The 65434-nt window shown below is 44.4% G+C and overlaps 1 long non-coding RNA gene across 1 annotated transcript; it reads right to left on the bottom strand.

The window, feature by feature from the left end:
- Positions 1-12230: 12230 nt before the first annotated feature.
- On the bottom strand, positions 12231-62815 carry LOC112555314. The gene is made up of 3 exons (XR_003097439.1): positions 60745-62815; positions 31588-31936; positions 12231-14150 (listed from the first exon to the last, which is right to left on the bottom strand). It is a non-coding gene; the product is annotated as an uncharacterized LOC112555314 (long non-coding RNA).
- Positions 62816-65434: the final 2619 nt, after the last annotated feature.

The following is a 65434-nucleotide window of genomic DNA, read 5'->3' as shown; positions in this document are numbered from 1 at the left end:
AAATTTTTTTGAAAGCGATGAAACTCTTGTCCAATTCTCCCCACTAAACACGGTTAGAGGATGACAATATAAGAAGCCGAACTCTCTCCATACCTAATCTTTGCCCAAAATCAGAAAGAAAAATGCTGCGGTGGGAGGAAAGCAGTGGGTTGTGGGGGTTGTGGAGGTTGTGGAGGTTTTCACTCACACCGTGGTCAGCATCGAGCGGCGGTTAAGCTGTCACACACGCACTTTCGCTGTCACAGCTGTCACGCCATTGATTGTGGCCGCAATTGCAGATGTGCCAAACAATCAGCGCGGAATAGAAAGAAAATAAGATGGATGGAAGTTGGAGAGAGGAGAGTAAAGCGGCCACATAAAGCATGTCGTTTTATTGGGGCAACAGTTCCTCCCTCAGCTCCTCCTCCTTGTGCACGAGCACGCGGGGCGTCAACACTCCCCGGGGTCACGCGCCCTGGGGTCACTGCCTCACTCACCTGCCACCTTCATTACTTTGAAGTGCACCGCTAGCCCTCCTCAGTGAAACTGTGTACAGACAAATCACTTTTGTTGCTGGTGATCAAACGGGAAAAGCATGTTTGTCGTATGTAAGCACCTATGTCATGGAGAGATAGACATCTGAAACCTTATCGCTGATAACCGTCGATGTCGAGGTCTAAGCGGCACGTGCCGGGTGTTTGTTGTCTTCTGCGTCTGCGAAGCTTCCTATAAACATGTCAGCCTGTTGAGCGAGGCAGACATGGATAACGGGGTTAAAAAAAGGTGAGATGCAAAACCGAAGAAAAAGCGAAAGTGTTCTCCATGAATAAATCAGAAATATTTCACAGCCACCACCGGTCCACCCACCCCTCCATCCTCCTACCCCCGAGAAAGGCCCGCCATTCTCACCTCAGCTCATTTCCTCCAGTTCGATGACGGAAGAAATACGATGATTTCTGCCTGACATCTCGTCGTCAAGGGTGACGGGAAACGCTGGATACCAGATTATTTATCGACACACTGGACAGTTGTTGTTGGAGCAGAGGACAGAGAGATGAATACATTGCAGAGTCAGAGAGAGAGAGGAGGGAGTGGAGGAGAAGAGAAGTTTCGTAAAACGAAAGAACTAAACAGTTTTAGCCCTGTAAGCAGAGAAGACCGAGAGCTGGGGCGGAGCTGATTGTAGTGTCATGTGAAGAAACAACGGATAAGTTGTCTGGCGGAGGTATAAAAGAGATTTATGCTGGAAATCGGGAAAATAAAATTCTTCTTAATTTTGTTGGCCCGTATTCTTCCTACCTAAAACAAATGTAATTATCTACCGATGTCAAATTGTAAACTGTTCTAACTTCACAGACTGATAATAGGAATGGATGCTTCGTGTGTAATGCAAGGAGTGATGAGAATAAAGATGATCGGGGGAAGGAGAAAGGATGAGTGCTCCTAGTCCCGGTTCACTCAGGATCATGAGATAGGTTCAGTGTATTTAAGAAAAATCGGATCGGCAAAAAAGGTCAAAAAATTTTCTAGCGCATTCATGTGGAAAGAGAAGAACAAATAAATAAACCTCTAAGTTCTGGCACGATCAACTCGCATCATCATCATTGTCGTCGTCATTGCCGTTGTCGTCGTCAACATCATTTGAAGAAGAAAATCCTCGCCACCTGCTCTCAGCACACGATCTACAAAAGGAAAGGCGATCACAACATTTCCATTACTTATGTGTCATGCGAACCTGTCCACTCACGTGTAATGGAGAGTGAAGGATAAATGAGCGGAAGCGACGAGAATGGAGAAATCAAAAATAAATAAAATAATAAAACCTCACGAGATTTTAGGCGAGAAAGAGGGTAAAGCTTCTTGCTAATCGATGCATCTACATGTCGAGCTTATTTCCCTGCTACCTGGTGCATGCGCACTGCATAGCCGGCCAACTGCTACTCATGCGTTGGTCTGTCTGCACACGTGTGGTTGCTATGGTGACAGGGCGAGTTGTCTTCTGTCGTGAGTTCACTTCTCGGCAAAGCAAAAGTCAACTTGTAATTCCTTGTCTATCATTTATGAGGCAAGCTGACCGAGTATTTCCCTGATCACCATTCAAGAAGTCAAATCGAACTTTCGCCCAAACGATACAACGCGGTCTGTGAGAGCAGGAAAGAGTTTGTTTGTTTCTCTTTGAGAGAAAGAACAGTGGAGTTTTAGAAATTGCCACGCTTCTTTTCGCGTGGCTTCATCACCGTTGTGTGGGGCTGAATAGAGCGGTTGCACCCGGTGATCTAAGGTCTACACCCCGCTAATCAAGCGAGACAGGCGGTGTGCACACAGTAATGCCAGCCATGCGCAGTCAGTGTGGTTTATGTGCCACATGTATGGCAGGCAGGCGCTCAATAATTTTCCCTTTTGTGTGACATATTTATTTCCGTCGGCAACACCTTGTCAAGATGACGGCGCGTGGCTTGGCAACGTGTCTTTCATGGCCGCGCGGTCACTCAGGCGGAACGGTGGTCGCCAAGCCAGCGGACATCTGTGACTAAACTCTACTCTCAGTCCTCCACAGACCACAGGTGCCAGACATTTGGAGAAAGACTTTGCTGCGAGAGGAAAAGTCCACGGAGTCCACCTTCACAAGGACGATGCCATTTACCGGCCGCATCCGGGGAACTTGTGCTTAATACTGAGGTCAAGGGTCACAGTCATGGCGCGCAGACATGTCGATGTACCCGAATAATGTGGTTTGGCGTTATTTCATTAGGACTTAATTAGCTACGATGTTTTACAGGAGATATGAGAGTCGATCTCCTACAGGAGAGAGAGACAGCGGGTGTGTTTATACTGGAGTAAGGAGACTGTGTTGGTGATCATCGGGGTGGACGTGTGTGTGTGATTGTCAGGTGCACCTTGTTTCCTCAATCATCAACCCCGATATCATCATTATCTTAGATGAAAGCACTCACAGTGTTGTAGACATACCTATGTCTCTTGTTGTCGTACAACCTCACGGTCACGTGACGGCTGTAGAGGGATAACTCTCACCGACTACAACTCGCACCTCGAGGTGAGCACGGCGCTCTAGTGTTGAATAACACGATCGAACACAGCGCGAGTTAGCGGCAACTACTCAAATGGAGGGAGAGAGGGAGTGAGTGAGAGTGAGAGAGAGACAGAGAGACAGAGACAGAGAGCGGGCGAGTGACAGGAGGGGAGGGGGAGGCGGAGTGTGAGGATGCACACTTGAAGTGACGTCCCCTTTCATCTGGAGAGGAAAGCAAACAGAGAAATGATAGGATTTGGGCCTTGGGTGATGCAGGAACATCAATATGGTTAGTTGATGGTTAGAGTGCGAGAGTGAGCAGTGGAGGAACACAAGTGGCACAAGTGAAGGAGAGGCGAACAGAGTGGGGAAAAACCAAGAGATGAACAGAAAGAAGAGAAATCGTTGGATGGATGGATGGATTGCAAAGAAAAATGTTCTAAAAATAGGAATTTCGGTGAAATTATTATATTATGTGTAATTGTTTACAACGACAACAACATAAGTCACGGAACGATCGAACTATGCGACAGCCATGCGCGCAAGACTATGAACGCGCGTACACACACACTGTCTCTCTCTCTCTCTATGCTACCATCCCCATTACTACCAAAGGACCCCTACAGTAAGTATGGCTACTTGTACCACCACCACTCCTCTCATGACGCAGTCACCACCACCATCACCATCACCATCCCCATCACCAACAGCAGCAACCCGTGCGCCTGTTGTCCATCCCCCCGCCCAACAACTCCAGCCTACCCCACGTGCTCACCGCCGAGTGAAACATTTAAATAATAATAAAAAAGCTCCTGGACTCCCGGGCAGCCAAGCGTGTCGCTGGAGACCCCGGCACCAACAATGGCTTCCCGCAGGCCGGCGAGGGTGGGAACGCGCCAGACTGAACTGTAAGCAGCGGGGCGAGCGCCGGGGGCGGTGGTGGACAATAGACACAGATCGAAGTCTTTAATCGATCATCGTCGTCCTCGCCTGCCTTTATCCTTCCACTCTCTTTACAATCTTTGATGCCCGCCGTGGACAGAGTGCACCTCCGTCTTTTCGCTGTTAGCTTCCCGCCCACCTTTCTTTCCTCCTTTCATTCTTTCTCTCACTTTCTGTTCTTTTCATTTTTCCACGCAGACATTCTCACACACACGCATAGAGAGAGAGAAGGACAACTGTTTCATGTCCCCCACCAGAGGGCGCCTCTCCAAGTCCTCTCTAAGGTCGACAACCAGGGAGGTGTGGAACTCTCCACTGTCGCAGGCGCGAAAGTTCTCTCCGCCTGTACCTGGACACACGCACGTGCGGTTGAAGGAGATGAAAGGGATGAGGATGCATGTCAGGTAGATTAGAGAGGCTGATGGGTGGGGGCTGCACGTGACATACAAAAGACTTATTGTGTGGAGGCTACAGACAAGGGGGGAGTGAGAGAGTGTAGAAGCGAATTGTAGAGAAAGCTCTAGAACAAGACAGAAAAACAACCAGAAACATGTTAATAACTGCGGAGAAAAGTTTATTAGCTTTCACTCGTTATTACTGCGATGACTGTCGTCAACAAATAAACCGTGTCTTGCTGTGGATGCAGAACTGCACAAATCTTGTAATCCAGGTGAGAGAGAGGTGGAGAGGTTTTTTATTGACAGGACATAAATAAATGTTCATATATCCTGGAGAAGTGCATTTCATTGTGCGAGGACCGAGCGGTGGATGACTACAGCACGTGGTAGTTGAAGGACACGAGTGGGATGGGAAAGTGGGACTGAGTAATGGCGGGAGGAGGATAAGACGACAGCTGGGCGGCAGCAGACGAGGATGAAGGAGGAATGAAGGAGGAATGAAGGGGGACGAATGTCACTCTGCATACTCCACGTGAACTGGACTGACAGTCGCGGTAACGTGTGTGTGTGTGTGTGAGTTTGTGTGTGTGTGTGCGCAATCCTATCCACCAAGCAGGAGAGAGAGAGAGGGATAGTTATTACAAGAAGTAGGAGGTTCAAGCATAAAACTAACCGAGTAGAGCAGTTCTACACATTCACCTCAACACGTGATCATGAACCTTTCCTTTACTTAGAATATAAGATCCATGACACCCATAAACCCATTTGCTATCAGGTGCTTCACGAATAAATGGATATGAAGGAAAGAGTGAGGGAGAAAGACTCAGAGAGAGTGGGACAAGGAGAGAGGGACCCAACTACCAAACAGTATTGACAAGCCCGTTCAGACAGACAGACAAACAGGAAAAGTTAAAATCAATGTGTGAGAGAGAGAACAGAACAGCAATGTGAAATGAAAGGGTGTGAAGTGTGAAGGGTGTGAATGGTGGCAGACACTTTGCACTTTGCGCTGCTGCTGCTGCTGCTGGTGGTGGTGATGCTGCTGTCCAAACTGTTTTTCCTCGACTCTGGTCTCGCTCATCTTTCAACACCATGTCTTTATCTTCTGTCAACACTCACCGACACAACCACTCACATCTGCCCCCTGGCGGCTCGCGCTGCCTGGGCCTCCACGACGACAGCATCTTGGCGGGCGCGGGCCGCGTTGAGTACCAGGATGCTGAACACTCTCCTCCATCCCCTCCTCTTGTCACTCCACACACGTCCTCGTGCTGGCCTCCTCCTCCCACTCTGCCCCTTCCATCACTCCCACTCCCTCCATTTTCGCCCTCTCGCTTTTCCCTTTCTCTCTTTCCTGATTTTTTTTTTTTTATTATTATTCATTGATCACGGTTTTCTCTTAAGAAGGAAGGAAGGCAGGACTTTTATTTGTTTTTACTTGCAGTTACCCACTGATGAGCTTTTTGTTTGAAGCATTCAATACTGTCATACTGAGCATTTTGTAGGTAATCATTGTACGGACATTATTTTACGTTGTTGTGTATAGTAAGCATCTGTTAGAGTATTGCTCTAGTCTGCAGTAAACATCGTTAAATGTAATTTAGTAGCAATATATTCAGTAAGATTCGTTCTTTCCTTCCACCCTTTGACCCGAGTCTACTTGTTTGAGCGCGCGCGTGATATGTGAGTGTATGTGTGTGTCTGTGTGTGTGTTCACGCACGTGTACTGTCTTGGGGAATGCAAGCGAGTGGGAGGGTGCAAATGGTGGCCACCTCTCACGCCCTCAGTCGTGTGTTGTTTAACTCTCGACACAATTTTACACAATTGTCTGTCGTTCCCAGACAAGTCGTTCCTGACTTCTCTCGGTGCAGCAGAGGACGAGAACCCAACTCGCCCCGAGAGAGGAGCACGCGCATGCGCACAAGAGGCAGGCCGATACGGATGCATTCAAAGGTAATGTATGGCTGACAGCCTACAGGCGGCGCTGAATGCCGTGAAACAATGGCGAGATGAGAGAGTGGGTGAGTGGTTGTAGTGCACGTGTGGAGAGATTGCCGTGTTGTCTAACGGCCAGTCAAGCTGACCGAACTCGTCCTCCCGACATTGACTGCGCCTGGAGTGGCTGAGAGCCCGGAAGTGGAATGTGGTGGGATTTGGGAGGGTGGGGTAGATAACGACGGAGGTGGGGTAGAAGCATGTCAAAGTGCATCGATCACGTGGGCCAGTTATCGCTGACGGAGTGAGGATGTGAAGAGGAAGGCTGGGCGCGATGACAATAAGCTGTGTGTAAGTGTTGTGAGGTGAGGAAGGCAATTTTCACAGAAAGCTTGCGGCAGTTTTTGTCTCAACAACTTGGCTGACTTCTATCCACGGCAGGGCTGGGTAGATTGATGAGTAGGCGGGCAAATGGGTGGATGAGAGGATGAGTGCAGAGATAGGAGTGACTTAGCTTCTGTACAGTGAATGGTTTAGTGTGCAGAAACGGGTGGACTGACAGAAGGATCAAAATATACCGAACAATCGTCCGGACGTCGAAGGAGAGAGAAAAAAAAATGAAACAGAAATGAGGAAAGGATCATGGAATATAACTTTCTTATGTTTAGGAACAGTTTTAAACAGTATTAGCTTGCCGTATCTAGTCGCCTTATTTTCCCTATAATTACAGGGTCGTCGTCGATGATGGATAAATATTGTATAATTACATTTGTACATTATTTGTGTTTAAAACAAAATGTTTCACCGTTGGATTTTAACAAACAACAATATTATCACCAGAACTACTGAAGACATCGAATAATGCGAACGAACGGTGCGCCCACACCAACAATCTCGAAACATAAATTGTTGTTGTATAAAACTGTTTAAACTATCACGATGTAAGGCTTACATATATATATATATGTAATTTAAAATGTGTTGTGCAGCTGGACCCTGGGCTTTGAAACCAAAACCCACAAATGCCAACTAATTTCTGCAGGAGGCCTGAGACTGCGGTGCAGTGGGATTTCCGCAGAAGTTCTGCAACAACTACTTGAGTTGAGAAAGTTGCTGCTGATGTCGTGTAATGCACAGCCACCCAGCACAGAATCACGTGGCCCGGCGAGAAAGGCTGTGGGCTTGACGAGAACTGTTTGTTCAAGATGTCCACAAGGCTCTTGTCTGTGGCAGTGAACAGCTCCCTGCCCGCGGCCACCAGCAGACGACAAACTGCTTCCCGGCGAGGGTGGGTCTGCAAAAACACGCGCACCCCGCCTACCCCACCTCCTCCCCAAGTCCTACACCCGCAGTCATCAGACTGGGTGCTGGGGGAGCGGGGTGCACTGCAGGGTCGGGTGGGCCAAATGTTTGGAGGGAAACAAAAATCGAAGACCGATCCACGGCCAGGAGGCGCGGTGCGTTTGCGCAGCTTAAACTTTGGGGGAGAAGTAGGCTTTTGGTAAATAACCTGCAGCTACAAGGTGGCGCTGCTGTCGCCTGCCTCCAGCCACCTTTTCACCAACTTTGGGGAGTTAGTCTCTTCACCAGGGGGTTGGTAGGCGGGTGGTTGCGATTGTGAGGCAAGTTTTTCGTTGGCTGTAGCCGCGCGAGAAAGAAGGAGAGAGAGAGAGAGAGAGAGAGAAAAAAAAGGAGGCAGAGAGAGAAAAAAGGAGACAGAGAGAAGGGCTGTGACATCACGATGGTGTCTGGAGGGTTGGAGATGTGTTGACTCGGCCTCACACGACTTGAGTGAAAACACTTCACACCTGCGACACCTGTGTAGTCCCCTCAATAGTTGTAATGACTGGTAGTAGGTAACAGACTTTGGTCAGCAATCTCTAAACAAATTCACAACAGCTTCTCCCAAGTCTTTACCTTTCTCCTCTCTTCATTTCGTCCTTCTTGCTGCCTACATTTTGCTTTCCTTCCTTTAATCATTTCTTTCGTCATTTCATTTATTCTGTATGAATTTATATTTTGTTTTCATTCTTTTTATTATTTTTTTAAGGAGGGTGACGGCCTGGCTAGTTTGGAACTATCTTTATTTTGTGAACGATGTTGATGAGTTTAAATGGTTATAAGGCAAGATGCCACCACATTTGTTTGGTGGTAGTCCAGATATTTTTTTTTTTCAAAATATTTGAAAGTTACCGCTGCTTGTCGTATTTCTCCAGATAAATGTTGTACACCATGTACTAAGCCTACACGACAGCACAGGACACCGTGTGCAACATTTAGAGAAGCGGAGAGTTAAGTGCTGAGACCGGAGTGGAGTCGGTTCGATACCTGTGCGGTGCAAACCTCCGCCAGTGTACTCAGAATAGGTGAGTGCATGCAGGGCCGAAGAAAGATGAAACAGAGAGAAGAAAAGGAGATGGACACTGCCCTCTCACACACACACAAAACAACAACAAAAAAACCAAACCAAAAAAAACTTTCCCCAAGCTTAGTGTGAAACAACCTCGTCCACAAAAACAGAAGAGAAAGGTTAGAGGTTAACCTTTACCGTTATCATGATGATAGCATTAATGACACGAGCACCAGACAGTGACCGAATGAATGGCAATTGTTGCAACTTTTTGCCTTTTGTGGGGCAGCATCATGGCTGTCACCTCTCCATCATGGAGGTGCTGAGGCAGGGATGAAGGTGAGTGTAGGGTCCGAGCGCAGCCCACCTTTGGATGGTTGAGGAGGGAGAAGGAGGAGGAGGAGGCCGACACGAGGGATCCTGCAGCCAGTGAGAGGCAGTCGCTAATCGTCCATCGATCCTGTCGGCGCGCTACAGGTCCGTCAGCCACTAAGACAATCGCCATGTTTGCCAGGCGATCGCCCTAAACGTCTCGCCCTCTCATTGGTCGATATTTCCGCGGCTTTCATTGGACGCTGGCGGAGTCCGCCAAGCAACGGCCATGTGCTGCCGGCATCTTTGTTCTTGGCGATGAGGCCTGTAGCTGCACCGTCGTCTTCAGATAATCTACTTTTATTACAGATTACAGTCGTGGTGTTCTACCCGACACCTCTCCCCGCCACGCCACACCCGAGTGCCCCCCCCTGTGTCCAGTAGTTGTTTCAAAGGTGGTCCGTGCATTTTATCAAACTCTCTAACAATTAAAACAAAATCGAGTATCATTATTATTTAGTCTTTATTTCACGTCGGAGTTGCCGCTCGGCAGGATTTAGAATTTTCATCCGAGTGAAATCTTTATTTTTCGTGTGAACTCTCTCCCACACCTACTCACCCACATACCCACCCGTCCACCTCGTATACATATATGCACACTCTCTATCACTCACCCACACACACACACACAAAGTGCACACATACACTCACACCTGTCAATAAGACACGAACACCAACACATGGGTAATTGTAGCAGTTACACGTACAGACTAATAATACACACTCAAAATATCCACTAACGCACAGACGAGCATAAACGTTGTACATATATGCACAGACCATATATACATGTCATGATAGTATGTATAATATCAACACATTAGAGAACACACACACACACACACACACACACACACACACACACCAACAAACACCTATCACACTAACAAACGCACACATAAATCCTCACTACGTGCACGTGCGGTCACATGCACACTAACTGTGGGAGACAGACGACAGCACTCGGCACGTGTCCATCCCCGCCACTCGCTCCCCCAGCAGCAAACTAATTGTCACGTCACTGCCCTCGACGGACACTTACGCTCATTACTTAGCGAGGTCTACGCACACCTGCGGGCTACCTGGCAAGTTTACCTGTGAAGTTTGCCCGTCCAGTTGACTTTCCTCTCTCACCTGCCAGCTTCGGATCTTCGTCGCTTTCGGCGAATCCTTGATCTAACACAGGTAAGAAAATTGGTGCCTGCCGGTGTGTGCCTATTACCTCCACCAGGCAACGCTGTTATTCCCAGTTACCGGCCCCCGTCTTGTTAAGGGGAGATAAATGCGCAGAGAGGGTTATTGGTCCTTGGCCCTTCAAAGAACAGCGAAGGGTAAGATGGAAAGTTTGGTCTGGAGAATTACTGAGTTTAGCGAGTACCTGTCGTGTGCCTAGTCGCTCGGCAATATTCTACACCAGCAGCTTTCTGTTGGTGATGACAACCACAGCAACAGGTGTGAACACATCTACAGACTTTCTAGGGCACTGTGTGTCAAAACATGGGTATTTTAAGTAGAAATATTTTGTTTATTATTATTATTATTCGTGAATTTCTTCGATGATTTGCAATATGTTACAAAAATATATTTGGAGGGACCATACTATGGATTGCACAGAGACAAGACTATTCACTAAATGTTGAGTTACATTTAACTTGTTGTTTATATCATGAAATTTCTCTGTTTAATTAAAATGTAATTTTTACCTACAACAAACGCGTCTATACATGTACACTTACAATCACATGGATTGGAGGTCAGCACTAGAAATTATATTATATTCCACTTTCATCAAATATTGTCAAACGTATAAAGTTAGAGTGAAATAGTTCTGAATGCTACAGCAGGTGTTGAGAATGTAGTTGGTAAAGTAAACTAACCTGTGGCAATTATTTCTAAAGATATTTTATATTCATTTTAAATGAGTTATTAATTTAAAATAAATTAGTATTGCTCCATTTGTAGGCCACGTGACAGTGAGATATATTATTCAAATGACAATGAGACTGAAGGAAGATATGAAGCTCAGTTTATTTCTTTCTGTTTTATTTTTCTTTCTTCTATTCCTTTGTGAAAAAAAAATCCATTCTAACGACGAGCTCACGATATATTTGTCAGTTAGTCAGAAGCGATAATTGTCAAAATGCTTTTGTTTTCTCTGATAAAAACTGCTTGACATTTCCATCCGTCCGTCTGTGGTTGTCGCTTGGCCTTCGTGTAAACATGTAGACACGAGAGGATAACAGACAGTTCAAGTTATCGTCCTCACTTGTGGCAGTAACTTGTCTTTGTCTTTTGTCATTGTCTGTCTCTCTCCACCTATCAATGTAGAGATGGTCTTCTAACTTACAAACACACACACAAACACACAAACACAAACGGCCGTGTAGAGGCTACATTGTGCAGACGACACTTTTTCTCGGGTCCAGGAGTTTGTTAGGGCGGTGTCCATCTCCTCCCTCTCCCTCCCTTACCTTTTGTTAACCCTCTCTGGGGTCAGGCACCATTTCAACATCGGAGTCGGCTGGGAAGGTGGGGAGGGATAAGGTTCACTACCCGACACGGGTGTTGAAGCAGCTGACTTACGGGTACGAAGCCTGTCCTCTCACTTCTCAGCTACCTACTTTCCAGCAGATTGCAGTGTCATCATTGCCAGTGACAGCCATTTGTTTTCCTCCCTGGCTGTACAGTGATTAGTGTTGTCCCTTGTTTACCAAGAAAGCTCCTGGCGTGTTCTTGACACTTTGAGAGCCGCAAATCGAAGAATGCCATGGCAGGAGGAATGTAAGAGGCAATTACACTTTTGGTTGAACAACCTGTTGTTGTGAATCCTCGCCGCCATTATCTGATTATCCATTGACCCGATTGATGACAATCGTCACGCGCAGTGAGAATGCCGCAAGAGGTCGCTTGATGGCAATGGACGATACAGAAGATCACTTGATCACTGGCGAGGAGTTGTGTGTGTGTACACGTGTACGCACGCCAGTATTTGTTTCATCCTCCTGCATGTGCACGGCCACACGGTATGCGTTTGCTGCGATCACACTCCTTCCGTCCGTCCGTCCGTCCGTACGTCCGTCCGTCCGTCCTTCTCATGCACGATGACATTTGATATGTGCGGTTGTGTTGACATTATTGAAGTGCAATACAAGTCACGTGTCATAAACGATCAAGGTGGTCAGGTGATTACGACGAGTGGAAGGGGGGTGACTGGGGGGGGGGACAGAAGTCCGATGACCCCTGTTGTTGCAGAGGTCACAACTGACCAATGGGTAGTGTTGTCCGCCGCGCATGGCGTTAATGTTAGTGATTGTGGTAGGTTAATGAGGTGGTGGTGATGATGGAAAAAGTGAAAGAACTTGTTCTGTTGGCCCTTTCTGCTTGTCAGTGATTGAGCCCGTTGCCATGAAAACCTTTGATGTATGCTTCATACTTTTAATACCTTTTTTTCTATTCAGGTCCTGGTCTTCAAGTCCATGCCGGGTGCATACACCACCCGTTTGGATGCTGCATCCCTGCCGGCCCAATCTTGTGATGAGAAGGTCACGTGTGGCGCCCTCTGTGGGGACATGACGTCACACCCAGGCAGACGACAAGTTCGGCCTTTGAAGCCAAAGAGCAAGAGTAGCATGTCCTGGGTACAACAGTCTTGATATTAGGTCTTCTACACCCCGCGGCAACCCACACCAGGGTAGCGCCTCACCCGGTGGCATTTGCAGACGACACGCAGGCGGCACGTACAAGGTTTGAGTTTGCCGCACGGTCTGCAGGTGTGCTGACCACCTCATTAGATAGAGCGCCGGTTGACAGGAGGGCTTTGTACCTCACTCCCTCTACCATTTGTCTACACCCAGTAGACAGCTGTTGGTAGGGTGCGTGCAGCTGTGGGTGTTTTACTTTTACTTCTTTGCCCCCGAGGTATCGTCAGATTCACAGGGGAGCCTCCCCACTGGGGAAGGTGTCTGCTATATACCCGACACAACTCACAACACACCCGGGGTGGCATTCAATGTTGTAATGACAGTGACTGCACACCCGTATTAGCGGCTTGTTACACCTCAAGACATGTCTCACATATACACATAGAAAATTATATAAGTAAGTGTTGAAAATATGCAGTTTGTGTGTGTGTGTTTGTGTGTGCTTGTTTGTTTGTTTGTTTGTTTGTTTGTTTGTTTGTTTGTTTGTTTGTTTGTTTGTTTGTGTGCTCTCTCGCTCTCGACTGTTGGAGTGTGTGCGGTGTCAGCTCTGGTGCAGACCCACTATTTTCAGGACATCAACACAAACAAAAGGTTTGGGAAATAAGATCCACAAATCAATGGCTTTGTTCTTCAATTTCCTAGAAAGGTCGAACGAAATAAAAAAATAAATCGGGTCACACAGGTCATCTCATTTTACCCGGATTAAGAGTAATTTGCCCCTTGAGTGGACGTCTCCAAGCGAGGACGAGCCGGCGGCTTCAAAAAGAAATGCGTTTGTTTTCCTCCTTCTTGCCATCTTCTGAGGTTTGCTGTCAAACGACGAAGAAAGCTTTCAGATGTTGGCGAGCGCTTGTTGATCTTGTCAAAACTAAGGTTCTACATCGTTTTCTTTTGTAGACTGATGTATAAAAGGTTAAAAACTCACTCACTCAAATAACCTGCAGCTTTCGATGGTAAACTGTAGGTCGTGAGGTTACCCCCTTACCTTCCCCACCCTAGCTCAGTACGGGTAGGGTCTAACCGTCAGCCCACAAGCAGTATGTGTTCACCAAAGTTCAAGTTCAAAAAAAAGTTCAAACTAACAAAGTATCAAAACACAGGTGGTTTATTGCACTAGTTTTTGAGACCTACTCGATGGTGAAAAAGTTCACTTATTCCGCGGCCTGTGGTTTCTCGAGACTGAGGAAACACGGAGGAGAAAATGTCTAAAGTAGAGAAAGGCCTGTAAATTAGTTAGAGGGTTGCTGAGACAGGGTGTGAAGTCACAGCCGTGTGCCAGGGACTGCCGGATATGACGCATAGTCTCGCCTCAGCCTCGTGTGCACAGCCTCGCCTCGGATGAGTTCGCGCACTTCCGGTCTGTGGACAACTTCCGCTGGCGGCAGTCGTGGACTCGGCCTGGACTCTTGGCAACAGGATCCTGAAACACGGCCAGCACCAGCTGGAGGTCAGGGAAAAGTGTGGTCACAATATCTCGATTACTCAAAAATAATACTGGAGTATTAGAATAAAAAGTAATATAATAGTCTAGTATGAGAATAATAATATATGTCGTATTAGAATAGTCATATAATATAATACTGTAGTATTAGAATAGAAATATAATATACTAGTATAGTATTAGAATAATAATGTATGTCGTATTAGAATAGTTATATAATATAATACTGTAGTATTATAATAGAAATATAATATAAGACTGTAGTATTGGAATAGTACTATAATATAAAATTCTGTAGCATTAGAAAAATAATATAATACTGTAGTATTAGGATAGTACTAAAATACATAATTTTGTAGTATTAGAAAAGTAAAATAATATAGTACTATAGTACTAGAATATTAATATAATACTACAGTATTAGTATAGTCATATAATATAATACTGTAGTATTAGAATAGTACCATAATATAAAATTCTGTAGCATTAGAAAAATAATATAATACTGTAGGATAATATAAAATTCTATAGCATTAGAAAAAAAAATAATACTGTAGTATTAGGATAGTACTAAACTATATAATTCTGTAGTATTAGAAAAGTAAAATAATATGATACTACTATTATAATAGTAATAGTAATATAATACTGCAGTATTAGAATAGTAATTAGATAGTAATATAATAGTAGTATTCTATAACACTGCCTTTTTTAGGCGAGGAAAATGTTTTTTCTCCCCCTCCCTACGCTCAATATCTATCAATATGTGTATTGCTATGATTATCAATATCAATATTTGTATTTATATCTTACTTATTTACATCTCTGCGTTTTCCTTTGTCCTGTTTGTATTTGTGTGAACATTTGTTTACCATTGCCATTGACTGTAAGCTAGAACTGAGGGCTCTAACGAAAGTCATCGACAGAGTGCAACATCATGTTGTCATCAGCCTCTCATCACCTAACGAAGTAAGTGAAGACAGTGAAACATCCGTGAGGGGAGGAGAGGGGAGGGAGGCAAACAACTGAGATGAGAGGGACAAGTGATACCCGGCAAGTACACAAGGTTGTAGAGTAAGTAACTGTGTTTGCAAGAAAACCTCCGGAAAGTTGTATGATGAGCAACGAGCACAGAATTCTGTTGGTTGTCCGGTTTGATGTCAACAACATTTACTGGTCCAGTCACGTGATGGCATAACAACATTTACTGGTCGCGAGTCCGTCAATCAACAATACCAGACAGGAATAAAACACACACACCACGAGCTGCTGTACATACCCCCTCTGCTCTCCTCCCGCTTTTCATCTTTTCTTCAGCTGAGGTCTGGGTGGCTTCCCCCTCCCTTTCCTTGTGCCCCTCCCTGCCTGTGTTCCTCCTTACAGCACTGCTTAACCCCCCCGAGCCGGCAGACAGGAGGAGAAGTGTCGACTCAACAGTCACCTAATTGTGTCCACTAGCTTCTCGGTTGCTTAGCAGCGCCTTTCCGCCTGGCCCGGGCGACAACTCCAGGTGCTGGAAAAAGCCGTCTGTGCTAATTTCCGGCTTTCTTCCGGTCCTGCGTGATCCACTGCGCGCGCAGTCCTCTGGACAAGATGGCGGGAGGCTCCTATAAAGAGCCGCAAGGAGATATTGTTGAATCCTGTGTTGATGAGATTGTCTCTCGTGTCTGATGCTCACAGACGACATGCATCATCACTTTCATCCCCACTGTCTGATGTCTGGTCCTCGATGTCATGTCCCTGGCTGTCAGCGACAGTTGACATTTTCACTGAGTAGTGACGACAACGATTTTGATGACGACGATGAAGTCACAAACAGCAAAAGGAAATAATGAACGAAGACACAGAATATACAGGTCGCACGAAACTCACGACAACGGGTAACAAGGATGTCCACAGGCAGGTGTCAACAAGATGTAAGCAATAATCACTCATCCACAAACAGATGACAGTTGTTACTTCCGTTGTCTACCAGCGAGTTGATGATCTGCCAACGATTGTTTACATAAACAGTGAATTATAGATGTGCAACACACAGAGCCACTCACATCCTGTTTGTTCTCTAAGTTGACACGAAAACATACTGAATAAAATACAGCAAAAATACAGGGCAATACAGTGAGGCGTTACTGGTGTCACGTGAGGGAGGTGAGTGTGTGTGTGTGTGAGTGTGTGTGTGTGTGAGTGTGTGTGTGTGTGAGTGTGTGTGTGTGTGTGTGAGTGTGTGTGTGTGTGTGTGTGTGAGTGTGTGTGTGTGAGTGAGTGTGTGTGTGTGTGTGAGTGTGTGTGTGTGTGTGTGTGTGTGAGTGTGTGAGTGTGTTGAGTGAGTGTGTGTGTGTGTGAGTGTGTGTGTGTGTGTGAGTGTGTGTGTGTGTGTGTGTGTGTGGTGTGAGTGTGTGTGTGTGTGTGTGTGAGTGTGTGTGTGTGTGTGTGGTGTGAGTGTGTGTGTGTGTGTGAGTGTGTGTGTGTGTGTGTGTGTGTGTGTGTGTGAGTGTGTGTGTGTGTGTGTGTGTGTGTGGTGTGTGTGTGTGTGTGTGTGAGTGTGTGTGTGTGTGTGTGTGTGTGTGTGGTGAGTGTGTGTGTGTGTGTGTGTGTGTGAGTGTGTGTGTGAGTGTGTGTGGTGTGTGTGTGTGTGTGTGAGTGTGTGTGTGTGAGTGTGTGTGTGTGTGTGTGTGTGTGTGTGTGTGAGTGTGTGTGTGTGTGTGTGTGTGAGTGTGTGTGTGTGTGTGTGTGTGTGTGTGTGTGTGTGTGTGTGTGTGTGTGTGTGTGTGTGTGTGTGTGTGTGTGTGTGTGTGTGAGTGTGTGTGTGTGTGTGTGTGTGTGTGTGTGTGAGTGTGTGTGTGTGTGTGTGTGTGTGTGAGTGTGTGTGTGTGTGTGTGTGTGTTCGCCGTTAAACTTGTTGACATTTGTCGCCCCAGGACTACTTGTCTCACTGTCAGCTGTCCAAACCTACCAAACAATAAATACAAGAAACAAAAGGTGAGGGCGACACCTTCAACAACGACTGAAAATTCTTGAAGTTATTTTAAATCAGCGACCAATATATGAGTACAGTTGAGTAAATGCTGTTTGTGGTCACGTGGTATGTTATATTCACCTGACTGACTTTTTGGCTCATCCCTTAAACTCATTCAAAGTTAGTGTCGACTGGAAAAGAAAATAAATATTTTACGGGATATAAATCAGCGTGTGACAAAGATAAAGTACCTGTAATACAACACAAACATCTTGTAACGGATGTAGACATCATGCAATAACGACAAACATCCTGCAATACAAGGGAAACAGCCATTGTGGATATTGGAAAATTAAGTTTCCAGAGAAAGTTTAGCTAAACAATATTAAACAGTGATAACTCCATACAAAACCTTTTGATGCTCAAGAGGTCAGTCAGTACAAAGTGGTTTCTACACACAGTTTCCGGGGTATTGCGGACTGGGACCAAGATTTTCAGTCGTTCAGTGGGTTTATGCTAATGTCTTCCTGTTCAGTTTAGAAAGGATCCAGCAGGCAGGACTGGGATCCAGCATGTCTTAGCACCAGCATCACGAGACAACAGGGAGGCCATATGGCCGACGTTTAGGCCTCCATTCGAAACAGCTAAGGGCAGAAGGGGCGATTATCCTCCCCCACTTCCTGTAAGCCCCGCTACTCCTCTCTCCCCCTTCCCCTCCATCCTACCTCCCTCCCTCCCTGTGACGTCTGTCGTGTTAATTAGGCCAGACACCACGGCCCTACCAACCACCCCAGACACCGTTTGTCTACTCCAGCTTCTGTCCCGCTGCGTCCGTTCCTCCCTGTCGGACGGATGAGGATGGAAATGTGACTGGGTGGGTGGAGTGGGGTGCAAGGGTCACTAATGAGAGGGCGTGGCTTGTAGAGAAGAGGACTCGGACACGATGGTCCGAGCGTGCGACTGTCGTGTCCGGACCTGACCGTTAGAGTCCGGTAATGAGGACGTGTGCGACACTCATGTCGAGGACGCGGGCCGTGGTGGTGTCGGACAGAGGTTGCTGCAGATGACCAGGCGGCCAACCAAAGTGTTGTCGATGTCGCTGACATGTAAAGAACAGCCATCAAGATTCGAACCCTGTACTAGACTGATAGACTGACAGACTGTTTGCACTACCGGGTACAAAGTGCTTACTCAACCAACGGACAGACTTTCGCACGCGTGAAGCGGGTGGCTGAGATGGATGACAGCTTGTTTTGAAATCATTTGAACGGTTCAGTCTTCATGTCATTGCAAGTGAGAAAGTATTTCCTTGGAGGTCGTTGCAGTGAGTCAGGCCGTATATGGACACACACACACACACACACACACACACACACACACACACACACACACACACACACACACACACACACACACACACACACACACACACACACACACACACACACACACACACACACACACACACATGTATAAACACGTTTCTCTGTAAGGAATCGACTTTCTGACAATATCCTGAACTGAACATCGCAATCATTTCTAATCTTTCCTCTGTGCTCGGCCCTTCACATCGCCCACAAAGCCAGTGTGTCACTTGAGCGGTCAGCGACAAGCCCTCGGTGCGTCGTCGTCAGATAATCCTTTCTTCCATCGCGGAATCATTTTCCACTTCCGGTGCGATGAGGTCAGCCGAGACTGGGACCACACGCCACGGCAACAGTGATGTGATTAATTCCAGATCGCTCCAATCCCAGTCACAATCGAACCACTTTGGATCACAAAACCCTTGCACTGTGTTACTCCCTACAGGTGGCGCCACGTGAACTCACCGGGACTGCGCGCGCACCGAGAACGGTTCTCGTCAACTGACGTTTACACCCAGTTTCCTGTTTTAATCCTCAGTTTAGTTTGTAATCCCGACACCAGCTCCAGGCTTTGTTGTTGTTGTTGTGTGTGTGTGTGCGCGCGCGAGTACCTGTGTGTGTGTGTGTGTGAGGTTAACTCTCTTTAATCATTCGACCTTTGTACAGTACAACTCTAACGCACTTGTGCTGTACTGATGTTCGTTTTCTCTCTTTCTCTGTCTCTTCCTCTGAGTCTCTGTCTCTCTCACTCGTTGAGTACCAGCAGATTGAATTAAAAATTAATGTCTTTTCTCGCTCCTCTTCCCTCACTCTTCAATTCTGATTGATGACAAATATTGTTGTTGTTGTTGTTCTTGTTTGCTTGTTGTGAATTAATATTATTGTGTTGGTCCTGCTGTGCACAACTCTTTATCCTCCTGGTGGTCCCGGCCCATGTTCCACACCACACGCCGCCATGCTTCTCATGCCTCTCAACACTTTGTTTCTTTTTTTTTTTTTTTTTCTCAAATCTTTTTTTAAATATTTGTACATCCAAGAAAAGTTTTGAATGTACGTATGCGTGACTCTTTTTTTCTAGATGTTGGTTGTTTGCTAACAATATTGTAAAAGAGATTAAACTGTGAGGCAGAGAAAGGGAAAGCAAAAGGATGAATAAATGAACAAAGAACGAATGACTTCTACTGAAACACCTCAGCTGCTAATCTTTGTTAACATTTGACATGACATCACGTGATTCATTTCATTATCATCACATTTCCTGCAACACATAAATTTTTCACAGGGTGGTCGGTGAGGAGCAGCAGTCTTGCGGACATTTGTCCCTCAACACACTCAGGCTGTGGTGGTCCGCTGGAGGACAGCACACCTGTGTTTGGTACACTTCATACCCTACTTCAGTGTTACCGGTACAATTTAGTTGTCTCCAGTCTGTCCTCAAGCTTCATCTCACGGTGATGTCCCGATCTAGTATAGTCTTTACTCAATTTTTTTCACATCCACGCAAACCTATTGTTATTGTTGCAAATATTGTGAGGTTGTCTGCTCTTCATTGGGATAATTTTTCGGAAAATCGGTCGCTATTTCTTGGATACACTCTGACTTCAGAATTTAAATACATGTAGTCACACGGGTATTTTAATTAATGCAAACTTCGAGGTTGATAGCGATTTTAAATAATGACCAGGTGTATGTGGTCAAAGTCAAACAGAAATTTAAATCTCTCAACATGCGTTATTTTTAAAATAAAAAAGGTCTGGATATGTTCTGGGCAGTTTCGTTGAGGAAAGATCCTGTAATGAAACGGAGAGACTGAATATCCTGACAGACAAAGTCAATGAGAAGGTTTGAAAAAAAAAATCCTCCAGTGAGTTATGTCGATGATCGTCATCAGTCCACGTCCACTTACATCTGTTGCCGGGAGATAAAGTCACTAAGAGAACTGCAGGTGGCCCTTGACAGCAATTGCCATCATTGCTTTTTCTTCCTTAATTTTAGAGAGAGACAAAAACGCAAAATGTATAAAACTTTATTGAAATCATTGTCCAACTGCAGATAAACACAAGCAGCTAATAGTTTTCTTTATTCCCGAGCTTTGTATGATCAACCGATTCATTTCCCGAAGCTGGGGACCGTCCCTCCATGGCACCTCATGGGTCCAAAGGTTGTAGGTTGTACTCATCAACAGCAAGAAGCGACTGCGTGTTTGCCGCACTTCCACTTGAAGCATATTCCTTTTTTCTTCGGTTTTTACTATCTTACCCTTTGTTCAAGATTTTATGGATGTTCTTAATTTCTTACATAAAATTTTTATATAATCAATTTCTTTTTATTCTTTTATTTTTTCCCCCGTTTTTCAAGATTTTATCACATTCTATTACATTATTATATGTTTTCCTTTTTTCTTGTATCGCTTTTTCTGTCTTTTGAATTATATTGGTGATTTTTTTTCTCCTTTTTGTTTGTTTCGCAACAGGTCATTTGCATACCATGGGGGGAATATAAGTTTATATCGTTCACTTCACAGGCCCCAGCAGCAGCTTCCTCCCTCTCACATCCCCTCGTCCATCTGCATCCCTTATCCTTCTGTGCTCCATGGCACGCGTCTCAAGGGGGATCACCCAATTAATGATCGGGTCCCAAGAACCGTAACCGTATGCAAATGTATGGGCGCGAGGCTCGCACGAGCGGGCAATGAAGGCCGAGATGAGGTTGTCGGACAATAGATGCACCAGTGGCAGCGGGGCTATGTCAAGCTTGTCTTTCATGTTTCTGATAATCACACAGAAGACGAAAATGGTCCCAACATGCTAGCCCCTCCGTGGGGACCGCCAGAGGGCTGCCATTGGTTGTGCTGGCCACGTGCTCGTGAAGGGCAAGCGATCGTGACCAGGGGACTGGGGGCGGCAAGGGCCATGTTGGGGACGTAGATGAGTTTCTGTGTGTTTAGCCTCATACGTGGCCGCGGACAATGGCCGGAACTGACAGAGGTGTGGGCAGCCAATGCCTCACTTTTTGCTTCTCTTTCCTACTTTTCTCTTTATTTTTTTCTTTTTTGCCATGCTATGCATCACTTTTGTTTCTTTAATATTTTGACCTTTTGTGGTTCTACCATGTAAAAAAAAAAAAAGGACAAGAACGTACATTTTTCTCAAACGCAAGACACTCACATATTTTCTATGTTCTTGTGAAAATTTTGCACACAACACCCTTTCTACAAATTTTCTGGCTGGCGGCAAACTGGACCAGCTGTACGGCAAAACAAGAGTCGTGAAAACGAAGCTGGCAAAGATTTTGTAGAAGGTGCTAGATTTTTTTTTTTATCTTGTAAACGTATATGAGTCTTATTTCATTATCACATTTTTAATATCACAAAAATGAACAATCCCAGTGCAAAAAAGAAATGTCCCTAGACAACGGCAGATACAGGAAAGTTCTGGAGGGAAGGGATTGAGGCACAGGGGTAAAAAGGAAAAGAAATGACAGATCTCTTCAACCATATCAAAGAGGCGAGGCACCCAGCAGATGAAGTTCTGCGCAAGTTTTTGACTGGGAATTAATTGTTTGCCGCTCCCTTGAGCCGCGAGGTTCATGCGGGCACAGTGGATAGGAACCAGTCCGCCTCGCGCCGCCGCCACTGTTAGGAGCGCCACGGCTTGTCACACTCGCTCGCTTCCGTTCTTTAACGTCTTTTCCTCCCACCCACCCCACCTTACACCCCCATCCCCCATCCACCACCACCCTGTCGTGGTGCCTGCTGCACTTGGGTCTCCCTAGAGAAATCGCCAAGTCGGCGGTTCGCTATTGCCTTCTCCAGATTACAGCCTAATTGGAGCGTCCCAATGAAATCAGGACCGAAGGAAGGGAGAAAAAAAGCGGCAAATAAAATTTACCGTGTCGATTGCATGTCCAAAGCGAGTTACGACGGGCTGAGGGCCCCCCCTGCACGTCACTTTTATTTATCGCATTTTCATTCATTTCTCGCGTATTCTTTCCGATATTATGGCCAATTTACAGACTCATCACTGCGCGATATGAAATGTATCTACCAGGCGGGTGTCCCTGCTCACCCACTGCTGCTGCAACTATATTGCTGGGAGAGAGAGAAAAAAAGAATGTGCTTGTGCAGGCAATGTGATTATCTCGTCCCAGGAATGACGTTTGCCTAAGCTGTCTATCAACCCACAGCACGTCGCTGTCACTCGCCGGGGACGCGCGTGCGCAGGAAGCCCAACGAGGACGTGGGTCCGGTCCAACGTCTTTCCGCCATCGAGTGCAGATGGCGCGAGAGTCGCTGCACCCAGGGGCCGCAAACGTCATTTTCCGCGCGATTAGCGACTGCAGCGCCCTCCTTGAAATCCTGACGTCTTTCTCGTCCATCTTTTATCTCCTCACGATATTTTTTATTGCACCTCTTCTCAACATCCCCCTCATTTTCCCCCCGTGGTGGAGTTAGGCGACGGGGCCTCGCTGCACAGTGCGGCCATTATTTTTAAACATTTTTACAATGCCGCCATTGTTTTTACTCTTTCTCACCACACGACAATAGTTTCAATTTTTTTTTCTTTTCATCAGACCTTTTTGTGTCACATCTTCTACTTTATTCCAAGAGAATTTTATTTGGATATTTCTGACCACTCGACTACCATTTTTTTCTATAGTTTCTCCTGAATATGTGAATTTAATTTTTATGCTTCTTAATATCTGAATTTTTTTCATCTCCCACCGACACACAATTATTATGATTTACTACATTATGACTAATGTTACTTATTTTATTACATATTTGTTTCATTTCTTAACACACTATTTTTATTTGTACTTTTTCAACGGGCGACGATTTAAAAAAATATTTTACCACTGTCTTCTTGTTCTTCTTACTTTTATTCGACATGTTTTTAGTTCAGAGTACGAAAGTGGAAAACACGTAAAGTATAAAATACAATGCTGTTTACTGGAAAGAGGATTTATTTTTAAAAATTGCAAGCAAAGCGTCTGGGAAATACAGATTTTTAAACAATCTTTGCATTCAGCAGTCGAAAGCAAATAGCGACATTAAGAAAACGAAATAAAAGGTTAAACTGTATCAGTATTTATCTATTTACCCGACTACCCACAAAGGTTGCTTGTCTCTACAGAATAAAACTCGCGAGCAAGAGGAAAGAGCAAAGTATTTGTGTTTATCCTGTTTGATAGAAATCATTTAGTTCACACGTGCTTTCCTTGAAGTAAGTGATCCAAAGAAATATAATGGCCACCTGAAACAAGCAGGACAGACCTACATCTTGTTGACCTGTTAGAATTTTTAGGATTTAATTTGTTTGACATGGGTTATCGGTTTGTCAGAAAAAAGGTAAAATCATTTCCTTCCCTGTCTTCTCATATCGTTAGTTTATTCTTTCATTCTCTCTTTCTATGCATGTGCGAGAGAATTGTAAAGCTGTAACAGCAGCAAACAAAGTATATCCTCAGTGAGTAGAATTGCGAAGCCCGAGGTGTTAGACAGGACCTTAGTCTCATCGAACTCCATTATTCATACAAGAGTGGGCGAGGCGAAGGTCATGGAGAAGGCCCTCCCCGTGACCTGCCCTCCGACCTTTCTGTCAGTGGCGTGCTGGCAGGGCCATAAAGAAGGTACATGAGGAATGGAGCTGTCTGTCACGAGGGCGGCAACAGAATTTGGAGACGTCGCGAGACATTGTGAGACTTTGTGAGACGTTGTGAATGGAAAGAGACCAGCCAGCTGGGGAAGGCCAGAAGCTGAGGATTGAAGCCAGCAAACAGTTTCTTTTCCACAAACATTTCCACCAAAACCTTGTTTCCACCATCGCAGGTAGTCACACAATATACAACAGAGGAAAACATTCTCTTTTCTGTTATTCCCTGTGTGTGTGTTTGTGTGTGTGTGAGATATATATATATATCTATCTATTCACCTCACAATGTAGTTTGGTAGCATGTACTAATGTTCACTCTCTCATTTGTCCAGACATAAACCGAACAGCGCGTGAGTATTTTTTGTTTCTCGCAATGCATCAAACAGATCATCAATCCTGCTCCTACCCAACCACTGAGTGCATCTGTCTCCCTCCACCACCCCACCCATCCCATCACTCCCCCTCCACCTCCACTCAAGTGGCTCCGTCAATGCGTGGATAACGTGTCTCTTCACGTGACACAGCAAGGGCAGATTACCCTGCAATCTCTCCCCTAATTTGCCGAGCTTAACGAGTAAAATAAAATTGAATATTCCACCGCTTCTGTCTCCATTGTCGACGCCGGCTAATGGTCAAATGAAGAGGGGCTCTACCGTAGGAACCGAATTCCAATGAGGGGGTTAAAGGGCGTCAGCGGTAACCAATCAGCAATTAGCACGGAGTTTTGAATTAGGCTACTGCGCCCGAGAGCCGGGTGGCTGGCTGAATGGCCGCTTATGCAATTGTTACCCGCGCGCCTACAATTGCATTTCACCGAGTGTGTAATGAAATGAGGTTGGATGGACGTTTCGCTGCGACCGGTCAGGCGTCCTGTGGATCTGTCTCCATGGGTGCCGGGGGCGTGAACCCTTACCTGACCTCCGCCCTTTTCCTCTTCGAGGTACGTCATCTCCTGTCTGCCTCCATCACGCGGAAATAGTCGTCTGGAGGAAGTAAACCTTTATTATTTTTTTTTTCACTCCTTTGTTCGTGTCTTCGTATTTTTGCGAATGTTCATTTTTAAGTAAAGGCCAGCCTCAGTCAAAGCTGCTAGTGTCTGAACAAAACACATTATTAAAATGTTCTTACTTCCCACTAATCATCTACTGACGACAGGAGCCAATGAAAATACTCGGAGCAGATGCTAAGAAAGAGTTGTCCACTCAGAGAGAAGACTTCCGGCATTTCTCACACCTTCAGATGTTCAAAGGACATTCCTCGCAAACAAAACCCAGTTGTTGTTTTTTTCTCAAAGTCAAGGAATTATTATGACATCGTGAATTATCCCGACTTCTTTAGAGTCTCCAAAATTAACTCTTCTTATTTGTAGTATTATGAATTAAATTTATTCATATATATAGATATATCACTGAAATGTATTTATAGAATCATAAATTCAACCAACTTATTTTAAAATTTTTATTTATTATCAATAATTAAATCTACTTATTTGAAACGTATTTTGCATTCGGATTTGAGTTTGAAATGTGTCTATAAAAGTTATATATATATATGTGTGTGTGTGAAAAGACACATTTCAAGAAGTCACGGTCCATAGTCTGCACCAAGGCTGGAACAGTTCTTTGACCGTTTACTCTGACTGTCAAGAGACATGCGCGCGCACATAATTTACTCTTGTCTTTGGGTTCGTTGTTGGTGTTTCTGATAGAGCCACAGAAAGACAGGACATTGGAAAGTTGTTTCATGCGAGCTTTTTATTTTTTAAAATGTGACATTAAAGGTATTTTGTCAGTTATTCGGCGCACGCGCAGTACACAACATTGGTTTAATCAGACGCGAGGCTTCAGTCTGTTAGTCCTCTGTTGCCTTTACCGAGACACACGAACGGAAAAAACGGGAATGATGATGTTGTGTTAAAAACTGTCGCAATAATTCATTTTAAAAAAAGAGCATGGACAAGTTAGAATTCTCTGTTTTACCGATAGCAAACGCCCAAGGACTTGAAAGATGAAAATTGTGATTGCAAGATGCGAGAGAAAAGTTCCTGCTGACAGCGACCTCATCGGCGGGGGTCGACATTAGTCTCATCGTCTCAGGATTTCACATAAATGACCGTGTTCAGTCTAGTCTTCAATCAGTTCCATTCCGACATTGCATTGTGGGTATCTTACCACAGTTTAGTGAACTCGTACAATCTCATCGCCATGTCGCTCGAGAGACAAGTTGTGTACAAGATGTTGTCTTAATCATCAGGCAATCATTCCAGAATTTCGGTAGACCGAGAAAGCCTTGTATAGAGTGAAGATGAACTCACTTGTTGCGGGATATAAGCTCATAAATGTTCACAAAGCTGTCACACAATTATTATTGTTTTATTACAAGAACAGAGTATTTTCACAGCGAAATGCTTGTCAATTTATAAATATAATGAATTAGAAATAATACTTTCATTACAATTTTAACGCACACATAAACACAAACATGCGAGCGCAAACACGCACACACACACAAAGAAAAATATTAAACATAATTTTCCTTGAATTTAGAGGAGTCTACCCATATATTATTTAAGTAACTAAAATAAATCATGCAAATGCACAGAAATGTTAGTTAATTATTGTTTTAAACTAGTTTATTTTTAAAAAGTTACAATAATTAAATGAACTGATGATTGTGTTGATTGATAATGTTTTGTTCATGTGTACGTTACCGTACATCTAAGGTTAAACTGGATAATTTTTTTTCTCTGAAACTCTTCCATCCCTCCTGCCCAGCTTCTCTCACTCGTGAAGAAATGTTTGCGACAAATGTTCTGACATCGCAGTCAACAGTGAAAACACAGACACACGGTGCTGGACTCCTTCACACTGACAAGATCTGAACCCACATCCCCCAATCCACTGGAGTGACAACAGACGCTAACCGGTGACCGCCTGCTAATGAGGAAATTCATTAGTGGAACGAGAAAGTCTTCGTGACATTTGTTGTTTTAATTTTGCAATAAAACATTGTAACGCAAGCGATTGAGTAAACAGAATAATTTCCATTGGAAAACACTAAATTTTACTGACAGAAACATTTTGTTTCAATTCTCGACTAATCAGTCCTTCTTTCTCTCTCAGTCACAGGTACACACAGACATACAGGTTGTTCGGCGTACAGACAGACTGACAGACACAGACCTGTCATACATCATAGTGCCAGTCACGTGGAGACAAAAGCTCGGCTAAATTCTTTTGTTTCCAGATAGTCCGCCACAAGCGCCCACCTTCTGGAAGCGAGGGACAGACAGGGGCTGGGGGTCGCCTTATGTTCCCCCGTCTCGCTCCGAGCTGACTCCTCTTTTGCCAGGCGTCAGCAGGCGCGGCGGCAGCTCCAAATAATAAATCCTCCCTCCATGTCAGGCGCCTGACCTTATTAGCTCGCGCTGGCACCTCTGCGAGACAAGCCTGCCACGACTGGCATCGCCCTCCGCAGCGCTCGGCTGCCGTCATCGTCTTTGATTGTTTGGACAAGAAAAGAGAAGAGGGCGCTGGCGGCAAGCCTTGTAAGCTGCCTCAAGTCTCGGCGTCTTTTTCCTCTTCTTGTGCACAAGGCGTGTAATCCAGGATTTCAAGGCTTAGAGCTCGGATGTATATCTCTGCTGGACTGCTTGCAGACGAATTTTCTACCTTGACTTCCAGAACGAGGCCAAAGCACGAATTCTCTTCCGGTTGAAGTATCAACATCAAGACACGCTCGCGATGCACACTTAGTTCACGGACTCCAGCTCTATGGTCTGCTGTGTTTTCGGTTTATTTGCTCTAAGTCGTGGGAACTGAAGATCAAAGATTTTGCCGAGAAAAGATAGAAAGAAAAAATCTCAAATTTATTGAAAGTCAACTCCTGACTAACAATTCTATGGCGGTTCTACACATAAAGCTGCTAAAAGGTTCGCCGAGACCTCACAGCCGACAACTTCGCGAGAAGCTAAAAGTTGGTCTCGGCAAACAGTCAGCAGACCAACAGGGGGCGTCTGTGTCTCGAGTGAACACTGTGTACAGACAACGGTCTGTTCACTGCCCTGACTGTCTTCTGTACTACCATCTTCAGGGATTCTGACAGCACTAAGTCCTAGCTGGTTATTGTCACTCTGAAGAGTTCCGACAGCGCTAAGTTGTTGTTGTTGTCGTCGTCGTCATGTTAAGGTGTCTGACAGACGGAAGTCGCTGCTGTGTTTAGTTTATTAAACTCCTCAAGGAAAGAGTGAGGTTAGGGACTTATTTTACTGTTATTTTCACAGGGTCCTTCACAGTGGTCTACTTGTCATTTTAAATGGGTTTGACCGTTAAGTCTTAGTTTTCTCTGTTTTCTCGTCATTTTCAGGAGCTCTGGCATTGAGCCACACACGACAATGTCAGAAATTGTGATCACTGATCAGACGAACACAAGATGTAGAAGTTGTTGTATTGTGTTCACAGACACAAACTACCAATTAAAGATACTCACAAAGTTGAGAGGCGGCTGAATAAATGGAAGATTTAAAGAGAGAGGTGTGCAAGTACACATACACATCAACTACAGACTCAGTACATGCTGACATCTTATCAACTGTATATTAGAGTATTTTGTCTCCGGCGTTTGTCGGAGGCGATTAAACTGTTATTTTAATGCATGTGTTTCCCGCCATTACACTGTTGATCAGCGTGAACAGACATAGACTAGCATAAAACCTTCTTTCTTTCGTGAAAAAACTCTGCGATAAGGAGGAAAAAATCACGTGACAGCGAAAGAGGAGAGGGAGCCAAAGGAGTGGGGAGGTTCAAGCCACGCCCACCCTACCTGGCATGCCAATCAAAGGCTGCTTCATCCAATCAAAACTACCTGGCAGAGGGGAGGAAAAGAGTAGGAGAGAAGAAAGAGTGCAGGGCCGTTGAGTAAGCCCCGGTGTGCCACGGTGATTTGAAAGATTTTCTCACCTTTGTGCGGACGCCGCTGCCAGTGGCGCGGCCAGCCCCGCGGCAAACAACGGCAGGCACCGCGCGGCGGACGCGGCACGCATCGCGCGGCGTCTTGTCGCTGGCGGCGGCCAAACAAAGGCTGTTGATATTAGGGCCGAAATAAAACAATGGAAATCGCTTAAGAGCGCGCTTGTCCAAGCCCACGCTCACTGTTAATCCGATTAAAAACACACTAAAGCCTCCCTGCACCGGCCTCATCCTCCGCTGCTTCACTGAAATGATGTTCCTCTTGTCCTCGGGCATCGCACGATGTGTCACACACACACACACTCCAATAACACACACACACCTATAACACATAAACAACGACAACAAAAACAACAATATATATATATATTAAAAGCAAGAAGAGTTGAGACAACGAGGATTTAATCGAGGAGTAAACCCAAAAGAGTCAACGAGGGGAGACAACAGGTACACGTGTGCAGTCAAGCGAGACACTACTAAACCTCACGCTCCTTGTCGCGTTAAAAAGAAAGGTCGACATTATTTCCAAAGATTGACAAGACTGAGAATTACAGTAATCGTACATGACGACGACGACAGCGACGACGATGAGGATCAAATGAGTTCCACTTTATACAAAAGTGAGAAAGTGTGGAGACCGGAGAGCCATAATATTTCATGGAGAAATAAAGGGTTTAGCCTTTTAAAGGACATACCCGGCAACTACAGGGTGAAAGCTTGTCAGTCTGTCTACCTGAGCGCGTGCAATACTCAAACAGAGAAGAATGACAAATCCTTGATTCTGCTGATCATTCTTGTGAAATAATTTATTTATTTGTGCTCGCTGATCCTCGTGTCCTCATTGATTTATCGACTGTTACTTTTTATGATTTGACCGTGTTAATCATTTTTTTTACCTTTGAGATATATCAGGAGGAGATGGTTGGTTTATTTACAATTGTCTAGAATGTGTCAAAGGCAATAAATTGTTCGTCTGATATAGTTTGGCAAAACCAATAATTCATATTTCTTTCTTGCTGTCGTCTTATTTCTCAAAGTAATTATTCGGACTTACATTTATAATTCATATTAAAAGCTGTGGCTGGCGTCTTGCTTTCTAAAGGGTCGATACTTCTACCCGGTGTACAAATTGGAAAGTAAATACGCATTCCCTTATTGTTACACTTCGCTCAGAAAACCTTCATTCTTGGCATTTGCAAATGAGCGCCTCGAAACCCGGAATTTTGTTTTTAGAAATGACAACACTGCCACCGGTGTCGCCAGCTCCACTGGATGGTAACCTCGCACCTCTGGCAGTGTTGTTCAGATATAATTACTAATTTGCTCACATCCCTTTGAGGAGCCGTTGTTTAAAACAACCTGCATGCACCCTCGTCCCCTCATAACACCTCATTTCTCCCATCTTCGTTTTCCTTCCTCAGTTCCTATGAAGCTCCAATCTGCCTAAGATAATACCAATCTCTCCCATGATCCCTGGAGCAACGTCCAACTCTGCGCTCATGCGCGGGCGGAAGTGGCGAACGACGGCCGCTGTTTATCGTTGCCGTCAACCATCATCAAGTAGACGACCATCTTGGCGCGGCAAGCCAAGACTTTTTCCTTTTCTGACTCACCCACCATTACGCTAATTGCCTGGCCCATCGCTCTCGCCGCCTCTCTCTGTGCCCAACAAATCGAAAATTTCAACTAAAACCCGAAACGCCGCGCTGTTCGTGGTTTTGTTCAATTGAAGAAAAACGACGAGGCTTTTGGAGGGAAAGGTTGGGAGGGGAAGGTGTTGGGAGGAGGTCTACTGTCTCGGATGAAGAATGTAAAGACGCCAAGACCGAGCCTTGGTTTTACCGTGTGTAGCCGATAATTCCTTTTCTTTCCGATATTTCCGTGACATGTTATTTTTGTATGTACACTTTTTTATGATTATAAGCCGCTTTTTCCGGAACTTTCTTCTCGTGTTATTCGTGATGTACACAGACTACTTTTTGCTGTTTCCGGGATTTCCGCTGCCAGTCTCTCCTGGCGTCAGCTTTTCTCGCCTCCTTATTAACATCTATCGCTGCAAACAGCAATTTTGTACTTTTATCAAAGTGGATTTTGTGGTAAACAAATGGTAAACAAATGGTTATATACCAGGATTTGCATAAAGTGTATGGTTAATTTTTTTTTTTTGATATTGCGAGTATCTGAGAATTGTTTTTAAAATTTGATTAATGTAAAATCATGGTGTCAGCAGGTGAGACTAGTCACCTATTTCTTCAAGGTGCATTTGACGCATTTGAACTTACTTTGCAGCTTGTATTATTATATTGTGGACAGTACCGAGACGTGTGCAATGGTCGTGTTTATCTAAGTTTAGAAAAGAAGATCAAGCAGACATTTTTGCTGCGGACTACTCAGGTAGAAGACACTCGAGACAACCACAGGTCAGCTCTAAAAATAACTTTACACACAAGAAAAGAACAAAGGTGAGAAGAGAGGAACGAAAGAAAAGAAATTTACTTGTATTCTTGTTGTCTTCAAAATTCTGCTCTTTCCCCTTTAATTCTCGGTTGCATGTGGAGACATCCTCCGCTTTGTGCGATCAGCCTCCGGGGTGTGACGTGACCTTACGTGACGTGCGACCTCGCAAGGTTAGCGCACACAGCCACGTCACATCGTCATCCATCATCACGTCACCCTCCTGCACAGTGACGTCAGGCACGTCATCGTCGCTCTACCGTCTGACTGCACCATGATCCGCTCGCTGGCGTCACGTGACGTCACGTGGCACTTTCCCCTCCCTCTACCAAAGGGACACTCAGCGCGACATTTTCCCGTAGTTCTCGCGAGTTTTTGCGAAGTGAGGGTCCTTGAAAGAAGAAGAAAAATTCAAACATAGTATAAAGTGTAAACAAACGCAATATGTAATACAAAATACACACGATGACAACGGCAGTGTGGCACTCTACACAGCGCAATATCTCGCCAGTGCAGCACGCGGAGTGGAGTCCAGCCAATAAAACCACAACTTCAAACACTTCAAATATCATTATCTACATTATCTACATTATGTACAGACCTGTTGCAAACCAGGAGAGGAAGAAAGCCCAGTAGAAGGACAAGTAAACACGAAGGTCCAACACTTTTATCCAAATCGAAGCACAACCACAAAACTTAAACCAAATCATGGAGAGCCTGCTAGGCGAAGGGACAGAACTCTCATTCCATGCAGGTCTTTCAAGCAAAAAACAAATAAAATGGTAAATTAAACTGAGGTTTGCAATCATGTCTGATCACAATTCTGTTACAAAATATCAGTGATAATGGAGTCAGACCAGTATTTTGGGGGGACAACTCATTTGACAAGAAAAGTGTCGGCGCTGGTCCTCCTGCCGACTGACCAACACCACCTTGAGTCATGGCCACCCGGGGAAGTCCAGCAGCTTGTACCCTGTGGACAGGTGGATCTCACCTGAAGGATGTAAACAAACTTGTGTTGGTGGCGTCCTACCTGTGTGACAGAAGGTGGGGGACTGCCACTGATGTGTGTGTGCGCCAAGACTTCACACATTCAGTTGTCACAACTCCTCTCAATGCAAGTCTTGCTGAAGGAAGTTTATTCAGCTTTGCAATGGCATTCTTACATTTTTTAAGTCTTTTTACACACACAAATCGTTGGCCCGACATTTTCTTTCACCACGACTGCCATGCAATAGCTACATTCAAGCAACTTTCTGCTGGTAACACTATCCTCCGGCTCGTCATTATTCTCCAGACCCTCCACGATTGTCATTTTTTTCATCTCTGTACGCTCTCCAAATCCAGAAGCCAGTTCAATATATTTCTAATTTTAAACATTTCTAGGCCTTAAGTCTGTTTAGCTCATCAGTTTTGAAACGTAGTGCACAATACAATTTTAGTTAAAATGTTTAAGTAAGAGACAGTCTTTAGCCAGAATTTCCTTCCCATCAGCCAAGTGTCTCGCATGCGCTCGTGCAACGCATGTCGATGAAGCGATGTTTGAAGAACGATTCTAAATTTCCTTCGTTACAGCAGTTTGAAGTTTTAGAAAGATATGCGACTAGCCCCAGGATGCGAACCCTTGCCACTCAGGTGACAACCTCGTGCGAGAGCAACACTCCCCCACACCTGTCTGTGAGTTACACACCTGTCTGTGATGTACACACCTGTCTGTGATGTACACACCTGTCTGTGGTGTACACACCTGTCTGTGATGTACACGTGACTGTAAATACACCTTCAGCAGTCCTCAGTCTTCATCCAGCATGATTCACATCAATCATTCAATCATGTCTATCATTTCAGCCAAACTTTCTATTTGACTTGCCTGTTGTCTGTGACTACAGTTGGCGCTGCAACTGACAGCTCATGATGCTTTAATTAGTCTCCTCTGGCTTTTTGGGTTTTAACTTAGTTTTCTCGTTTTTTTTCATCCCTTTATTGATGGCCATTTGGGGAATTAGAGGGTGTTTTATTTTTATTACTTTTTTCTTGTCTTTGGAGTGTTTTTTTTATTATTATTTACACGTCTAAATTCGTTTAAATTAAAAGGCAAATTATTGGCAGTTGACCTCAAGGCACGCGGCGTGCGCCCTCCATGTGATGGGAGGTCGGACAGCCATGACCCTCGTGATCATTCAACTGGAACACTGGCACACATCACAGATGTTAGAACACTTCACAGGGCCTGCACGGCGATGACATTAGAGGACAGACTGAAAACTCATCTCGGGTGTTGTCTGTGACCAAAACATCTTCCACTGACTTCCAGGGTAGCGGACAGGCCACCCGGCACCCGAGGTAAGGAAACTTAGTGAGGGCTGTTTAAATTGGATTAAAATATTTTATAGGAAAGCTTTTAATAAAACGGAGACGTTATCCACTGAATTTCGACTGTTGGTGAATTTACTTTCCTGTAAAAAGCACTGCCAGGGGACGATTTTAAAGTGCTCCACCAGGTGAACAAATAAATAAGTTTTTACATACAGGTAGGTATTTGAAGTATGGACTACCGACTAAAACAAAACAAAAAGAAACAATCCACCTAAAATGTATTTTTAAATATAAAATAGTGTTTAAGTTACGATAAAATAACAGTTGTATCTTTACATGTGAACTAACACGTACCATTAAAACTATTTTTGTTTTTTGTTTTTTTTCTTTTTTTTCTTCGCTGTTTACAGAATACAGCACCGCAACAACTTACCAAAATGCAACTAAAATGTTACCGCAACTAATCAACAAAATGCTGTTAAAATGTTACACATCAAATCCCCACAACCAACCAACCAAAGGCTGTAAGCCAGTTTACAGGAGGAGAGTCACTGGAGGGAGGGTCATGTCTCACTGTCGATAACGACATCGAATCGATCGTCTGCCCCATTATCGTGTTTTGACAAAAATGATCGGCGAGGGTTGAAAGCAGTTTAACATCTGACAACAAGGCCAGTGCTTCGATACGTATTAGCCTTGAAAGCACCGGCCATTGATGTGTGCAGCGCCCACAGACGACAGGAGGAGCAGAGGAGGGGGAGAGAGAGGGAGAGAGTGAGAGCGAGAGACAGAGAGACGTCGATGAGAGCGTTAATGTCACTCTCGATTTTTGGCAACTGCCATCCATGACAGGCGGTTAGGGACGATTGAATGGAGTGTAGTGAGCGGGTGGGGGACTAGGGGAGGGAGGCGGTTTCCGTGACGCATGAGGATGGCGGGTGTGTATCGGGGGCGGGTGTGTATTGGGGGGATCGGGGGGGAGATTTTAAGTGGATCCTCGTTAGTCACACTGTCAGATGTCTCTCTGACGGCTCTGGCCGTGCGCTGTCCATCTCTCTCCCTCCTCTCATCCACCCCACCCACTGCTCCTCCTCATCCTGTCCTCTTCCTGCCTCCTTCATCTTTACCAGCGCCATATCACTTGTAGTATACAGCTTTCGGTCAACAACAATAACAAGCAATAATAACAATAAACCTTCAACACTAGTGAATTAGTTTTTTCATAAGTAAAAACAAAAAATTAAGCTTCAACATCAGTGAATTTTTCCTTCAAGTCTACAATGAAAGAAAGAAAGAAGGAAGGAAGAGATTCAAATTCACGACACCTGATTCTTACTGTCCGCACTTTGTCTTCCCTGCTTTACTGACAAACTAAATGATGTGAGAGGGTAGAAGTGAACACGACTGTCCGAGGACTAGTCTTCCATCGCCTCCCAGCACTTTGAAGCTTGGCTGCCTCCTGCTCCTCTTTCAAACATTTTCACGGTTTGCGCTCAACGGCTTAGCGGCCACAAAACAATAGGTGGTGGGAAATAATAATATTGTAAACAGATAATACAGGTAAAGAAATAATAATATTCTAAACAATAATACAGGTAACAAGCGTGTATCCACAGATGACATTTTCATGTTGCCACAGAGGACCTGGGATGCTGTCCATGGAGGAGACTAATGCAAGGAGTGAGCTGCAACAAGATACACTTCAGTGCTCACCACAACTAAAACAAGTTAGAAAGATAGAAAGAAAACAAAAAATATAAGAAAGAACAGAAATATGAAAATTGGATGAGTAGGACTGGAGCTGTATTTCAGAACTGAGAGCTACATTATGAGTCTCTTTGCTGTTTTCTTTTTTCGCAACCTCGGGGTTATAATTCTGACTTGTGTGGCGAGACTTTCTCCATAACATCATCGATAGTTTATTTTGTGTTTTTAGTCAGTCTCCGCGATACAATTCTGTTTTTGTAATGCTAGAACTTTCTCTACATCACAGGCTGCCATTGTCTCCTGTAGGAGTCCTTCACTCACTCTTTGTATTATTTTTATTTTTCACAAATTCTCAACGTAGAGTGTTATCAGAGATGATCGTCGGGTTTGGATTTTTGTTTTTGTTTTTGCTTTTTGTATTTTTTTTTTGAGATTTTTCTTATGGAACGAATGTTGTTATAAAGACAGGAGCAAAGAACGTTCTTTTCACGGGAACAGAAACAAAACTACAAATACCAACCCTGATGATCGAATGAGTCTGGTCTTGGAGATAAGAACCTCTACACAACTCAGTCGTAAGAATGGATTTCAGGACTCAGAAAACTTGCACATCAAACAAAAGTAACCAGGGCGACAAAAAGAGGGATCGATACAAATCCACCCTCCTTCTATCTTTAATGAACAGTGCATTCTGGGGAAGAATGTGGTATGCGGGTATAAAGACAATATTATTTCTGTTCTCATACAAACAGACAAGCATATTAACAATTATTTATGTTCTTTGGGCTTGGAGTGAAAAAAAATTTAAAGAAAGAAAGCGACAAAAAAAGAAAGAAAGAAGGAAAGACCAAATAAAATTACAAGTTCCCAGTGATTACTAAAGCAGAATTTCACGGAGATTAATAAATTACAATTCACGTGATTAATAAAATAGAATTTCACAGTGATTAATAAATTGCAATTTCATCGTGTTAACAGAAAATAGCTTTGACTGGTCGTGGCATAGAGCTCAGGCAGAAGCTAACAAACAGAAATAAGAAATAAGAGATTGCAAGAGGAACACTTCATAATAATCTTTCTTCTATCTCGATAATCCCAATCCCAAATTTACAGACACTACATATACTACATACACTACTATATTATAGGAAAATAAAGAAAAAGTTATACATTTCTGTCTCACACACACACACACACACACAAACACACATATAAAAAGGTTAAGGCCACAGTGTTTTGCGACAAACGAGGACCTGCTTTTCTCTGATGCGGTTTTCCAGTTTGATTTTGTAATTATGAGCCCTCGTCCAGGCGCTGCCACTGAACCAGTCTTTGTTTCGCTAGAACTCGGTTCGGATGGAGATTGCACCCTGCGCCCGCTGACCTTTGACCCCCTACACGGGGGCTGGCGCTGGCCGCACGGGAAGTGGGCAAAAGCGAGGCTTGCAGCGTCTCGCGACATTTCCCAGAGGCATTTACAAGTGCGAGAAATGGCGAGAGTTTGGGAGTCATATTCATGACATCTTTTTTAATCATCCAGACCCGGGTCTCCTCTTCCTTCCACCCCGCACCGAGTAATCTTTCCCCTCCGCTGCACGGCGCTCCTTTGAGGTCGGAGTAATTTATGCAAATCCTGCGAGGCTCTCTGACCAAACAAGGGGCTAACGCCACTTTGAGCGGCTTCACAGCCAGATGGACAAGTTTGTGTCGGGTGGCTGCATGTTGGCACGGCACCCGCTACCGCAGCCTCACCTCCAGCCTCGCGACAACCTACCATTCTTTAATAATACTTTATAACAATTTATAATAATACTTTGTAACAATTTATAATATTACTTTATACACAATTTATAACACTGCATTTCTCACGACAAAAAAAATCGCTATATACATTTTTTTTCTCTGAGATCGGCCGCAAAATTCCGCAGTATTTTTTTTTTTTTTTATTTCCAGTATTTTTATCTTGCTGACACCGTGGAAGGCACTTTTATTTGCAATGATGTGTGATTGAGGTTGTTTGTGATGTTCACACATCTGATGATTCGTGTCATCATGCACAGTATCCATCTACCTCCCGACAAATGCTGACTCTCTGGCCCCTGTCTAAGCCACAAAAGCAATATTAATATAAATATCCATAGCGATATTTTTGTCATTATTTTATTATTTTTCCCAGCTTTCAAAACAATATGTTGGAGCGCAGCAGATTTTTTGAGCGTGTGTGTGTGAGCGAGAGAGAAATGGGAGAGAAACCGAAGACGATGTAGGAAGAAGACAGACCTACACAGAATGAGTGAAGAAGAGAGAGTGGAGTACGAGGAGTGAGAGAAAGAGTGAGGAGGGACATAAAAAAGAGAGCGGACATGAGAGAGAGAAGGAGGAAACTTTGATGTAAATGTGAAAAGTAAACAAACAATTCACAAATCGAAATGGCGTGAGAAGGTTTGTGGAGGGAAGAAGCAGATAATCCACTCAGCAGCTGTGAGATGACAGTGTATCAGTGAGACAGGCCAGCCAGCCAGACAGCCAGCCACACGTGTGTTGATGCCACCTTACAACCACAGCAGCTTCTGCTCCGGTCAAACGGTGGCAGCTGAATACAAACAATATTTTGTTGGACAAGTAGAGAGCGACACGTGTCAACATGTCAAACACACTGACACAACAAACACTTCTAGCAATGAAATAATTAAATTATTTTAATACAGGTAGACACGAGGCCAGCCAATTACATATATTAAAACACAAAGACATATTTAATTAAACTAAGCTTTGTGCATGTGTGTAGGTGTTCTTGTCATCACCAACAGTCTACATCGTTTATATCGTCAATAAAATCATTCATGTGACTGCACACAAACAACTTCAGTCACAATGGAAGATGTGGTTCACATTTCTGATTTGCAAAAAACAAAAACAAAAAAATCCTTTAGAAAAACTGATTTAATTTTTGCAGTTTGAAATGTTGGTCACACTCTAGTTGCCGGAGTTTGCAGTGAATTGTCGGCTACTGACTCCTGTGACAGCTGTGAGCTTTGTGTCACTGACATGACAGTCAGTGTGCATTTGTCAACATGACAGTCATTGTAATTTGTCAACATGACAGTCAGTGTGCATTTGTCAACATGACAGTCATTGTAATTTGTCAACATGACAGTCAGTGTGCATTTGTCAACATGACAGTCATTGTAATTTGTCAACATGACAGTCATTTATTTATTTATTTGTCAGTAACATTTATTCTTTTATCTGTTTTTAGTTTTATGATCCCCATTAAAAGATTTTCTATGTCTGGAAGTCAGGGTTAACTCTAACAACTGTCCTAGCACCAGTCCCTAAGACTGTAAAATTTACTATTTCTTTATTTATTTATTTGCTTATTTTCTTAGTTATTCATCCGTTAGTTTGTTTGATTGATTGTGTTTACGAGTTCAGCTTAATTTTCATAAGACTATGTTCTGAGGTCTGAGTGTGTCTGTATGACAGTTCGGACACTCGCATCTCGGACATTGAGTAGTAATTCCTCTTTGTATGAAGGAACACACACACACAAACACACAAACACACAAACACACAAACACACAAACACACAAACACACAAACACACACACTATTCAAGTCTCGACTGTTTGGGATGGTGAAGCGGACACATCTGTGTTGAATGAAGACCTTTCATGCCGAACTCGCCCTTTTAAGACGAGACGATCTCCTCTTGTGTAACATGCAGCTCGCCAAAAGGTTTCTTTCTCTCTCTCCTTATTTTCTCTGTCTCTTTCTGTTCGTCTGCGTGCTCTCTCTCCCACACACACACACATACACACGCACACACACTACGCAGTAATAAAAGTTAGGAACTGGAGAGACACGGAGGTGGGTACTGTCATCACTATCATGAGAGAGCGAGAGGCCATATCGAGGCCGTGAGAGAGGGAAGAGGGAAGTGTAAGCAACTTTGAGAAGGGAAAGATTTTTTTTTCCCGTCGACTAGGTTATCGGTCGGGTACCTAGGGTAAAATTCGGGCCCCGTGACGAAGTCCTCCGCCAAATTGGAAAATAATTTGACAAGGCCGCGGCCGTAACGGGGCGACCCGCCTCAATAGACCCTCGCCTCGCCCGCCCTTCACAGCGCGCGTCACCATGACTACCAGACGGACTCCCGGGTGGAATTCAGCTAATCACCGCTGAGACGAGGAAGAGGAGGGTGGACCAGGGACGTACCCTAGGACTCCACGAGTGAGGACAGGTGGCACAAAAGCCTGTAGTACCCGGCACATTCAGCGGCCTTTCTCTGAGCTCGGGTGGTTTCCTCGCGAGCAGCTCCGCGGTGCTCAGACAGACCAGGCCTGAGTGCTTTCTGCCCGAGTGTCTGTCAGGTCACGTCCTTTGATGTGACAGGCAGCGTGACGGACGATGACAAAAGAGAGACCGACTCCGGGCTGCAAGTACGGGTGCAAACGTCACTTCACCTAAAAGCGTTCGTCACCGGGGTGCGCTCGTCACCGAGGTCGCCACCATGACAGCCACGCACGCAATACCCGTTTGTTTGTCTCACAGCTGAGCTGTGGACTGTGAGAAGCTAAGAGCCTCATTGTTGGACTTGTAAGCGACCAACTATGCAGATTGTTTACCTGCTTTTTTAAGGTCATTTCGTGAGGCCAACATCCGGGACCAGAGGAGTGAGAGAACTGTAGGATGGCGGACAGCCACTGGAGGTATACCACGGGAAGAAGAGCTTGTAAACACGTGGATTATGTAGACAGGTGGAGCTTGTACACACAATCCAAACTCAGACCTTAATTCTCGCTCGACTGGTCACAAGCCCTTAATCCCAGTAGTTTGAGGCAATAACTGATTTATTGTAATCTTTCATTTGTCAAACGAACTTGCCATCAAACATCATCCAGAAAACAGGGTTGTGTTGCTGCTCTCCCTTGTCCTATTAATTTACTAGTGAATTTAAAAAAAAATTTTTTTTTAATTTCTTTTAAGACCGTTAAACTCTGACCTTGCTTGAGCAGCCCCCGACTGTGACTGTTGACAGACTGTTCACTGTTTATTAACACTTTGCTGCTGTCTTATATCATATCCTACTATTACTGTCTGTACACTTCACGCCAGTTCCCTTTGTTTTCACAGTTACCCGCCTTTTAGCTGTCTTCTTGTCATGATTGAAAGACAGCAACAGCGGAAGTTACGATGTGTAAGGAAATGAATAACAAATAATAATCTGTCCATTGAGCTCTTCACAAGGACATCTGCCTGCTTGCCTCGCGACTAGCTGCTGAAAAATGTTTAAAAATCAGTTTGTAGACCGAGAGGCGCGTGCGTGTAGAGGACTTGGAATGAAAGGAGTTGGGGACGGGAGGAACATTTTCCCTCGGCCGGGCATCTTAACAAGAGGTCGTCGTGCAAACTATGTTTCTACTCCTCCTTTCTTCCTTCCAACATTACTTCTACAAGTAAGTAGTCAGCGGTCTCCACACTCCCTCCATCTCAAGTTTTGGTGGACTTACTTGCTGTCAAGTTGACAACAACACCTCGTGAAGGACTATTGAGTTGACTGTAAACATTTCATGCACCGCCTTACTTCCAGTCCTCTCTCTCTCTCCATCTCCTCTCCCTCCTTTCTTTCCCGCCTTTCTCCTCATCTCCAGCTCTTCCGCCATCTCCAGCTCTCTTCCCTTCCCTCCCGCTCCCTCCCTCCTTGTCATTCAGGCCTCACCCCGGGGGCGGTTGATGGGTTCCCCGACACATTTTAATTGTGTGGAAAAGTGTTTGTCTTTGCGCCTGAGACCGCGGGCTGCGTGACACAAGGAAAAGGTTTGGGCTCACCATTTCCAGAGATTCCCAGACCCAAACTCTCCGTGCAGGAAGTCGCGTAAGGTTGCCGCGAGGCATGATGGGAGCCCGAAAATTCGCGTGATCTTATTTTGGGAGCAGGCACCCGCGGACGGCGTCCATATGGAAACGTTTGATGTGATATCACCTGTCATCAACCTCCTCTCCGCCGCTCGTCCGCGCATGAGCAGCGCGGTGTTCGTCTCTCCGTTTAATTCCTTGTTTTGTTTTTACTTCATCTTTAAATCATCTCTACGATGTCGATAGAAGCTCATGCTTGTTTGTTTGGTTTTTTTGTTTTTTGTTTTCGTTCCTTTTTTTTTTTTTTTTTTTTGTTTTTTGTTTTTCTTTTTTGTTTTGCTCCTGTAGCAATTTCGTTCTGTACAAATTCCTGATTTATGTTGCAGGCCTTGTCTCAGTCTGTAGTTCTTGCCTAACACCGCAACACACCAGTGCAACACTTGTACACAAAACACTAGTTCACTTGTCATCAACACCAACACTACCTCAGTTGCCTGGCAACGCAGTAAACTAGTTCAGTTGTGTTTATTTTTTAAATTCACTGCAACTTTACAGCTCAATTCTTGTCAGGTACTCAGCTCATGAATTCCCAGCAACACACCCAATCAGTTCTTACATTTATTCGCGATACTTGAGCTCAGATTTCGCAGGAAGCTGCCACCGCAGCAAAACCAGATGCAACTCAGACTTAGTATATAACTAAAATTTAAAATAAATAAAATAATAAGGCCCCAACAAAACAACAATAACAACAAAACATTTCCCCAACACGAATTCGCAGTTAGCAGACGGACGACGAGGGCCGGAGGGTGTTTCTGTACTCTGTTACAAGAGGGGTGGAGGTGGAGGATGGTTTGGACAAATGTAATTGTCTGGGAGCCGCAGGGTGGGATTGCTACCACTTGGGCTACGTGCCAGGCGCAGACCTGGGCGGCTGTGGCCGGGGATGGATGTTGGTCGGAACGTGGGGTCCCCCCCTCCTTTGCACGAGGGACTAAACATCTTGTCAGCATAATGAAACAAAGGCCGGCAATTAGCAATATTACCACTCGCAGTATCGGCTCCTGGCTGGATACGGCGAGCTACGTGCGGCGCGTGCCGTTACTGCCTTGTTAAGGATGGCCGGCCGGATGGCTGGCCAGACAGAATGGACACTTTGCAAGGGGGGCGAGAAATGGAGAAAAGCCAGACTTGATACTACAAGACGGAACGGGAGAGTTCCGAGCAGGCACACTGAATGCGAGGGGATCCTCACCCAAAGCCTACAGGACCCGAAGGGAGACGACTGTCACCACAGAAAAATAAATGAGGAGACAATCGACAGAACAAGGGAAGTAAGCCGACGATGTTATGCCAAGTAACATACTAATTCCTTCTGTCTTCTAGCGGCAGTTTATGATGAAGAAATGTGAGAAGCAGTGTTCATAATATAATAAAGTGGAGGTACGTGTGATCAGTGCTGATAATAAACAACGAGTGTATCGCTGTGGTGGTCACGTGACACAAAACCTGAGGAAAATTAATTAGGACTGACTGGACACGTGATTGGTAAGCACGTGGTCCGCACGCGCGCTCAGGTGTGTGTGAGTACAGTTGGTTAAACATTTGTGTGTGTGTGTGTGTGTGAACCTTAAACGCAATCTGTGTAAGAATGTAAAATAAGATGATATAAATAAAATAGGTGATGGTAAAAACTGAATATTCTAAAGTCTAAACAATTAAAACTGTTTAAGAGCAGCGAAAGATGTGAAGTGATATGTAATATATCAAGTTGAAGTGATATGTAATAAATATATCAAGTTGAGGTGATATGTAATAAATACATCAAGCTGAAGTGATATGTAATATACATCAAGTTGAAGTGATATATAATACATCAAGTGTACTATAAGTGTCCTCGACAGCTCATGGGTACACGATCGTCTGGAAGCTCTGTCTGATGTTGCGATGCGGACTTGATGACTGAGAGCATCTCCCGTGGATGACAGGCGCAACTGAGAAGCCAGACAGCTATTATTCGCCGATCCTCTAATAGAAGAAAAAGAGCTCCATGATGTCAAAACAAATAATGAAAAGCTTCTAAAGGACAAAATCATGGCGCCGAAGGAGATGTTAGAAACTAATTTGAGCAGAAAGCTTAGGTGGCTGTGATCAGCGATATCTTTATCGAGCTTGTCCACACCCGACACACGAATTGCTATCAAAATACAGACATAAGGAGGAATAAAGTGACAGCAGAAGCTAAGTTACAGCAACTTACAGAAAGTGCCTGCAATCATTGTTTTAAAATTCCTTTGACAGGAGCATCTCTCCACTGGCAAGCACGACAGTGTCAATGCACACAAATAATGTTTGCATGCACCCGTCTTGGAGTACACAGTCATCCACCCGTGTACCCACCACCCACTCCCACACTCACGTGCACCTCAGACTCTATCCTCACCTCCTTCCTTCCCTCCACCTCCATAATACAGACCTGTAATCACATGACAATGAATAGAGAGACAGAGACGCAGAGACTGCATTGAGAAAGAAGGCGAAAGACAGAATGAATGAGAGAAAAGGGGAAAAAAGAAGAGAGATGAAAAAATGAAGTTGGGGCGAAACTGAGCCTCTTTCTGCAAAGGAAGAAAAAAATCAAACAGCACTAAATGGCGGTTGGCCTGCAAGTGCGCGGCTTTGATGAAAATGTATCTGAATTTAACTGCGTGAACGAGCGGCTAAACGTGCTTTCTGGAAGTAATTAGTGATTGGTTTCACGTTGTCACGTGGTTAGAATTCGATATTTCACTTACCCTGAGCTGTTATTTGTCACAAGGTATCGGGGGAGGCTGGATGGCAGCCGGGTGGGTGATGGAGGAGAGGGATGCTGGGAGGTGACAGTGGATGGAGGAGGAGGAGGAGGAGGAGGAAGAGGAGGAGGAGGAGAGATCGAAGCAAAGGCACGTTGGCAGTTGAACAGCCAAGCACATTACTAGTGCACGAGGCGACTATGCCGCTCCTAGCCCTGGATGCTAGACCACCAGACTACAGCCGCGGTCCTCTAAACACAGAATGCAGTGTGAGGGTGTCAATGAGAAGACATAATGAAGGACAGAAGGAGACAAATTTTCTTGATGCATTTAATATCCAGGAGGCCGCCATGATCGCCACGGGAACAGAGTCTGGCAATGGTCAGTAGAGCCTGCAGGTCTCAGTATAAAGACTTGAGTGGTGAGCTTGAGTGATTGCTGTCAGCTTGACTGATGACACTGACACTGGCAGTGAATGTTGTACTTAGTTGTAAATGTTGTACTTAGTTGTAAAAGTTGTACTTAGTGAGTATTGTGTCCTTGTCATACAAACACAATTATCGCAGTCGATATATCTTAACTGTAAATATTTGTTTACGTCCAGTCATGAGCAATATAACAAGGATGTCTAGTAATTTCTTGTAATTATTGTGGATTTTAAAAACTAAATATTCTGTAATCACTGCGCAGCAGTTAGACACGATGCATGTGTCAGTAGAGATGCCAGAGCAATGATTTGACAGTGGTGTAGCATCCTATGGATGGTTAGACAGAAGGAGAGATAAAGACAGAGACGTAGAGGATGTGTTTTACTTATTACTTTAAAAGGAAAGAAAGTAGTAGTCATGCAGTTGACAACCTTGCTGTACAACCTACAAACCTACAAACCTACACCGTTACCTTTCTATTGCTCAGTCATTCCCTGGTAACCTCACACCTGACCTCTGCACCTTCATTGTTACCTGTTAGGTTGCGAGCCTCACCCTACATCCTTTGACTACAAACCTCTCATTCTTCGTCACTGCACACGGCTCCACCTGCTCACCTGGTGTTGTCCACACTAAGCCAGTGCATACGTACCTGTACTGATTGGTCAGGTGAATGAACAGATTAATCACTCCTTGATTTATAGACTAAAGCGCCATCTTGTGGCAGCGGAGTCTCCAAGCTCAGTGCAGTGTAAAGAACAGGTAGCAGGTATGAAATAGCGGGCAGGTAAATAAATAAAACAAAACAAAACAAAACAAAACAAAACAAAACAAAACAAAAAAGGTAAGACCACACAAGTAGGGCACGTGTATGTCAACCAACTGATATTTGAAGAGGGAAAAAATCCACCAGCACACCTGTTTGGAGGAAAACAGGCTGACAAATGTATTTTTGCCCCTACACTGGATGTTGGAAATAAAGACAGAATGAATAAAGCAAAGAAAAAAAAAATACTTCAAGTACTGGGACCTACCTCTCCCCGCTAAAAAAAAAAAACAACAACAACTAATTTGAAAGTTCTCTAACGGATCCTCGGAAGCCACAATCGGTTGGACGAAAGGAAGATAACTCAGCAGACAGAAGGGAGGACAGACCTTGCTGGAAGGGCAACTCTGCCCTCGGTCACCAGGTTGAAGTCTGCGTCTGGAAACAAGATCAGAGCCCGGGGGTCGGCTGCTACTCCAGAGGTCATCGTCCATCACATCGTCCACAGCGGACAACTTGCCACGGATGTAGAAACAGAGCGGAGGTGAACCTACTCATGGGATAGGGCTATTCCCTAGTTCAAAATGATATACCCTGGGTAATAAATAAGCCACGTGACTAGGGTACCAAGCAACGTGCATGTCCCCGTCTCAATCACGTAGTTCAAAGTGCAGAGGTCGTAGACAGGATGTAGATGTGACCGTAACTAAGGGATCATGGGTAGCTTGGAGTTATTTTTTGTTCCTACTCCGCGTTGTTTTGAGCTGAGTGCCTACTACCTTTTCTTTCTATTTCCTATCCTTTAGTCGTTCGTTTTCTCTGTCTCTCTGTCTCTCTCTCTCTTTTTTTTTTAACACTTCCATATCCCGTTGAAAAGAATCCACCGTCCGGCTTTGATCTCTCGTCGTCTCGGCCTTGCCTACCGGTTCTCATCGATCTCAGGCTGATGTCGGGTCTTTTGTGCGCGGCCACGTGTCAAAATGGGACGCACGCGCACTGCGCAGCCGGAAACAAAAGGTTTTTGTCGCCAGGACTGGACTTCTGCTGACACGGCGCATGCGTGAGGCCCCCGTCAACACGCTCCACGCATCCAGGGAGTCAGCAGTAACAGCTGTCAGCTTGTGATGTCGTCACCACTTGATGTCACTGTCAGTCGTGTGACAGCACTGTGCCATGTCTTGAATTGTGTGTTGATTGTCTAGAAACTTTCATCGATGTGTTTATTTACTTGCGTAGGTTGCTCTAGTGGATTAACTTTAACATCAGCACTTCATCCATGTTTCTTTCTGCATGTTTATTTATTTCTCTTATTTATATTTATTTATAAAGTAGTCTTTTTGAAGCAAAGACTGACAAAAAGTGAAGCCGGGTGTCTAGAAATGTAGATGTTACGATCCCCATGGTGTCAGGCAGTCTTGGTGCCAGTGAATGTCATCATGATGTTTACGTGGATGTGATAAGTGTTTTTAGAGACATGCTTTCATTGTCTTTGTCTAGATTATGCAAACATTGGTTATTTTTGGAAGAGCTATTTTATTTATTTTTTTTTTTTTTTTTGTATGCGACGGTACTTGGTCCTTCGTCCAAGATCATGCTTTTCTTTGAGTTCAGTTTTCGTTGTCACGAGATTTTTGTGAAAGTTTCGATAGAAATTCAAAGGATTGCCGGTTTGATGAACCGAGGAAAAAACATTAGAAACATTTCTTAACCTCGCTGAACAACAGTATATATAATGTTAAAAATTGTTTAAGTATTATACAGATTAAGGGCTGAAAATATGTAATTATTACAACAACAAAAAAAAATAAAGGTATTGTCACAACTGTCTCTGTTCTGGGTAGAACGCGGGAGAAAGCAGTCCATACATGTGTTTTTAAAAAAGCTGAAATCATTAACTCTGTTTTAAATGTGAAACATTATACAACGATATCATTGGTAAATAATCAGTATGTAATATTTCTCTGCTATTCAGTTTTGTGTATTTTATTTATTTAATTTATTTGTTTCTTCTTTCAACAAGTTTTTTTTTTCGATGAACGTTTCGGGGAGAGGTGAAGGAAGAAAAGTCAGCGAACACAAAGCCTACAGCCCGTTGCTTATATTTCTCTGTTGACCAAGATATCACTGACTGTACTTGGCTGTCACGTGATGCAAACTGTCACGTGACCTCGCGGGCTGAAGAGCAAGCGGCTCTTACATGCAGATGTTGTCACTTGCTGATCCCCTGATTGCTGTCTGTGATTGCCTCACTTATTGAAATCATCGCCGTTTTCCTCCATCAGTCGATGTGGCTGGGTATCGTCATCTGTGATGAGGTGCAATTACCAGTGTTTGTCGGGTAATTTGGACTCAAGCGGGTAAAAGCTTTCAGGCAGGTTCTTGGTCATCAAGTCCAGGTAACTCTCCAGCCTGGCGATTACCTGTGCAAACAGTTTGCTGATTACAGTTGTCTACTTCTCCGCTGGCACTCTGTGCTCTGTCTTGGAGGTCAAAGTGCACGCCTGCTGCTTCCTGTTGCCCGCGTGAAGCACCGTTGGCAGACATGTTGGGCGACATGCTATCAAAACTACACGCGCGTGACAACAGCACTTGCGTGACGGAGTCACAGGTGCACACACGTACTGCACGCACCTAGACACCAACCTGTCTACAATTATTCAACTACAAAGAGAGAGAGAAGGGGGAAGGAAAACAAGAGTGACCTGGGCACATGACAATGGAGTATTAAGCATGTGATGGCTGGAGCAACAAACGTGTTTGTACAACTACCAGCCTCCCACCCGCCACAGTAATATGTTCACAAGACTATGGCACCGTGACAGCATCACAAAGACGGTTATTAACCGTCATCACGCGCCACAATGCGAGACTTTGTTACTCAAACAACTTTTATTAAAAAGAAACTTTTGGTAACACAAAATGACATTTTTTTAGTTCGTGTAAAACAATTTGGGGCTGAAATTAGAAAAAAAAAAATCAGCAAATATCCAAGTGTCTATAAAACATCTGAAACTATTTTCCCCCCAACTGTGAGCTAATATACAGTTATTGTGAAACACTTGAATTTATTAAGGGAACAGAGTTATTGTTCAAACTGTTTTAGGAATCATACAATGTATAGGGCAAAAATAAGTACAGCATAAAATATTTACAGTTGAGATTTTGTGTATGGGAGTATAAAATACGTACATTGTGAAATGGTTACTGTATACAATAGAAGCAGGGTAGATGATATTAGGGTAGAGTCTATAGCGGCATGGAATATTTACTATAAATTATTTACTGTATAAAATGTGTATTGTATAAATTATTTACGGTATAAAATGTGTGCGGTATAAATTAATAACTGTATAAAAGGTGTATTGTATAAATTATTTACAGTGTAAAATATTTAGGGAATAAATTATTTACAGTATAAAATGTGCGGTGAATTATGTAGGGTACCAGGACCAGTCCTGACTTCCACTTTCAGACTTTTCTCCTCTGGAATCACCGCCCCTCCCAGCTGCAGCCCCACCCCACCGAGACGTGTACGTGGCGATCGAACTGCAGCGTGGAGCTGTCAACAGCCGGGTCCCTGGTAGCCACCCGGTACAGGTGTGTTGGAGAGAAGGGGGCCGGGGTGTTCAGGGTGCTGCCGGACCCGTAACGATCCCCCCGGCACTGCCTTCCACACGCTCCATTGTGGAGGAGAGGCATCGTTTTCGAATTAATTTCGCCCAACCGTCGGTATTTTTATGCAGCGGGTAATTGAATCGCATGGTCCCCGCCGCTGCAGGCCGGCCATTTAAACAGTCATCAATGTTTGAAACATTCGCGCCGTGTCAACCCATCAATCACAGCCACTCCCTCCGCGCCTGCGCTCTCGCCTTCCTTCTTGTCCCAAGCGCAGATTTATATCTTCTTTCTTTTTTCTGTCTTTCTCCCTTTCATCCCGCAGCCTGGCTTCCTGCTCTTCATCCACTCTCCCTTTCTGTCACTTTACTCGGGAAAAGATGTGAAGTGGATAAAAACGGGTGAAAGGTTGGTCACGACTGATTGATTGATTTATTTATTTACTGAATATCATTTGAGAGATTTTGCAACCGTTCCTAAGTAAATCTTCTTCTAATCGTGAATAAGACGGGCAGCAAATACGAATTCTGAAAAAAAAGTATTGATGGAATATTCACGACCGAAACAGCAGCCTTTGTGGTAACAGCTGTACAAGAAAATAACAGATTGAAGGAGCTCAAGATAAGAGTATCAAGGTATTGTATTCTATTCTGTTATTTTATTCTTGACATAAATATTATTTGTTGTTGTAATATCGCCAGGTGTCCTTACTGTTGATCAAGAACCATGATGATGATGATGATGGAGGAGGATGAAGATGATGATCTTTAGGAGACCCCCAGCAGTTGCAGAGAATAATATAAAACCTTGTTCAACCTGTTATCCACAATCCAGATCACGTTCACCGAGGCGTGACCCCAGTCTGGATCGTGACCCCTGACGCCATGTTCAGTGACCAGCTTCCTCGGCAAGGATTTTGATCCATGAGCCGCATCCACCGTCCAGATCATGTTTCATGAGCTGGGTTCCCAGCCGTGATCATATCCCATGAGCCGTGTCCTCATCGCAGATCACGGTCAACGAGCCGTGTCCACCGTTCCAACAAGTGCACACGCCGCGTCCTCAACCCACCTTATGTTTGGTGACATGTGTCAGCAGCCAAGACTGTGTGCCATGATCCGTGTCCTCAGCCAAGATCATGATGGCACAGGAGCTGTGTCGCCACCCAAGGCCGTGTCCAGTCACCTGTGTCCGCAGCCAAGCGTGGGTGAGGAGCTACATCACCCGGATGCGCACAGGTTCACCTCCCGACAGGGTAGGGAAAGGGTGGGAACAGGACATCAAAGTCACGCCAGCGTTTGTGTCACGTGATCTACAGCCTGCATCCGGACTTGCCCACAATGGGTGATGGCGGTCACAGCAGGTGAGCCGACGTCACGGGGAGGAAGAGCAAACAGTCGTGCACAGTCCTCCCTACTGGCGACTACTGTGAGAAAACAGACCCAACACCTGTTTGTATTCTTCTACACCTGTCCGCCATTTCCAAGTCGACGCAACCAAGCATGAATGCGTTGCCATCATGATCCTTAAATATTCCTCCTGTCAACAGGTGCTCACAAAAGCTTTTTAACAATTTTGTACACGACAAGAAGTTAAATCACGTGGTCTTCACAACTTCCGCCAACAAGTTGCTGAGTTCCAGAAGATGTGGAGGCGAGCTCAGCGATTGCGAGTAAAAGAGTTTACAAAAAACTTGAACTTACTGAAAAGGCCAAGATTATTGTACAAACTCAAGTAAACGAAAGAAAAATAAAGTAATGAGACTGTAACAAGCCCCACAGATGAGAGAGAGAGAGAAGGATGAGGAAAGCATGGTGGGGTCCACATGTCATGGTAGTTCAAGAAGGAAAGGTGTGTACAGGTGTAAACACAGAATATTTCCACATCTCAATGTCCAGTAATTATTTTGTGCTTGTAGAGCCGTGTACTCAAGGAGAGCATGTTGACAGTTGTAGGCTGTAAAGTGTTTGTTGTCGGGTGGACTAACAGGTGAGTAATATGCCATAGCGGTGAGTCAACACTCAGTGAGTGCAGTTTGAGTTTGATGGTGGTTTCAATAGTCAAATATTAGGAAAATTGGTTGAGGCAGTGCGTCAAGTGACCCCACTGGTAACTGAGTGGATATTGGGATAAAGAAGGTTTGGTTGGTCCACTGATGACAAGAACATTAGTCAGTGTGTACACATCATCAAAGTAAGTGCAGTTAATGTATGACAGACACCAACACCTGAGGGAATACTAACAGTCAAATGTCAGACAAGGAAGACCTCACCAAACCACAGCAAGTAAACAAACAGAGCAGACTGCACTCTAACCACATCTTCACTTCCACAACACGTATTAATAAATAAACAAAAGTCTGTGAAAACACCTGAAAAGTACATGAAAAATCGTGACTGATTATTGCCATAATGCCTACACCTTCCCTTCTCTACTCCCCCTCTCCTGTTCTTCTTTGTGTATAGATATAGTTTGTATTGTTTACTAATGCATGCGATATTTTAGCATCAGGTGATGACGAGGGCGCAGACACAGGTCACGACCAAAGTGTGTGACTGTAGCATCCAGGAGTGTGCACATGTAGACATTCATCAATCATGTTTCATTTTAAGTGATGGAGGAGGGTGGGGTGCACCCGGGGGAGTGTGGCAGGTCTTTAATGAGTTTCCCGCATGTGACTGCTGCCCGCTGCCTCCATTGAAAGCGCGAATGAGGAGGGAGGAGGAGGAGGAGGGTCTGCACTTGCAATATTCGCCGGGACCAGCATGCTACGGGGTCATGTGACCGCTGCCTTCAAATTAACAGGTAGAAAATGAAATTGAGGTTGGGCCAGCAGTGGGCATGCGTAGTCGCCACGTCACGACTGCCACCACTGACCCCTCAACCTGGCGGTGGCCGACAGACGGACAGGTGGGCGACGACAACAGGACGGACACACTGCAGCACGCGCGCACGTGCCAACTCGCTCACACCGCGGAGATGCACGCGTCTGTCTGTGAGTTCATGCAAACGCTCGTGTGTGTGTGTTAGTGTGTGTGTGTGTCTCATCGTAAAGACCAACCACGCAGACCAACGCACCATCTCTATAAAATGTAGTTCTATGGGAAATTCTACCCGACAAAGTGAAGTCCAGGAGAGGAGTTGGCGGAGTCATCGTCTCGCCTGTCGGTGCGGAGTGTTGTTGCTGACAATCAGAAGCTTGTTTAAAAGCTTTTACTTTGACAAAGAACTTGTATGTCTGCGTGTTTAGCTGGAGGCAATGCTTGATGATTGCTTTTTGCGTTAGAGGAAAATGCAGATGATTGCCTGGTCGTTGGACGAAGAGCCAGTAAGATTGCTCCGCCTTACACCAAGCACCCGTATATTGGCTCGGGTGGCGCGAGACAAAGTCCAATGATTGTCTGGGTGTTACACGAGGAGCACATGATTGCTTCTTCAGTGGACGCCACGATCTCAGCCACTTCGGGTGGAGTGTGTTGTCGGCGGCTGTCAACAGCAGCAATGAGGGTGGTTGTACTCTGCTGAGTAGTGTGTGGGTGTGGGTGGTAGAGTGTGGGTAGTAGAGTGCATGTTGTGATCTGCGTATAGCCTGTAGGATGTCATTGTTTGAGTTTCTACTTAAACTAACACAACAGCAACTATTTTGAGGTTGCACAGCCAGCACACTTGGACCTCCTGTTCACTAACTGTTGTTGGTTCCCCTCACTCTGTCTCACCACACCTGTCCCCCTGTCCCCACACTAGCCTACCCCCAATCGTTCATGTCCTACCCGATTTACCGGCGGTTCACATCGACACACCCGATCTCTACAGCTGTCAACCCGCGGTCCATCTTGTCCATGCATCCTCCATCTCCCTCCCCCCAACAAGTCCTCGGGCCTTCCACCGACGGCTGTTTCCCCTTTGAAAAACGAAGAGTAAGGAGAAAAGCCCGAGAAACATTTCTGGTGCTTAATATGGCGATTATCGGGTCCACTTGTCGAGAAAATAGATGAGGGAGAGCGGGAGAGAGGCTGTCAAGGGAGATGTGGGCCCCTGCCAGCTTCTGGGCACGGAGTCCAGTTTCAGTCTTCCTGGAGTCACTCAAGCGTGCAGCTCGTCATTCACTCTAAGCAGGGCGACCAGGCTGCGGAGGTGAGAGGTGACAGTTCAAGCGCTGGAGGTGGAGGAGCAGTTCAAGAAATTCATGGCAGGACGGAGGGGGGTGATGAGGATGGGAGGGAGAGGGGACAAGCGACGTTCATGGGAGGGAGAACTTGGGGAGTGGAATGTCAATCTGTGTGCGTGTGTGTGAGAGTGTGTGAGAGAGAGAGAGAGCACGCAATAGCGTTTATCAGATCTCTGAAGAAAAAGTGTTACTTGAGTAGATAGCATCAATATCAGAAGGCTCTGTGTGGTTGACACACCTGGACCCTGTAATCAGTAATGTACATACACACCTGTATACACACACACACACAATGTACATACACACCTGACTGTACGGCTATTTAAACTTGTGTATTCATTGACTTTCCTATAAGTGTAGTAGGTGTCAATCTGTGTGTGCGTGGAGACGTGTGTATACATGCCGTGAGTGTCAGCTTTTCCCACACATGTCTGTGCATAGAACATTAAGATAATTATATATATATATAAAATGTGTTTGTGTTATCTGTATTGTTCACTTGATATATATATATAGACACAATCACACACATACACCAGTTGTGATTGTGTTGTTTAAAGTGACTTGTGTATATAGATAGGTGCACATGTGTGTGTGTGTGTGTCAAAGAAGAAAGAGAGAGATGAAGGTTTGATGGCATCTTGTAGATATAGATGTATCGGTGAGTCTGGCTTGCAATGTATATTTGACATCAGAGACTTGTGAATGTTGCAACAAGGTGAGAAGCTGCAAAGACACTTTGTGTGATTCTGTGTGAACCGCAATTGTGACGAACAAATATAATTTTTTCATACTTACAAACTTATAAACGAGCTTAATGTTGCTGGTTCCTGCTGCTGACACCACAGTGAACCCTGACCTCTCACCTTTATCTTCCACTTAACCCGGATACTTTTTTTTTTTTAAGTGATGCCATACAACATTGATCCACAGATGAAGATAAGAACTGCAGTGTGGCCTGAACTGGTCATCATCCAACATGAAGGACATGTTGACAATATTGTAAATTATGTAACTTGACAGTAATGCTGACAGTAGTGTAACTGATACAAGCTGACAGTACTAAGTGATACAAGCTGACACTAATGTAAGTGATCATGTTGACAGTAGTATGATACCTGCTGACACTGGTGTAAATAGTGGCCTACAGCAATATAAGTCACACCAGTTCAATTCACGCTACTTAGAGGCGCTCGTGCGTGACGTGCATGGCCGTGAACCTCAGCACGTGCAGTGGTGCGGAGCGTGATCACAGCCCCCCAGTCTCTCCACCAACGGAACAAAAGGCCAAAACATATTACTACCTTCAGCGAAAGGAACTTCCGCCCAGGTGGCAAGTCGACGCACTCCACCGCACGAGAAAGGGAGCCAGGTGGTGGCCGGCTTTATTGGTACCGGGGTGGGTGGGGTGGACAGGGTGGGTGGGACAGATACAACAAGCGCCGTATATTATTCTCCCCCCCTTGACACAGGCTGCACGTGAAATGAATTCAGGGTGCGGGGGGTGAGGGGTGGGGCGACCTCTGTAGGGGCACCCGGGCTCAGTACCGGGTATTGGTATCGACGAGGCTCAGCGCACAATCACACAGGAACCAAACAAGAGAAGAAAACTCGTGTTGAAAAGTCCCTCCTTCAACTCCTCCTCTTGTTCTTCCTCTGCTTCATCTTCGTTGGCCGTTTCTTCTTGCCACTTACATGAAAGAGAGAGAGAGAAGGGGGTGGAGATTGTTTTTCTGCTTGTCTGCACTCATGTGTGAGTGTGCGTGGCAGTGTGTGCGTGCGTTGGCACCTGGACTGTAGGAGATATTTCACATTACCTGTGAGTCTGTGAGTGGATACGTGTGTATCACATGTGTTTTTTGAGGCTTTTCCACATGTGTGTGAGTGTGTGCATATAATATAATAGGACTTGCATAATGTTTGCGTGTTTGTGTGCGCGCGCGTGTCAGTGAGTGTATGTACGTGGTTATTTATTTTATGTCTGCGTGAATGTACGCGCGTTCGCATATATATGATCATGGGATAGCTATACGTAAAACATATAAAAAAGGGAGAAAAAAAACAAAACATAAAAAATACAACATAATTTTGCCACAGTCACGAGCAGCCATTGTCATTGTGTGTATGTGTGTGTGTGTGCGTGTGTAAGAATATTTCATACCATATGATATATAATATAGCAGTCTATAAACATCCATAACGACAGAGAATGCATGCCATAAATTATGTTAGTTGTTGACATGTTACAAATGTCTATAATCACAGGTAGGTACACTTCTGTGGCTGTCAGTAACAGATTCTATATTTAGTAGCAGAGGATTGCATGTTGTTTTGACATTTTTATGTTTTTATTTATTTGTTTTGTTGTGACACAGTGTTGTAATAAGTTGTATGTACTTAAATACACTTTTTAATTTGATTTCTCGTGAAGGGAATACATGAATATGGGTAACTGCCGGACATTCACGGTTTCACCTTCCTTCTCTCTTACCCTCCTCTCTAAATTTCTTTTCTCTGTCTTTCCATTTTCACGGTCTCTTTAGTAATCTGAAGCTTACTGTTATTTTGTGAAATGTTTGAAAGTTTAACAAAGAAGTAGAGTGAACATACAGAGGACGAACTGAGCCTGGCAGGTTGTGGTGGAGAGAGTGTGGAGTGTCACGTGACTTTGTGTGTGAGTGTTGTGAGTATTTAACTCCGTTAATAACAACACATCATATGGAGAAACAGTCTGATACACCCTTCCCCTCTGTGTTGTACTATTTATTGTTTTAAGGCTTTTATCCCAGATTATTCTTTATAGTCAGTGAGATTGTGTGTGTGTGCGTGCGCGTGTAGACCCGTTCGTGTGAGAACCTTCATCCAGGTTCAAATAAAAATTAAAATAATTTTTTCCTGTTAGTGTTGCTGTTATTATTATCATCATCATGATCATCCTTTTTTTTCCTTGCAGTTTGGTATTTGCCTCCAATTCCGACTATTGATCGTTAATTTTGACGACAGAAATTTTTTTAATTACTTTTTTGAAAGACTTCTCAGTTTTAACAATGTGGAAGTGAGAAAGCAGTTTACAAACGGACTGAATCCTTGGCCTCCTTATTTTTACTGCTTTTTCCCCTGTTACATCCTTCCTCCTTTATTCTCTCTTACACTCACACTGCGTTTGTGTTTGTGTGTTTGTGTGCGCGTACGGGGGTGTATGGGTGTGATTCTTCTCTCTGTTTTTCTCTCATGATTATTATTTTTTTTCTCTTTCTTGCATTTTACAGTTTTCATTAACATTAATCCGACTTATCATTAATTCCTCATACTTTCACATTTTCTTTAATTTCTCAATGAAAAATATTGCTAAGTCCGTCTACCTGTTCACTGGGATAATCGTCCCTCCCGCACACCCCGTGTTCCTTCTCTCCCATCTCTGTCTCTCTTTCCTTTCCTCTCCACAATTTATAATTTCCTTCTTTTCTCTTGAATTATCCTGCCTCCCATTGTCTGTATTTCATGTTTATACTATCTACATTTCTTTCCAGCATCATTCTGCGTTTCTCGCTTTTAAAAATGTACAGTGTTGTGTTGTATGTGTGCTTGTGTGTGTGTGTGTGTGTGTGTGTGTGTGAACTATGTGTGTGTTTTAATTTTCTTTTTCTCGTGTTCCTAATATTAAGCAATCCGCACTGAAAACAACTGGCGAAGGACTGTCGATATTTACTGCACTGAGTTAATTGTTTAATCAGCTGTCCGTCTGTCGATAGCTAATAACCACTGTATGTGTGTTGTGTTAGATTGTGTGTACACACGCACCTTCTTTGACACACTGTCATCGTCTCTTATCAGATATTTGTCGGCAAATTAGGAGAGCGCCAGGTTTCACGGCATTCATTTATTTTTATCTGTTAAAAAATATAATTTATTTCACAAAGATTCCGTGTATAAAAGCAACCAGTGGAACAGTTTTGGTTTGTTTTTATTTTTGTTGGCTTGTTTGTTTGTTTGTTTGTTTGTTTGTTTGTTTGTTTGTTACGGCAGGACTCGTTACTTCTGTTGTTTGCTGAAAATAAAAGAATGAGTAAAAAAATAGAGAATCACTCTACCGTGACACTTGCAGGGTGTCCATGTTGCTCGGCAAATGAAAAACTCTTTGACAATAATTTTATTTTCTAATCAGTTCGCGAGTTTTGCATACTTTAAAAGTGTAACAAAGTTAAAAGAGATGATTTATGCGATAACAAGACGAAAACAATTTTTTTTTCGGGCAATTAAAACAAAGATCGTTTTATGTCTGAAACAGTAATAAACTTATCTAAAATCTAATAATTATTCTGGGTGTACGATAGATAATAGGATAAGCTTCTGAAGGAGAAAGAAAAGCGCAGGTAAGACCAGGTAGTGTCCAGGTGCAAATCAACAGACGTGGCCTCCGTCAAAGACACCTACAACGACCTGTCAATAAAGTCAAGCAGCCACCTGTTTCTCGCTACTAGACATCTACCCGCCAAGCACAAACAACGACATGAGTTGGCAGGAAACAAAGATAGGCAGTGATCCGAATTCATGGGTTTTAGCTGTGAAACATCAACAATCAAGAGGATTAGCACCCGAGCAGTTCTCAGCACTCGGCACGCACGGGGCCGCCACCCGCGGTAGGCACCCAGTCGATGGCCGCCATGTGTCGCACCTATTGATGTCGGGTGCACGTGCAGTGAGGGTCGATGTGTCAGTCAAACATGGGATACTCGTCATCCAGTCATTCCACATGTCCAATGTGTCTGTCTTCACATTGCTAGTGTGGACACCGGGCAAGTCAATCATTTGTTTGTCATCAGTCTTGGCCTCTACAACATTTCTCAACGACTGTCAGTTCTTAAATCTCTCTTTATAAGTGTGTGTGTGTGTGTGTGTATTATTTTATTTCTTGTCGTCAATCATTCTCTTGTAGCTTCATTTTACTGCCTATGAAGGATAGACAGAACACAGGAGAACATTTCTGAATGTTTATTATTATGGTTATAATTTTTATTTTCGATTTATGCTATATTTGTTTTCTTAACAAAAGACCGTAACGCTTATGCGTCCGTGTGTCTGTTGCTACACAACCTCTGTTTCCACTCGTGTCTCCGTGTGTACCTGTGTGTGTGACTGTGTGTGTGTACATGTCTGACTTTTAGTTGGTTAGCAGCGGCTTGTGTGTAGTGTGTTCTGTCTTTGTATTACTAAGTGCATATTTTAAGAAGATTGCGGTTCTATTTAGGAATTAATCGTGTGACTGTAAGCGCGTTTTGTGCCGACCTCCATCGCGGTCCCTGTATATTTGTAGACCTGTTACTTATAAATGTTTCCACAATGCAAAGAATATGTTCACTTTCAGCTATTGCCCTGATACTTCATTCCAAACTAAACTTCCAACAAAGTGTTCACACAATCCTTTCTTCACCTTGCCTTGATGTTGGACTTGATCCTTGAATTGCTGTTAAAATGTTTTTATATATTACTTGATTTGTTTTTGCTTGGTTATTCTTTATTATTATTATTATTATTATTATTATTATTATTATTATTATTATTATTATTATTATTATTATTATTATTATTATTATTATTATTAATCGCGGACCAGACTGACCTCGAGGACAAGCACACAAACAGAAGACAAGACTGAGGACTGAAGACAAAACACAAGAATTGTCGCAACACAAATATAGCTAAACATAGCTAAAATATAGCTAAATCCTACTATAATCCCAAACAATGACAATATTTTAGAACTGTGTAGTAAAATAAAAATTGTTGTTGGTTTGTTGCAAGTTATAAAAGTGGACCAGAGATGACAGACATAGGGTCCTTGCAAATAATAAATTTTCTGTCAAGTTCTAAGTTACACAGTTTGTAACAAAGATGACAAACAGTCGGCGGTCACCAGAAAAAAAAATTCTGTCAGGGTTATGCTAAATTATACAATTTGTATCGGTGATCACAAACAATCGGAAGTCACCAGTAAGAAATCTTCTGTCAAATTTAAATTGTTATAATATAACAAAGGATGAAGTCAGAAATTGAAAACCTTTTTGTCATGTGTGAGTTCTTATAATGGGAGGCAGTGAAAATAAAGACACGGTGTTGTTAATAACACAAAGAGAAAACATTTTTAAAATTGAAAAGAGGAGTTTGGAAAGGAGAGTGAAGGAGGGTGTCAGACAATTATATGCTTTGTGTTTGCTGATTTTGCAGGATACTGTGTGATCTATAATAATTTTCGCAGACAACTAATAATTGTGAGAAAGCAATACTCGAGCAGCACATGACCCTAGGAATTACACATGACCCTAGGAATTATACATGACCCCGCCACCAACTACCCGACAATTACAGGCGCAGTAGACAGGAAATTACAGTAAAATATACATTTCATTTCTCACCAGGAACAAAAATCAAACATCAACTAGACATAATTGACACAAACAAGGCGACCGATCAAAGATTTTTCTTGAAAGCCATTCTAATCATTTTAATAATCTCAAAATAATTTGCACGAGAGAAAAAGATTTGCTTGCTGTTCTTTAGAGCTCACTGCGTACTTATAAACACAAAAATAGTCGAGTCAAGTTGTTTAACTTTTGTTCTACAAATTAAAATTTTATTAACACAATCTACATTTGTTTACAGCATTTTCTTCCGGTTTCTCACTTTTTAAAACGAGTGTGGAGAGTGGAATCGGTCTGTCAACAAGGTTGTTGTTTTTTTAATAAATACCGCTTTGTGGTTTACTTCAGAGACCGAGTGCACGTGCATTCAGGAGCGAACCATTTTATCAAATTGCTTACTGCAAAAAGAATTAACTTAGTTGTTTGCTAGAATTTATATTACGATGAAAAAAAAAAAGAAAAGAAAAAGAGAACATGGTTTTATTCATAATCTTTTCCACTCTTGCGGTAAATATTTTCTGTGATAATATAATTACTTGCACATTTTTGTATGTTTGTTTCTTGTCTTAATTCGTTGTCTGGGCGCGTGCGACTTTTGGTTTTGCATGCAATAAAATATATGGAAGGAAAATGTTTCCGTGAATTCAGTGCTGAACGAATGGCACAACAACACATATTCCCACGCATGCGCGTTGTTTATGGTAACTGACTCTAAACATGGCAACATAAATACTACAAGCAATTGTGTGTTCAGAGGAACGCGCGCGCGAACACATTCACTCACACTTGCATACGTACTCACACTCTCTAACGCTAGCACGCGCTCTCTGTCACACACACACACTTGCTTTCGTACACACTCACACACACACACACTCTCACGCCAGCACGCTCTCTCTGTGACACACACACACTAGCGTACACACTCACACACACACACTCTCACGCAAGCACGCTCTCTCTGTGACGCACACATCTCATCTATCCTCTCAGTAATAATTAAGTAATTAATAATAGCTAAGTAATTTCTCTGAAAGGTGAGGCTCCCCCTGTACTCACACACAAACTCATTTACTCCATACTCAGACACGCGCACACGTAGTCCAACACACTCTCATGCAAAGCTTACCATGATGACGTCATCACTTCTGGGTCAGGGGTGACGGTGATGATGACCTTTCGTTGCCAAGCGATAGCGTGAATTGTTACCATAGAAACACTGTAGAAGATGACGTCAGCTCACAGAAACGTCACGTCACGTGTCTCCTGTGACGTGCGTTCCTGGAATTGTGCATGGAACATGATCCCCGCCCTAGCGGTTCGATAGAAAAATGCAGAGTAGTTCTGGAGCACCGGAAGTTTATTGTTTCCTATTTATGGTAAAAGTAAACAAGAGAAAGCAGTCGGCCATTCTCACTTTGCAATGAGACCCGAAGAACATCAGAAAAAATCCCGAAGAAGCTTGGGAAATAATAAACCAATCGGTGCAGTGCTTAGGGTTAGGGTTCATGGCCAGCTCTTCACACGTGACACCCACATCAGACTGTTACATCAGTACCTCCTTCAGTTCACCTGGAGGTAGTGTAGCGGGTAGGCATGATGGTCACTGGGACAATGGAATATAGGGGTGGCGGTGCTCCTGGAGGTTGCACTGGTTGACTTCCGGACCTACAACAACTGCAGGGAAGCAGGGCTGCACAGCTGTCGTCACGTGTGCTCTAGTTTCCGGTCTGCTGCACAGCTACTTGCATCCAGACAATCAAGCGACATTTGCAGTGACCTCTCCGTTGCCATGTTGATGTCTCCGAATAAAGAGCAACTGCAGCCAAGAACTCGTGACTTCCGCACTGACATGCGCTTGGCACTCTCGGACTCTGTGACGTCACCACGCTGCTTGACGCAAGCATTTCACTCACTGCGTCACCAGCTCTCTGTTAACGCACTGATTACGTCATACACACCGTCATGGGCGCCGCAAGGGAGCAAAACCGCAGACATGCGCATTGACGAGGCAGCAAGACAGACTGCGAGAACATCTTTGGACATGGCGGAGAGACCCAGCTTATCCCCTGGTCACCAGGCTGGGTAGCCACCCGCCTGACACCCTCACACACGTACACAAGGCAGCTGGGCCCTACAGGGCGAGGTGGAGGACTGCCACGCCATCAGGGTCCACACAAGGTCTGTCCACATACAGGCTGTTACCTCCAGCGCCGCATTCCCCACTTCTGCCTGGCACCGCCACCAGGCAAAGAATCTCAACTTCAAGTCGGCCGGGTCGATGCTGGGTTATGAAAACGGATTCGGCCTTTTATAAGAAGGAGAAAAGACCATTATCTGTGGCCTAGCTTCATTTGCCGGGCACAGCGCATCTATTGCAGAGCTGCAGCAAGCACCAGTCTCTCTCAGCGTATCGAGCGCTGGGAATTATACGCCACAACAGTCTTAGTTCCAGCTTCAGGGGAAGAGAGAGAGAGAGCTACACACACAGAAAATAAAAAAAGAGAGAAAATGGTGGGAAGAAAAGATTCAAAGAACGTAGAGGGAGAGAAAAGAAAGAATGGGGCTGAGGGAAGAAAAGCTGACTCTAAGGGAGAAAGAACGGCGGCAGCCTCGTAATGGAAAGCCTGTATGGCCGAGATTTGTGTGAGGAGGAGAGAGAGAGGGGGCGACAGAGAAGTGTGACAGTGAGGTCTAGGGAAGGGAAACTTCACAGTGGGAGCACAAGAACCCTCTACAGAGCTGAAGCCTGCTGATGAGGGGGCTTTGTGCGAGAGTTTTCAGGACCTTTTGTGGAGCGCGGTGTCCCCCTCCGACAAGCTGTCCTGGCGACCCTGGCAAGCGCAAGGTGGAGAAGCTGGCTGACGAAAGAGTCTTTCAGACCGGGTATAATGTACCCCGGGTATGGGCACAAAGGCATTAGAAATATGCCGCGTAGCCGATGAAAACAAGTTTTTGTTACACCTGTCCGGAAACCTGCCAGGTACACCTGCTTACATTTCAATACAGGGAGAGGAGATGGAGGGAAAGGTAAAGCGCTAAGGCGCTCAAAGCCACCAGGACTCGCCACCCGAAACCCAGAAATTGTTATTCTTGGAGGCCTGTTGCTTAACTTCAAACTAAGTGGGAAACAAATGGACTGAAAGCTGTTCAGACCGTGACAACTCTGTCATGCTCCACTGACTGCAGCTCTGTGCTACCTGCTTGCCTGCCATTGATGAGAGGAAGCTGATGTTGAATGTTTGTACAGAGCTCAGTCATCTGACTGTATGGTGCAAACATGGAGGTTGTTTATTAAACTTGCATTTGTTTCATTATTTATTTTTGCTTCATTGGAAAAGGAAGTGGAGGGATTGTAAATATTAATTTTCACTTTTGTATTTATGTACACTGATGGCTTTAATTGATTTACAGTTTTAGTATCATATTCATATACTGAACTATGCAATGCTATTTACCATGATGGCGAGAATGATGAACATCATCATCAAGACAAGAATGCAATGCTCGCCTACAAGCCACGTGACTACAATGAAGGATTCAGAGAACGAGTAAAATCTTCGCATTTCTATGAACTGTGAACAGACAGGACAAGCCAGATAAGTTATCATTCTCTTATTCTTCCTGTAAGATCGCGTGTTGTTGTGTGAGTGTGTGTGTCAGCAGGACAGAGTAAGGACATGGATTATTTAAACAAGATCGAATTCTTAACTGTGCAGAACATCATGTGGAGAGGTGACCAACCCTTGTCAGCATACCATCCTGCACCTCTACACTTACCACTGAGACAAATGTTAAATCAGGACTGAACGATATTTCCCCTTCGTCGGCAGCATTTATTTATTTATTTATTTATTTATCTATGTTATTGTGCAAACAAAGTGATTCCATCCACGGCCAGAGAAGCAGACGCAGCAACTGTAAGGTTGTGGGGAGGCGATGTGAGGTTTCGGGTGAGGGGTGGAAGTGTGGGGTAGCAGTGCGGAGGAGGATTGAACAAGGGGAAGAACCAGCAGAGAGGTGCAGAGTAGTCCCCCTTACAGACGTAATTACGGTGCCATAGGCACGAGGACTGTGGCGACCCCCAGTGACGGCTGTCGGAAGAACATAGGGACACCAGGGAGGGGGGCGGGCGGGTCAGGTGTGGGGGCGACATGGTGGAATGGAGGATGGGAGGAAGAGGACGGGGAGCTGTTGAATGGCGTGGGGATAAGATAGAAGAGTTGTGGCAGCACTCGGTAGAAATCAGAGCCACAGACACTGGCTTCTGGAACTGTGTGTGTGTTGGGGAGGGGGAGCAGACGCGTGCACATACTAATAAGTAAAAGAAGTAAAGGAGATGGTACACGTCACCAGGAATGAAAATCCAGACGACAACAATAAATAAATAAAAATAAAAAAAAACTTTTTTTAATGATTGGGCTACGTCACTGTCGAACTGGAATTTGAAAACGGTCCTCGTGACCTACTTGTCGTCGTAATTGAGACTCGTACAATTCTCAAGGAAAAGAAACACAAGCCTGCCGCTCTGATTGGTGATGGTAGACGTGAAGAACGACTGTGAAAAGCGATTCACCGTGATTATTGTGAAATAGTTTTGACGGCAAGTAATCAGTCTTTCTGTCAATAATATCTGTTTAATTACAAGAACTGAACACTAAACATATTTCACTGCACATCGCTTGCATTGCTAGCAAGTGAAGGGAAGAAGAAACAAACTCCTAGGTGACATAAAATAGTGATTCCCGTTATTATTGTATTGGAATAAACATGGAATAAACACCTTTTGTTTCAGATGTGAGAGTTGAGGGCCATAGACGCCATTACAAGACTGACACCCGATTATGGAATTATTAAATGTAATACTTTGTAACACTGATACACCCACTGGACCTGTGTGTGCCAAGGAGCGAAATCGTGTTTACAGCACAAAGCGCGGGAATTAAGTGGTATCGAACTGTAAACAAAGAAAAATAGATGATGGAGGTATAAATCCCTCTCTTCTCTCTCTCGCTCCATCGTGTCCCACACATGTATGCACTGACGCACGCACACTTAGCAGAATGTCTGGTGATACAGATACTTGTCTTGTCAACCTGACAATCTCCTGACAATCCCCTGACAATCCCCTGACAATCCCCTGACAATCCCCTGACAATCCCCTGACAGTGTGAAAGGCTGGACTGTCGACTGCCATGACAACGCCGGCACCGCAGCATCTATCGGACCGGAAGAGGTGGAGGTGAAGTCATGATCCTCCTGGCGGCCAGTTTTCCTCCGACCTCTTGAAGCGCCACCTACCGATGCTGACCTCAACATCCTCCTCACAAAGCAGCAGTCCAGCGGACATCTTCGCACGCTCCAAGCGGCCGGCAATTAGTTCCTGCTGGTCGCTCCTGCACCCTTGACCACAGGTCATGGAGAACGATCAAATCGGGTTCCGCTCCGGTCCCGCCGCCACCCGACAAAGCACAAAGGGACGAGCACCGTGGGTGGTGAGCCTCTTACCCAGGAGTGTCCTCCCTTGGCAGTAATGAGCACAGGAGGAGGCGAGGATTAGAATGGGGGTGGTTGGGGGGATCATTCATGGATGTCAACGACGACACTGATGATATGATGTGGTTTGGGAAGAGGTGGGGATGATGGGGTGGGGGCCTGACGGTGGCGGTCCACGGACAAGGATTAGACTAACGATCGGCTTAGACACAGGTGAGTGCCTGTCGAGTACAGGTGTTGTGACGATCTGCTCTCCACAACCTTGCACTTACCTGCTTGAAACACAATTATATACATAAATTCATACCTACCGACATGTTGAA

Source organism: Pomacea canaliculata, linkage group LG14, assembly GCF_003073045.1.
Source record: "Pomacea canaliculata isolate SZHN2017 linkage group LG14, ASM307304v1, whole genome shotgun sequence".
In the NCBI taxonomy this organism is placed as follows: Eukaryota; Metazoa; Mollusca; class Gastropoda; order Architaenioglossa; family Ampullariidae; genus Pomacea; species Pomacea canaliculata.
This window is presented reverse-complemented; position numbering and strand designations above follow the sequence as displayed.